Source organism: Orbicella faveolata, unplaced genomic scaffold (genome assembly GCF_042242905.1).
Source record: "Orbicella faveolata isolate gen_17 unplaced genomic scaffold, um_ofav_v1 contig_34, whole genome shotgun sequence".
Lineage (NCBI taxonomy): Eukaryota > Metazoa > Cnidaria > Anthozoa > Scleractinia > Merulinidae > Orbicella > Orbicella faveolata.
The window spans coordinates 29027501-29091562 of record NW_028301563.1 but is presented as its reverse complement, the minus strand read 5'-3'; the positions used below and the strand labels follow the sequence as shown (position 1 = coordinate 29091562).

Genomic DNA, 64062 nt, shown 5'->3' with positions numbered 1-64062 from the left:
GCTGGTTTTTTATTGGATCGCGGGCTCATCTCAGTTTAACTTGTTTGAAACAGGGCAGGATATTTCGGAAGCCGGTTACCACTAACCCAGGATTAAAAATTAACCGAATTATAACTTTTTTTCTTCTATACATAGGTTTTTTCCTGCTTTGTTTTGTGTGCATAGTGATTATTAAAACTCAAAACAGAAGGCCAAACAATATACAGAAAACCTCAACGCAAAGCTACAAAACTCAATTGAAATCAAATTTCTACCTTTTCCTGGGTTAGCTTAATTTGGCTCTGAACAACCCGGCCCAGGAGCTACGCTTTTAGGCTGGCCTAAATCTATATATTACTTTTTGTTTTTAACTTTAGTCGAATAGCCCTGAATGAAAAAGTACGGACAACCCAAAAGGTTAATTAATTGACCCCAGAATTTTCATAACATTTAGGCTAATCTCGGTCTCAACGTTCGTATAAAAAATGAATGCATTGGTTCATATAATGTTTATTTCATTTACCAATAAAACAGAAATCAGATTTTATTAGCTTGTTTGCCACTTCTGTAAACAAAATAAATCACGCCAGTTATACGCAAAAGTGTCGAGCATATTGTCGAAGCTATATATTCAAAAGATTTGTCGACACAAAAGTGCTTTTTCTTACTTGCTGTTGTTTTATTTATTGTTTCTGTGGTCACTGGACTGTTTGCATGGTGGTACAAAGAATTCGTATATAATTGATAAACATCCTTGGATGGACAAAGGACAAACCTCAGGGCACTTGAGCCAAGTGGCCCATCAGGTCGGCGCGTATACCAGTTCTGTAGCATGAAGAGACCAGGAGTATTTCTATTCCGCCTGGATGGGATGCTAGTCCATCGCAGGGTTACCCCCCAGCATTAAATTCGCCGAGACCCAAATAAACACCTGGGTGGAGAGAGGTCTAGTGAGAATAAAGTGTCTTGCCAAAGAATAACAACACGATGCCCAAACTAACCGATTTCTTGTAGCTATTATTATTTGCTCTTTTTAAACTCGCTCTCTCGTAAAACTTGTCCGCTTTACCTTATTTGTTTTGTCTTATCGCACTGTAATTGTAATTTGGAATGCTCGTTTTTACACTTATTATGTTTATTATTTTTATTATTTTCTCCGCTACTTTCTGGTCCCTCACCTGTACAGAAAGTTATCTAATTTTGTAACTGATGGGGGCCAAGTTGGTTAATATAACTAGAAAAGCGAATGGTTTACTTGACACCCATACTCTAACTATAATATTTATAAACCGAAAAGATATACTGTAAACATAAAAAGCTGTAATTTTATCTCTGAGGAAATAAAGTACGTTTTGATATGTTATATTAAGAACTCCAAAAATAACAATTATTAGTCAGTTTAGTTAGGCAGACTTAGATATTATACTTTTAAATTACGCTGAAAAAATTTTTACCGGGTATAAATGAAGCCTCTAACTCAACTCAACTCAGTTTCATCACCCTGGCCAGAGCTCGAACCCAGACTTCTCCTGATTCGGAGTGCAGCGCGTACTAACCATAACTAACCATGAGGCCACTTCAACTGGTATGCATTACGACACTACAGTCATATATAGTCTATAGTCCAGATTGACTGATATCATTCAATGTTCGCGATTTACTATATCCTGATACGCGAAAGGCCAGGTCTGAAAGTGGCAAGGAAAATGGGGTGTTTCAATCAGGATTTACAGGGCCTAGTAGGAAACCCCCTCTGAAAACTCCAGGACTACCCCTCTCCCTCTTTCCCTCACTCATCTGCCTTCCGGTTTCGTATCACAAAACGGGTCAGTAACCTGACAACGGTTTCATTTCTTTTCCGACGTAAAAAAGTACCCATTAATGTTCCTTTCTATGAGTGGACGAAAACATCCAACTTCTACATTAAGAAAAGAAGAGAAGATACAATAATTGTCAAAATGTATTTACTTCATGTAAGTTGATTAAAAAATTACCTGTCATGAACTGTCTTATTTTCGTCAAATGTAATTGTTCTATTAACTAGTGTAAGTCAAAGACAACATTTTAACCGCAAGCAAACACGAGAAATGGACTACTTCGTGCGGCCACTTTTTTTTTCCTCCCGGATTTTTCCCGCGTCATATGCGACGGACTAAGCGAGTCTAAACCGTGTGCAAAAAGTGAGTTCACGTCGGCGTTCTGCGAAATACTCCTGGCCAGCTACGTTAGCCTACTTTCCAGGCGTAAACGGCGAAGGAGTAAGGAGGAAGGGGGAGGGGGGACGGGGGGGGGGGTGTAAAACGCGATCAAGGAAGAAGGGGAACGCCTACCATAAAACCCGGGCTTTTCAAATAACGCCAGCTAATTTCCATGCAATCCGATTGCATCAACTGTCAATTACTTTCAATCCGTACGTTCACCAATTAGAAACTAGCGCGCGCTCACACCTGGGATTGATTTCCCTCAAAAGATTTCGCTGGCGTGAATGCCACCTGTTCAATGATATAGATATGGGAGAGAGTTGTTTGGGTAGGGCAGTAATCTTACAATCAGGAAAACACTTCGCGTCACTCTCAATCAACAGACTAAACGAAAGTAGAAGGTTTTTTTCCCACCGATAAAAAGAAATAATAATAAAAAAACCTTTCAAGCAGCACTTGCAAATAAGCACTTTTTTAATTCAAATTACCAAGTGTACTCGAAACTGGCGTGCTTTTGTTCTCTGGAGATGATATGCACACTGACTGATCAATAGGTATTGAGTTATATACGGATGAGCCACACATAAAAAGCAATTCACAATGCACTAATGATTATTACGGTTTATTAAATGATTGTCACGGTTTATTAAATTCTTAGAAATCTTCAGTAATGACAATAATCGAAGCACGCCAAACCACAAAATCGGCGTCACAGAGGTTGGGCGACGCACACGCGGGCCTCGCTTCAAATTGGAAGACAAAAGCATGAAAAGTAAGATACAACGTGACCTTTCAACTTTACAGCGGCCATCTTGAATTTGAAACATGTAGTCATGTGATGTGAGGACTAGAGTTGAATTACGAATACTGGGACGTCCTTTGAATAGGCCATTCCCAGTTTCCTTGTGCCTCTGTTTCAAAACCAAGCTAAGTGCGAAACCATTCTTACTGGAAACGACTTTGATTCAGAATGAAAATGAACCTGTACTTTCGCACTTAGACTCGTTTTGACACAGAGGCAAAAGACAACTCGGAAATGGCCTATTTAGGTATTCTCGGGACATCCGATCATGCCTCGAAAATAATACCGTTCTCTAAGGGTTCCGAGCAGTTTCCGAACATTCTCGACTCCAGACCTCGCACTAGATGAACGCGTATTAAAATTCAAAATGGCTAGCATACAACTTGTAAGATTATCTTTCATTCGCATTTAATGTCAGGACCATTTGTGGCGACGCGTCGACTTTGCCGGGCTTACCCTCCTCCCCGACCCCCTCTACTTACCCGACGTCTCGACAGGACTACAAAGTAATTGCGACTGCTTCACCAACTTGGCGACGACCAAGAAAAACAAATTATTCACTCGGGTTGTGATACCATCGCCGAATATTATATAAGGACCACTCAATGTAAAAATCCTGAATATCATACTCATCACAAGTTTCATTACTAAAGCTTAAGTAATGTAGATGTAAAGTGAGCAGGCAAACAGTACGAGCAGGGAAAGGCTATCTCTGTCAATCCCAGTGGACCTACGACTGAGGACGGGTGTCTGGAAAACCCGAATAGCGAATAGCAAATAGTCGCGAATAGCGAACAGTGAATAGTCCCGAATAGTGCGAATAGTCTCGAATCGTGCGAATAGTGGCGAACAGTCGCTAAAAGTGGCGAATAGTGACGAATAGTCGTCAATAGTCACCGCTTTAGATCTAATATCCAGCGTGAAATAATTATCCAAATAAGCAACAGAATTTCAGTGAATTTATTACCTTTTCTTCTCCAGACTCAGGCTAGAAGACTGTCCATTGCCGACATTAAGAAAACAGAAAACACAAGGATAACCTAATAAAGACGTATTTACGCTTTTGCAGCGGTTAAAACAGAAAAAATTACGCTTAGAAACACCTTTTTGTCCTGATAAGCGTCTGTGCTTTTTAGCGGGAAAATCCCATCCCAAGTTGCTACGAGGTTGACTGCGAGATACTGGGTACCCTATTTGCTACTATTTGCCACTATTTGCCACTATTTCCCAATATTTGCCACTATTTGTCACTATTTGTCACTATTTGTCACTATTTGTCACTATTTGCCACTATTTTTGCCACTATTCGCCACAATTACACTGGAAAAGTTGAAAATTTACAGAGTATGTAAATAACATGTAATTAACATGTAAATAATCAAAAAGAGACTGTAAAGAATAATTTACATGATTTTTCCCCTTTTACATGTTTTGGAGGTTTCATGTAAATAACATGTAAATATTTTAAGTGAAACATGTAAATGATGAAGAAAACACTGTAAATGTTTCAAAGCAAAGGGCTAAGATCATGTAAATAACATGTAAACTGTTCCTGCAAATACTGTAAATAGCCTGTAAATTTCTTGTGATTCAACCTGGAAACCCGTAAATAACATGTAAATTTAATACAGGGAGGGTGCCATAATACTGTAAATAACATGTAAATAAAAAAGGGGAGGCTGTAAACAACATGTAAATAAAAAAAGGGAGGCTGTAAATAACATGGAAAACGAAAACAGGAGCCTGTAAATAACATGTAAATAGAAGAAGGGAGCCTGTAAATAACATGTAAATCGAAAAAGGGAGCCTGTAAATAACGTGTAAATCGAAAAAGGGAGTCTGTAAGTAACATGGAAATCAAAAAAGGAGCCCATAAAGAACATGTAAATCGAAAAAGGGAGCCTGTAAATAACATGTAAATCAAAAAAGGGAGCCTGTAAATAACATGTAAATCGAAAATGGGAGCCTGTAAATAACATGTAAATCGAAGAAGGGAGCCTGTAAATAACATGTAAATCGAAAAAGGGAGCCTGTAAATAACATGTAAATGGAAAAGGGAGCCCGTAAATAACATGGAAATCGAAAAAGGGAGCCTGTAAATAACATGTAAATCGAAGAAGGGAGCCTGTAAATAACATGGAAATTGAAAAAGGGAGCCTGTAAATAGCATGTAAATGGGAAAGGGAGCCTGTAAATAACATGGAAATCGAAAAAGAGAACCTGTAAATAACATGAAAATTGAAAAGGGGAGCCTGTAAATAACCTGTAAATTGAAAAAGGGAGCCTGCAAATAACCTGTAATTTGAAAAAGGGAGCCTGTAAATAACCTGGAAATGGAAAAAGGGAGCCTCTAAATAACATGGAAATCAAAAAAGGGAGGCAGAAACCCTGTACGATAAATGACTTGTAAATAATAACTTGAAGAAAAATGCATGGAATGTACTGTTTTATTGTAATCAAATCTGTTGACCTTAATTATAATAGTAGAAAATATGCAAATTTATACAGAATCAGAAATTTATTGCAATCAGAACAAACTCAGTAAAATTCAAATAGTTTTTATATGCCATGAATAAGGTTTACAATGTATACATTGCAAAAAATAAAACATGTTTTCTTTTCTATCTATCCATAACAAGACGACTTAAATGTAATTTTGTGCATGGCCAAAATATTTTAAAACACCATGACTGAGCTCCTTTAACCGAATTCAAGCACTTTTCAAAAAGACTACTAAAATTCAAGACCTTTTCCAGATTGTGCGAAACCATGTCATATTCAGCTCTATTTAATTCGTAAATAATAAAATGATTAAGAACTATACTGTTGTCAGCTACAACTAGTAAAAATTTTGCAATTTAGGTGTATTACTAAATTAAAATTGTTTGCGAATGGATACCTGTCTTAAATATATACTAAATCCACAAAGTCAAATGTAACATAATGATAATACCTTTGTCATAAAATGAATGAATAAAGTGTTTTTCTTACTAAGTAATTAATGTAGGATTAAATTAGCCTTAATAATGAAAAATGGGGGAGGCACAATGGCCTCGTAGTTACATGTAATGCGCTCAACTCCTGATCGAGCGATCCGGGTTCAAGCTCTAGGCAGGTACAGTCTGTTGTGTTGTTGGACAACACACTTTACTCTCAGTGCCTCTCCACCCAGGTGTATAAGTGGGTAGCAGCGAATTTAATGGTGGGGTAACCCTGCAATGGACTGGCATCTCATCCAGGGGGAGCAGAAATAGTCCTAGTCGCTTCCTGCTACAGAAAGCAGGATAAGCTCCAGCCTGTTGGGCCACGTGGCTCGTGTGCAAACTTTACCTTTACCTCATTACAAAAATTACTGCAACGTAAGTGTGAAGTATTGATCAACTTTTTTCATAGAGTGAATTGTTCTTTTGAAATAACAGAAAATAGGGAGAAAAAACATTTACCACAAGATAGAGATTGACATTTTAAATTCATCATAAAAATATTCATGCCAAAGGAATACTACATTACATAACATAAAACAAGGCTTCTGACATCTTTTAGGCTATGTTTACAAAGTCACAGTTTCCTTCTTTTTCCAAAACTGTACGGAATCCAAACAGTACAAACATTTTGGACCCCTGACAAAACATTCACTGTAAACAATATTCAAAATTTTACTTTTTCTTTTTGTGATAAAAAAAACTGTACTGTAAAAAAAAAAAAAATTCATAGGGGCCTGTTGAAATTGAAAGGCCTACATGTATCTAGTACCATAGTTCCCATAACACATCATAAGTTAATAAATTATTGTTCTGGTACTGCATGTATGTAAACATAACCTTTTCTTTTTATGATAAAATCTTATAGCTGCTGTATTGAACAATAAGTATCAACCTAGCAATCTAAGATATTTAAATTTGATGCTAATTCACTAACACAGGTACAGTGTAAGTGATACTTCAAAGCATTAAAAAATAATGTTTAAAGTGGTTGAATTTATGCCAGAAAGCTGCCAGAGCATATCAAAGTGTTGAAGGTCACCATGTTAGACTGTAATGCACCAGGGGCCCATTTCTCGAAGGTCCCAAAAAGTTTTCGCACCCAGAAAGCCATACCAAAATCTGAAATCTTATGCTTACAGAGCTGTTTTAATCGCTTATTCTCAATATGAACAGAGGTTTCCTTCACACAAGAAGTTTCAGGCATATACAGCTCTTAGTTTCTAGACACAGCTCAATTAAAGATGGCTTTGTGGGCCCGAAAAGTTTCCAGGGCCTTCAAGAAATGGGCCTTGGACCCCTTATAGAGTCATAAGTACTGTAGACTTCTCAGTGGCTGATTTTTTCCTGATCAAGCATCAATGCCAAGGAGTATGCATGTATTGACCACTCTCAATTTTACTTCATCCTACAAGTAACATAAAACATTTCGTTAAATACCGGTAAGATAAGTTATGTCTGAGTATGAGTCAGCAAATTCTGTGTATGATATCAATCAGTGAATTTTACATTGGAGTTATTATTTTGTTTCTTATCATTCCAATTTATACTGTGACCTTTGAAATCGGACTGTAGCCGGTCATGTTGACTGGCCAAAGTAATTTTAGCTCGGTCACGTCTTGTTTCTGGCCGGTTAGGATATTTATGGGAAAATCAAGTACATGTAATGTGAGCCAAATTAAACCTACAAATATAGTTTCTTTGTTCCAGTCACTGCTAGACCGTTTAAAAATTGGCTTAACATTTTTCTGAATGGATTTAACCCCAGTCACTCGAATGGCATTCCTATCGATCTTGAACGCATGACAAACAGCAAGTGAATGGTCTTTGGCCGTTCGAACAGATACATGTATGCATTGGTGTATGTTTTCATTAGAGGTCATAATAAAAAAGAGATTAAAAACTCTCAGATTTACAGTTGGGGATTTGATTGTTTATTCAAGAATGAACAACGTGACCGTCTCAACATGACATGACTGGTCAACATGACCGGCGGGTGAAGTTTTTAGCCAGTCAAGTCACCATTCTGGCCAGACATTGCCCATTGACCGGCCATTATTTTGAGCCCTGAATATTCATCAATCAAACAGATCTTACATCTACATCTGTAGCTACTGTGTGACAAAAACTTTGCATCTCTGATTGGAAGGCACTGAATGTCAGAGGATGTAGAAGAACTAAAGTCAAAATGTGTGGCAGTAAATATTCAATGTTCACTATCTTCTACATTGTAATATTCATGCACAATAAATCAAACTCCTATCAAACAATGTTTAAATAATAAGTCAAGTTATTTGCAGGCACAATTTGATTGTTTCTTACATGCACTTATGCTCTATTGGTGGACAAAGGTACAGCTGATGTCATAAATGTTTGTTTTTGTTTCTTTGTTATGTATTATGAAGCAGATAGATTCTACATTGTCACGCATCTGTTCAGTAATAGATCACAGAAGACATCAAAATGTGGTAAGAACATCAGTGACACACGCCTGAAAAATTCACAGATTCTGTGACACACTCTGGTAATGGCTTATGTAAATATTTTTTGTTTTTACCACATTTTGGTGTTATCTGTGATCTACTCAGGGCAGGAAAAAACCAGGTCTGATTTCCTCAGCCAAGTAAATTTTGCTCTTGGGCAAGTGAAAATAGAAGTTCAGTGGCCCGGTGGGCACGTGAAATTACAATGTAGCCTCAGTAGTCTTGTGAGTCTGACTAAAAATGCCAGCTTGATAAATGATAATTTCCAGTCATTCCATTTCAAAACTTAAGACCTAAAGATTAGTTAATTATTAGGTTGAAAGCAAGAATTAGTTAGGAATCCGAGCGTACTTCATTGGCATTTGTCCTCTGATTTCCTTACTGGCCACCACACTGGACACTAATATTTAAATGGGGGCAAGTGAAAACTGAAATTGACTGGCCCACTGGGCAAGTGACTTACATTTTTTTTCCTGCCCTGCTACAGATGAATGAACAGATGCATGACACATGAAACCTGCATGTGTTTGGTAAGAGCCCAATTTTGTACAAGTAAAATGTACAGCTGTAACAGGTCTCTAAAATGCTGTCTGGTCATCCCAGGGTAAGGCAATCGACTGAAATTGATCCATAAATTGATATAAATCAATAAATTGAAATTAATGTGAGTGTTATCAGTGCTATCAATCAATTGAAAGAAATTCATACTCACATGCTAGAGATGTTTCAAGTTATCAATTTGATTTTACCAAATTTATCAGTCATTAGAGAATCAATTGAACGTTGGCCTCTCTTTGTTAGTTCACATAAACTGTAGAAAAATTGTGTCCCTCAACACAATGTTTGATTGTAACTTTTTTATGTAGATTTCAAAGGCACTACCAAAGACCCCCAAAACATAGTCCCCGATACATGTATACCAGCAAAATATTCTGTTTACAAGATACAATGTTATGTTTTTATGCAATTGTATTCATGATTTCATATTTCACTTTATATCTTTTGTTCATTTCTTTCTTATTAAATGTTGCTTAAAAGATAAGCTAGTATCAGCAAAATTGATAATGCTTATTGAAAATTTGATCACAATCGATTACTCATGACGAATCCTTTTATTGATTTCTGATATCATTGACTAATTCCTATTGATTGTTATGAAATAATCGATTGACTATACTGTGTTGTCCAAGACAGGTAGATTTTCCTGCCTGGGCAAGTTACTCTTCCTTTTTTTTTTTTTCAAGTCCTGTGTAGTTTTCATGACAGTTTGAGGTACATGTATACCTCTTTATAATTATTATAGACACTTGAGTAACTTCAGAATACTTACACTAGCATAAGAGAAATTTCTCTTCTGAAGATGGCACATTACATTTTAGCTTACTAGCATTCACATCAGAGGGCAACATAACCTTACAAGAGAATGCATCAGAAGGAATCATAAGGTGCATATAAGGCAATAACAAATGTCGCATGCTCTTACTCGGTTATCGAGAACAGATAATAACAGATAATAAAGCCCTTTATGCACAGCAGGTAAATCAACAAAGTCGATTCCACAAGCAATGTAACTTCTCCTTGATAATGACACATTCACAACCAAAGGCAAAACGAAATGTATACGTATCTTGACGTTACTTTACTCTACTCGTTCAATTTATGCAAAACTTGCTTACCTGTTGTTGTTGTTGCCTGTAATCGCTATCTTCAGCTTCTGGGTAACGGAAAACTTTGCCTTGAAACCGTGCACGATGACGAAGCTGAAACATACTAGCAAAAGTATGGCTCGGTGACATAACAACACAAGTTGACTAGGCTTGCTCAACACAACAACTTTATTCTCTAAGCATCTTGGGTAATACAACAGCTTAACACAACTTCCGGTTACGAATATATTACACTGCTTTCCCCCAGATTTTTAGGATGCACTTATACCCAAGACATAGTGATAACCTACAGTTACAGGTTAAGTTTAACAACTGGTTTTCTAATCCTTTGAGATCTTCGCAAAACTGTAGGTGGACTACTTACAACTAAAGGAGATACAACAGTATCCTCGTTTTCAGGCAGATCTACATGTGGTTCAGAAGTACTATCGAGAGGATTCACATTATCATCATTTATTTTCTGACCACTTGATTCAGGCACCACGACATCTGGCTCACTGACATCATCTGGTACATTATCATGTGCTCTTATCATGTGATCAGTGTGCACATATCTGGTTTTGTGTCCTGTCCTAACTACATAGGTTCTGGGCCCACAAACTTTAATTACAGTGCCTGGAATCCACTTATCAGTCTTAGAATTGGCCCTCGAGTTTCGTACCCGCATCCTGTCATTTCTTACAAAGGATCTTTCCCTCTTGCATTTCAAATCCTTATACATTTTCTGTTTCTCTTGCTTATTCTCTACAACTTGTGCCAGATTAGGCTTAATCAGACTTAATCTTGTTCTTAGGCAACGCTTCACCATCAACTCAGCGGGGGTCACACCGGTTGTACTGTGAGGGGTTGTGCGATACCGAAATAGAAAATTAGCAAGTCTGTGCTTCATAGAGATGCCCTTTTTACCCTCAAGCACCTGTTTAACTAAAGCATCCTTAACAACTCTCACAGTCCTCTCCGCTGCCCCATTAGATTGAGGGTGATAGGGTGGAACCAACGTGTGCTTGATGCCGTTTTTGCGCATGAATTCGGTAAATTCAATGGACGTAAACTGTGGTCCGTTGTCAGACACCACCTCTTCAGGTAAACCATGAGTAGCAAAAATTAAACGGAGCTCATCAATAGTCCGTTCAGTAGTTGTAGAGCTCATATGTTTCACTTCAATCCACTTTGAGTGGCTATCGATTACTACAAGGAAGTAATCATTACCCTTCTGACAGAAATCAATATGGATCCGTTGAAATGGCCTAGTTGGCCACTTCCATGGGATCAGGGGTGCACTGGGTGGGGCATTTCTAACACTTTGGCATACTGTACATACTCTCACTGCTTCCTCGATTTCCTGATCCATTTTTGGCCACCACATGCATGTACGAGCAATTGCTTTCATACCACATATACTAGGGTGTTCCCAATGCAACTGCCCCAGCATTTTGGCTCTAAAGATTGGTGGAATAATCACCCTAGAGCCCCAAAGGACACAGTCCTGTTCACAGGACAGCTCATTTCTTCTATTATGATAGGGTTTGAGGGTCTCATCAGGACACCCTTCTGGCCAACCTGACATCACAAATTGATGTACCTTACCAAGTACAGGATCTACAAGGGTTGCCTTTCCGATATCTTCTGCAGTGATTGGAAAATCATCATCAATTACCCTCACACTGTAGACCACACCCTCACTTCCCACTGTGGAGTCCTCATGTGGTAGCCTTGAGAGAGCATCACAGTTGGCATGGTCTTCAGATCTTTTGTATTCAATCTCATAGTCATACGCCGAAAGTACTAGAGCCCACCTCTGCATTCGAGCTGCTGCTAGTGTGGGGATAGCGGATTTTGGATTGAAAATTGCCAACAATGGTTTGTGATCAGTGATCAGGGTAAATTTACGCCCATACAAAAACTGGTGAAATTTTTTTACACCAAAAACAATTGATAATGCTTCACGCTCAATTTGTGCATAGTTCTTTTCGCTTGAACTCAGTGTCCGAGAGGCATAGGCTATTGGCCTCTCCTGGCCATCATCCATCACATGGCTAATAACTGCTCCAATTCCATAGCTGGACGCATCACAAGCAAGTCTCAGTTCATGGTCCCCATCATAATGCACCAACAGTGCATCACTGGTAAGACCTTGTTTACAAGCTTCGTATGCTTGCTGACACTCTTTTGTCCATGTCCACTGGACACCCTTTTTGAGGAGCTCATGTAATGGTGCTAGTGTGGTTGCTAAACCTGGAAGAAATGGGTGATAGTACTGGACCATGCCCAAAAAAGATCTCAACTCACTGACGTTTTGTGGTACTGGTGCCCTTTTTACGGCAGCCACTTTTTCCTCAACTGGATGCAAACCTTCAGCATCTATCTTCAAACCCAAATAGACAACTTCCCTCTTCAGAAATTCACACTTTGCCATCTTCAAATGCAGGTTATATTTATGCAACCTCTCCAATACCTCAGCCAGGATTTTGATATTCTCCTGCCAACTGACACCACCAATAAGAATGTCATCCTGCTTACACACACATTTTTCTACTCCTTGCAAAATCATATCCATTTTAGCTTGGAATATTTTAGGTGCTGATTTAACCCCATATGGTAATTTGGTGTAGGAATAGAGTCCCTTGTGTGTGCTAATTGTCAGGTACTCACGACTTGCTTTATCAACACTTAGCTGAGCATATGCATGCGACAAATCAAGTTTGCTGAAAAATTTTGATCCCGAGAGGGCAGCATACAAGTCCTGTTGGGTGGGAAGGGGATACTGCTCATCTTCAACAGCTGAGTTGATGGTTACTTTGTAGTCCCCACAAATTCTAACCGATTTGTCAGCCTTTGGCACAACTACTATTGGGCTTGCCCAGTCTGATCTGTCAGTTTTAACGATTACCCCATTTTTCTCTAACTTATCCAACTCCTTTTCGACTTCATCTTTTAGTGCATATGGAACTCTACGTGGCTTAATAAATATGGGCTTTGCACCATCTTTCATGGTGATGTGTGCTTCCAACCCTTTCATGCCCTCATAGCTATCTTTGAACAACTCACTGTGTTTAACTAGTAATCCATCAAGTTGACTTTTGGCACCTTCCAACTCGGATCTTGTTAAACTAAATATTTCACCCCACTCAAGCCTTATCTGGTTTAACCAATTTCTTCCCAGCAAAGTAGGCTTCTTCTCATAATCAGCTACAATAATTGGCAATGTATATTCATGGCCCTTGTACATTACATCACACAGCATTTCACCACACACTGTAAGGGTTTCACCCGTATAGGTTTTCAATTCAACTTTTGACGGACGAAGTGGAAAATTACTGAATTTCTGAGAATGTGTGCTCTTACTCATTATTGAGTGATCAGCTGCAGTGTCTACTTCCATTGCACATGGTGAACCATTTATGGTCATTTCTACAGTATAACTTTTGTTGGTAGGATTATCTGTACCAACTGCATACATGGAATAAATACCTAACTCATCATTATCATCACAACCTTCTGTGTTTGATTCTAAGACACTATGAACATTACCTTTAGCTCCTGGTTGTTTTGTTTTCATGCCAGACTCAACATCTTTACTGCGACAAACTGATGCAAGGTGACCTACTTTGCTACATTTGTAGCATTTTGCTGACTTAAATTTACACTTAGGTGCAGCATGCTTACCACCACACCGGTAACATGAGGGTTCCTTAGTGTTTACAGTTTCCAGTTTATTTACTATGCCTTGGCTGTCATCACTTGCACTGACAGGACGGAATTCTTGGGTGTTCTTCTCTGCCATTTCCATTGACTTTGCAATCTGGCACGCTTTCTCAAAAGAAAGATCCTCGGTGTTCAAAAGTTTATTCTGTATTTTGGGATTGTTCAATCCGCACACAAAACGGTCTCTCAGAGCTCGGTTGAGAAACTCTCCATAGTTACAATGAATCGATAACTTCTTCAAGGCCACAATAAAGTCACTGATGGATTCGTCTTGTTTTTGATAGCGAGTTCCAAAATGAAAACTCTCTGCTATCTCCAATGGCGCTGGATTGTAATGTTTCTCCAATGCTTTGACAATGTCCGCAAAAGGAGTGTCTTTTGGTTTTACTGGTGCCAGCAGATTGCTCAGGGTAGAATATGCTTCGGGTCCAATCTCAGTCAGAAAGATAGCACGTTTTCTATTTGCAACTGCGAGATTGGCTTCCTCTTTACCCTCGCCTGTTTCTTCTATGATATTATTTGCCATGAAGAACATTTCCATTCTTTCCACATAGGAACGAAAAGTCTCTCGCTCAGGGCTGAACTCGCCGACACGACCAAACAATCCAATTCCCGCCATTTTGATAGCACGTGCTCAAACTTTGATCAAGTTGCCTCGGTCGAAAACAAACCTTTTTCCTCACACAGAGAAAATCAAAACTTCACTGGATTTCTCATGCGTCTTCGTGCATGTAGAGGATCCCATCCTCGTCGCCAAAATGAAACATACTAGCAAAAGTATGGCTCGGTGACATAACAACACAAGTTGACTAGGCTTGCTCAACACAACAACTTTATTCTCTAAGCATCTTGGGTAATACAACAGCTTAACACAACTTCCGGTTACGAATATATTACAGAAGCGAAGGTAGAGTGGATTTCGGCCCGCTAAAACAGAGCTCGAGTTCGATGCAAGTTCCAACGAACTGCCAAACATGGCGGGAGAACCGAGAGGACCTGGTACCTAACATGAAGACCGCTGATTCCTGTTTGTTGGAGATCGGGCACTCACAAGGCTGGTATGCTCTTACAAAGGGACTGGGATAACAGTGACGGGAATGAAAGCACAGAACGGTAGCAATCACCAAAAAAAACCAAAACAAAACAAAAAAACAAAATGTCATTTTGGGTACCGAAAAAAAGTCAGCTATTCGGAAAGGCGATAAGTCCTAACGTTTTCGGGAAATGGACAAAAAAGCCCTAATAAGTACGAGATACACAAGCTCCTCTAGAATAACCGAACAGATAAATTTTTTTTTGCGCAACCTAAAAATAACCTACAGAGCTTTGAAAGTACACCAGATAGCCTAAAACAGCGTTTCAAAGCATTCGAGAGAAAACGGTCGTTGGGCCGGCCGTGTCCCTTATGGTTCCCTGCCTAACCTAACTCGCGTCAGTTCAAACTCGGTCACCAGGGCTCTTTCCGTCTTGAACTCACACAGCACGTGACGCTTTCATGGTCCTTCATGAATAAATACGTACGTGTCCGAGAATTAATTTTTCTCTTTTCTAGAGACGTAAGCTTGGGACGCCTGCATGTGCAGTAACAATTCTAGTTTTATTTTGTCGTTGTGGATGCGCGGAAAGTTCACAAGAAGACAGCTTAGTGCGGTGTCGATCAATGCAGCGATTTAGTTTGGTGCATACCTTCTAACCCAACTTCAATTTAAAGCACATTATAGCACACACTTGGATTTTAGAGAAGTTCAAATGCTTCAACATAAAAGGCACCTTAATGGAGGCTTCACGGTAGGTTTACGGAGCTTTAGGGCGGTGTTACATTTTAACTTTACGCGCCTTTAAAAGGTCCCATTTATTTGTTCTCGGTTACCCGAGACAACCCTTCCTCTCTCTCCCCCCCGTCCCCCCAAGTTTAACCTGGCTGGGGTAACTTTTCATTTATTTCTTTGCAAAATTCAACCAACCGTTTACAACAGGATAGCGAACCTGTCGGTAACTTGGAATTTACATCATTTCAACAGTCTCCGTTGGTTGAACCGTTACACCAGAGTTACATTAAACAAGCCCACTTTTCCGTTACATGGTTTTTGCAGGGTTTAGGCAGGCCTTCTCTTAAATTTAGATCTTTTTTTTTTTCTAAGAGTCTCCATTTTACATTAACGTGGTCTTAACAGTTTTTCGAAAAGCCCCCATTATCTCATTTAAATTGTTTTCACAGCCTTTGCAAGGTCCCCCTTTTTAATTTACATGTTTTTAACAGGCTATTTACAGCCCCCCACTGCACCCGTGCAACTTCTAGGTTTTCCATTTACATGGTTTTTATATGTTTCTTACAGGCCCCCTTTTTTCATTGACATGGTTTTTACATGTTTCTTACAGGCCCCCTTTTTTCATTTACATGGTTTTTACATGTTTCTTACAGGCCCCCTTTTTTCATTTACATTGTTTTTACATGTTTCTTACAGGTCCCCTTTTTTCATTTACATGGTTTTTACAGGGTTACAAACATAACATTTCCAGACTTTTTACAGCATTCGCTTGAATTATTTACACGTTTCTTACATGGTTTAGCAAAGCAATTTACATGTTTTTTACAAAGGCAGATACTGTAAAAGTGCGTAAAATATTTTACAGGTTTTTACATGTTCTTCAAATGATCATTGTCGACAAAGACAATGTAAATCACTATTTACAGAACATTTACATGCTGTACTAAAAGCTGTAAATTTCCTGTAAATTTATTTTACAAAACCCTAACATGTAAATTGTAATTTACAAAGAATGTAAATCAATATTTACATGCTGTAAATTAAAATTGACATGTCCATGTAAATTTTCAACTTTTCCAGTGTTAGCCACTATTCGAGACTATTCGCCTATATTCGAGACTGTTCACCATTATTCGCACTATTCGCACTATTCGCTATTCGCTATTCGCTATTCGGGACTATTCGCTGTTCGCTATTCGCGACTATTCGCTATTCGCTATTCGGGTTTTCCAGACACCCGACTGAGGACATCAAAGCCTAATCTAACTATACTGAATACGGTTAAATATGGACAACCATCGAATACAAATTACACTTTCTCAAAAACCGTCCAAACATTCATTCCCTCTTGGAGACCAAGAAGGAAAAACAAGGAAGATAATTACTGATTGGGCTTTTATTGGTTAGACACTGGAACAGCGACCATCGGCTTAGCTGAAACCATCGGCTGCCCTTCAACCATCTGCTGACGTGCAAGGACCGGCTGACCTGCAATAAGCGGCTGACATGCAACCATCGGCTGAGCTGCAACCATCTGCTGACCAGCAATCACCGCCTGACCTGCAACCATCGGCTGGGCTGCAAAATAGGTCGGTTGTAGTGGTTGCAGTTGGATTTGTCCGGTTTCTAATCGATGAAATGCGTACACTCCCTGTAAACATGAAATAAAAATGATGTTTTGACAGCTTGACATTAAGTCGCGGATGTGACCCTATTAATCGTAGCAACCTCAAGCCCGGATTCGAGTGTGAGATACAAGTCAACTTCAAATCACGTTCGATGCAGCTTCAAGTTTCTTCTTTCAAATGATGTGATTTCGTTTCATTTCTCGCACACTACCAAACTAACAAGCGAATCATGTATTTACAGTTCATTACTTTAATTTAAAACAATAAAATGAAAGAAAGCGGCATAACTGTTGTGTTTTATTTGTTTGGAATTAAACTGAGAGGACAAGAATATTCACAAGGCCAAATAGCTTTCAATTATTCTAAGCAACGCAGCTTTGGGAGGCTAGGCAGCATGGGTTTAGCGCAGGACTTGAAATCCGGAGGTCGCGGGTTCAGGCCACGCTCTGACCAGTAAGCTGGAGTTGTTTCTCGGGAGACCCTAGTTCAACTCCTCGGTCATGCTTGCAAATAGCCAACTGGTCTGCTTCCCGCTAGTTGGGAATTTTAGGTGTATTATGTTTATTTGAAAATTTTATTTTTTTCAATTAAGTAGCATGCCTGAGAACTAGCTAGGTGTTGTCCATGATGAACAACATTTGAACATTTTCTTTGAAAAATAAAATAAAACCAACAGAACAAAAGAAACATTGAACACGTAGGAAATCAATAATTCCAGGAGCACTTTTCAGAAATATAAGCACTATGGCATTACAATATCCGAACAGCCGCCATCCTTGATCCGCCATCGTCGATTTCTTGAATTCTAGAAAAACTTCAGAATGTACTTGAATTAAAAGTAGTCTTTCGTTCCATCGGTGACTATGCGTACCTGATTATCTTGAGGAGGCTCATAGCCTATGTCACCGCAGCTCTTGGCGCTTGCAAAGGCGAGGATCATCTCAATGATAGAAAATAGAATAGCTAAGGAGGATATGGCCAACATAATATTTTCCTGAGCGGTGAACTTGAATTCTGTGTCCTTTCCTACAATGTAAAAAGGGTAACCCGCCTTCCGGTCTAACAATAGGCTAATACCCCATTGATAATGGTACATTGTTGCTGCTGACATCGCAGCACAAGCCACGCTGACTGACTTGAGGGCATAAATCTGAAATAGAGCAAGAAAGAAGAGAAGCGTGTCAGAGTGAATGAGTATATGGCCGTGCCGTGTCGTACCGTGCCGTGCTGTGCAGTGCGTTGCAATGCAGTGCAGTGTCGTGCTGTGCCAGTGCAGTGCAGTGCAGTGCGGTGCGGTGCAGTGCAGTGCAGTGCCATGCAGTGCGGTGCCGTTCCGGTGACGGTGCCATGTGTTGCCAGATGTGCGCTCTAATGTTGTGCTCCTGAGGGGAGGAGCCCCCAGGGTTGTGCTGATCTAGAGCTCGCTTCGACAAACATTAATCATGAGCTCCTAGTTTTTGGTTTATGGTTTTGCACATGGGAGATAAAGGACCATTGCTATAGTCTTATGGGAAGACCTTCATCAGTGAATGCTGTATACAACTGTCTTACCAAATTCGGGGGGCGTCTTGACATGCGGGACAAAACCAGGCCTACGATGCCAACTGGTAACACCTTGGTTGAAAGAAAAGAGAACTATCAGACACTATCAGGATGATTTCCAAAGTAAACACTCAACTAAAAACTGAGGCAGGTGCACAAGATGTTTGCACTTCGCAAGACAGTCTGAATATGTGTTGTCGTAACACGTTTGATGATCCGTGTGGCTTGGGTGCAAGCGGGGTTCATGTCTTTTAACTTAGTTTTATTTATTTAATTTTTTTCGTTATCTTAAGTGCTTATTTGAGTTGAAGTTGAAGGGAGGGGTCGGCAGGAGAAAGGCTGTGGGGAATCTGTTTCTCACACAACCACTGCATTTAGCCGGAGATAAAATGTTAAACCTTATGCCAGCATTATTTTGAGCATAATAGTGCAGTAAACGAATCAAGCATCCTGCCGGAATAATAGAAACAAAAACTGGCTGACAGTTGAGGGACTTTGGGCGGGTTAAGAGGAATCTGGACACTAGTCCCTCGACTGCACAGTACACAAAGCACATGCCCAAAGGTTTTGCTATAAATTGAACACTCTTCGGCTGCATCAGAGCGAGTGTTTTTTTTTTTTTTCTTTTCCTTTTTCGTTACTCCAATACTCATTTTACAATAACCAAGCTAGAACAATGGAGGATAACATTGAGGCGTCGCTAATGCTTCAACATAACAAGCGTTAGGGGTATATATTAGGCTTTTCATGTAAACATAATGGAGTAAAATAGTAAGATTTTTTGACCATAAAAAAGAGTTTATTTCTCTCTGAACCACTAGAGTCCGTCACAAAGGTCGAATTGGTGATTGACCTGAGATTGATATCAGTAAAAATATGGTTAAACCGTTATTCGTATGGTTAAATCTCCCAACATAGCCAAAATTAATATTGAACATAATTATCCAAATCTTTTGAAATCTTGCAACAAAAATAACTTAGCATTTTACCGTTTAAAACTGTTTTCTGTAACGTTTTATTGTTCACCGCTACCAATATAAACATAATTGTTAGTCAAATCATTATTTTATTTAACTAAAATAGGATTATCGCAATAAAAAGTGTGGCAATACTGAATAAAGAAGTCACTCATATTGGCAAAGTCCTGCCATGTCTGTTCAGCCCAAAATCCCTGTCAACCCTCTCTCCACCATTGTATAATTACAGGCCGCATCCCAGGCGAATGCAGATCAATATTAGGCGATATCGATATTCCACGAATTTCAGCGGGGTACGATCACTGTGGTGTCAACAGTTATAAAGAATTCTGTCATCTCTCCCAATAAATGTGGTTCCGAACCTCTCGCAAGTCGACTGTCAAAAGATAAAATTTAAGCTGATGGCTATCGAACTACCGGACGAGTGCAGCCACGCAAACAGATTGACGAAGACTGGAAAACAGCTATGCTTCTGAGCGAGTGTCCGCATTGGAGAGCTAGAATCTCACTTAATAGTAAAATTTCTCAACTGCAGACCTCGTTCTTAGGCTTCTCGGTTAAAAAGGCTTTATTTCTATGCTCACAGTTACAATTTTGAGCAATTATTTCGCAGCCGTTAGCTAAGCACTCACTCACTTGCGGAAATTTTCTCCCCTAGCAAACTGTTTTTGACAGTTATTCATTTCAGACTCTCGGTAGAACTAAATTCAAGCTATGCATGAAGAAAATAAATAAACTGATTGACTGACGACGGTGAATATTACAGAATGAGTGAGCAGCTGGTAGTAGAAGTCAATTTTGAAAATGGTTCATGTTCTTCCTCATAGAGTGAAAGTTCATAGTGATTCCAGAATGATTTAAGTCTAAACGTCAAACAAACAAACAAGGAAACAAACAACCCGAATCTGAAAACCTGAAAACTGTTGTTCCACGCGAAGAAGGCCAATTGGTGTCGCTGATACATGGAACTTCTTCAAGCGAACTATATAGCTAAGAAAATTAACTGTTCTCACCGATCGGAAGCTAGCTGCATGAAACGGCTGTAATTCGCAGGCTTTTAGTAGCTACGAGCAGTCGAGAGCGTTGGATTAAACGAGGGAGGCAAAGTATGGAATCGTACGACCAAAGTCTACTTACAATGGCAGCCGTCCAACATGGCGACATCAGAAAGCTGGTATACAAGTATCGTACTTGAAATCGATCTACTAAACCAAGGATCAAGAAGATGGCGGTCATTACAAGCTGAACTATGGAAACGACTTTCAAATCCCAACTGTTGTACGCCATTTTACGTCAAGTTGTTCAAAGTTGTAAGAATTGTTGCAATCAAACCTGGTGTGCGGAAGTTCTAACAGATAATTTTCCGCATGCGTGACTTACAATAACTGAAAAAGGTATATGAAAACAGGCAATTAATTCGTGAGACGTTTTTTTCCTTTCATTTACTGTAGAATTTTAACGTTTTCGTCGACTGATAGCAAAGTTATCAGTAAAGTAAATGGTATTTTGTAAGTCGCAGAACGAATGAGAGTACATCGGAAAAGGAAAGTTAACTGAGCTTTTGGCGACTGCGGAAATTTGATATGCAAATTTGTAAATATGCAAATACTAATCAGACACGCCGCTTGGATGGGCCCTGTGTGGTCTACGTTGAATTTCAAAATTCAACTCTATATTTCTTTCAATCACTTCGCTGAACTGTAAAATGGGGCACAACAGACGATTCTTGAAAGCTATCTCGATCGTTCAGGTTGTGATAAGCGCCATCTTTTTTGCGCTTGGCATTGTGGATAGGTATGAAGTCCGCTTCATATACACCAGCTTCTTGTTTACGCCTTGTTGGATAGCTGCTCTTGTAAGTACTTCGGGCTCTTGTCCCTCATTCAAAAGTTCTCTTAATGTTATTTTAAAACAGACTAAGCTAGGACGCTTATAGTTGAGTCTCGATTGGTTTAAGTAGAATCCTTCCTGTAACAGTGGCAGGTTATCACTGCGTGTTTATATTCTAACATGTACTATTCCAAGCAGTCCACGTTCAACAGCGATGGAAGAGTGATCCATCGATCACGCACTATGTATTATTTGTCTTTGCGTTAGCCAGAGGAGAAGATAGCTATTTCTGGCCCTTGTTTTTTGTACGCTGTCAACACGGAAATTAAACCCGACATGTTTCTCGCTTGTGTGCACGCGGACTAGAGAGAAGAAAGAGGGAAAAAAAGCTACATATTCTCATTACAAATTGCACCTCGTGTTCTCGCTTGAAAGGTCAGTCTGAATGTGTCTATGATTACTTGTGTAAACGAACCTTTCACGCAACGTGGATTTATGTCGACGAGGAAATGGAGATCACGTCGCATAGCGCTTGACTGAGGCGTAACAACAGCAACAGGGAGCTTAAGGACGTTCGCGCGAAAATTTACAACTCGATAGATTTTTTTAAACTTCTACTGCGGACAGATAATGATATACTTGTTTCAGAAATTAAATCAAAATTGGGGGTCACCGACTTCGTTTCAGAGATCAAGCGTGCGGAAAACTAGTCTGATTTTGATAAATTGGTGCGCGTAACTCAGCATGGTCTCCAGGGTTTTTAGGTTGAAATATCAAAGATAAGTCAACAGAGGCAAACTACCTTAACAATATTTTGCATAAGTGGATCTGTGGCGTTAATAATTCCAAATATTGTCATAATTTTCAGAAAACTTAACCCTTCAAGAGGCTTTTGAAACTGACGCACATGTAAAGCTAAACGAAGAGGTCAAATGAACGGAATTCGATGGTACGTTTTACAAAAAATTCAAACTTCTACACGATAGATTTTCTTCATTTTTTCCTAAAAACGTAGAAAATCGTTAGAGAAAATGGCCCATCAAAAGAAAAATAGGGGTCACCGAACGTCCAAGATCGTTAAATCCACGCAAAGTTGTAGCAGTGGCGATTTGTCTTATTATTGTTAACTTTACTACTTAGCGCGCGCGCTCGATGCATGACGCAATCTCGTTCCCAGAGTCTTCGTTCCCCTTGACCAGCGGTCGTAAAACAAGAGCTATGAGATTAACCATTTTAGGCATGCACCATGGATGCAGACTACGCAGTGAAACCGGACGGGCAGAATCACCAGAATTCGGTTATTTCAAAATGGTTGTTCCCAAAGCTCTCGTTTTCTGACCGCTGGTCAAAGGGAACGAAGACTCTGGAAACGAGATTGTGCATGACGTGGCGTGTGAATTTTGTGCGCAGTAAGGATGCGCAGAAAGAATTAGCGCGAACGTTCTTAAATAATGACGACGGCGACTACAAGAACTAGGGCTGGAGAAAAATGAATTTATATTTTACCTTTGAAATTCTCAATTGTCTAGAACTATTCACTAGGATTAGTTAGGCGAGTGGTGTAACACCCCACTCAAACTAAAGATGTAACGCCATCGATCGATTCAAGAAGAAAATACGAAAAATTAGCCGCCGTGGCTAATGTTCTTCAAAATACGCAGAACTTAGTCATTTCACGATGTTTTTTTGCAGAGGACGGTTGCGAAATGTACCGTGAAGATTTACAACGCACGTGCACAGCTGTTGTTCTGTTCATTTAACCTTTTGCTTGGTGGTTTTCTCGTTGCCGTTGCCGTCGTGGTTTTCTTAAGTAAATCTCACTCGGGCCTTACATAAATAAACTTTGTCTGAACATCGATCCACGATTCTTGAACCTTTTCAACTTTGCTTACGTTTACTGAAGGGTATACTGACACTATAACGTAGGTTGACGATTGAAACTCAATAATGGTAGCGAACCGAGGCAAATAACAAAGCTGCAGTACCGAGGTTCGACCTTGTCCGGAATAGCATGCAAAATTAAACCTGTCTCAAAGAAAACTGGCGCCCAGCACTCAGGGAGACCGATAAACAAGCATTCCCAAAATTCCAAGCGTAGTCAATCTTTAAAAACCGATATTGGAAATTCAATCGATATCAATCGCTGATTGCTATCGATTGATATCGGCAATCGATATCGATCGATAGCTCACAGAGAAATTTCTTTATCGCCTGCTATCGATTGGCAAAAATCGATAACAATCGTTAATTCCTGTCTTCAGGAATATCGACTGTTATCGATTTTTAAAAAATCGACAATAACCACCCGGACTATTCAAAGATGGCTTTGTTATTATAATACCCGGAACAACACGGGACCTTCATCTTCAGCCGCATGCTACTAGATTATATTTTCATTTTGGCCTACTCCGAGATCTATTCTTACGTTGGTTTCCTATATTAAACGCAAATGAATTAAATCAGTAGAACACTGACGCTGTTGTTTATTTTGCTTCATATTAATGTTGCCGCTACAATTAAACTGGAGGCTTTTACTCTTCTACTCTGGGCTGAGCTTCTTCCGGCGTCGTTAACTAGCAAAGAGAGATGTAAAGCCCAAAACATTCCGTTCTTGTTATTTTGTCAATGATTGTAAAAGATATGCAGGCTATGATAATTGGCTCATTAAAGCCATTTTTTACGATAACTGCAGAAATTCTCGCGCGCTCATTGGTTAATTTTCATTGTCAATAAGCGGACAGACACATGATTTTATAATTTATGCGATGCGAGGTAGAGCGAACAATTTGACAATTTGCTATCGTAAAAAACAAATTGACATTCGTTTTTCAAGCGTCTGTCCTGTTATTGATCATAAATTTCGTCATAACATTCGTCATAACACAGCTATTTTGACAATGTTGTGACGAAATTCATGATCAATAACAAGACAGACGCATAAAAAACTGACGTCAATTTGTTATATAGACAAATTTTGTCAAACATTTTATCAGTGTATCTTGTAACAGCAATCGATAATAATCGATTCCAATCGATGAATCAATCGTTGTCTCGTGGATGCACAGCTACTTTGACAATGTTATGACGAAATTTATGATCAATAACAGGACAGACGCATGAAAAACGGTCGTCAATTTGTTAAATAGAGAAATTTTGTCAAATATTTTATCAGTGAAACTTGTAACAGCAATCGATAATAATCGATTCCAGTCGATGAACCAATCGTTGTCGATTACCATCGGCGATTGACAACTCACAGCTTTTTTTTGTTCATCGATTTTCATCGATGGCTATCGCCAATCGAATCAATCTTCGGTTACCCCCCCCCCCCCCCCCGCCGGTTGATATCGATTGTTGTTATATGGCTCTGTCTCACAAGGACTGGGAACTACCAAATTCACGAATTTGATTGACTGAAATCGACATTGAAAGCCGTCTAGATTTTCCCATCTACACCGACATCTAGACCGGTAATTTTTTGCAGTGAAAAAGTTACAAACTAAAATGCGAAATCATTGACTATTTCCATCCAACAATATTAATTTATGAAAGTGCCAAAAAGCCTGCTGAGAAGAAAAAAAAATTGGTAGAATTAAATTCAGCTCATCGCCGTTCGCAAGGGAAATGTCAGTTAGCACAAACCTGTTACGTTAAACGCCGAATTAAATTGTCCTTGTTTGCCATATAATATACATCTTATAAACTGAGCTTAGTTGGTCTGTATGAGAAAATCTTGACCTCGGTCGTGTGTACAGATCTCGGTCAAGATTCTCCCATACAGACCTCCTGCTTGGTTAATAAGAGCTAATTATCGATAAAAATCGATTATCAGTTTATCGATTGACGACGCCTGGCAAAATTTTTTCTATTTTATTTTTACGATTTCCATTTCTTTTTTCTCCAAGGTGTTACCAGCTGGCATCATGGGAGTGATTTTGGTCAACAAATCAAGTCCCTCCTCGACTTTGGTAAGGCACAAATGAAAAATTCCAATTTACCTTCATACATAAAACGGGACAAATATTTTATTCACTTAAATATCTCGAAATATCGCTCTTTTCTCGTAATACAAAAACGACACGTTTTTCTGGCAACAATCAATTATATTTTGATAAAATAAGAGCAGAGCTGGAGCGCTAAGCGGAGCACCATAACTATAGGAACAGAACCACAAGCATGCATAGACAATTATTTTTTCATGGTTAACATGGCTAGTGGCGTGGATCGCTGATGCCTGCGCCCTACGATAAATAGGACCACGTCGCGCTACATGGCGGCCATACTCCAGCCACTAGTAGGTGGACCGAGGCATGCTGCCTCGATATTGGATAATTTTGATATTGAACATCCATGTTATGGTCAATTGACACCTGTCAAAAAAGGTATTCGCTGACCAGAGCCCCATGAGCATATCGCGGGCTCGGGTTTAGAGCTATTCAAGGTCACATTCTTTTTTTTTTTGAAGTTCACCGCTGCGCAAGTACTGGTTTTCTATTGAATCGAAGGCTCAAGCCACGTCAACTTATTGCAGTCAGGAGCTCCGCTTTTAGGTTCAGCTAAATCTATATATTATTGTTTCCTTGTACGTGGGGTTTACTCTGAAGTCGCTTCGATTTTGATTCATTTCAGATTAACGCCGTGAGCTCTGTGAGCATGACGAGCGTCATAGTATCAGGTATAACCGTGTATCAATATAAATGGGCTGTGGGCAGAATACTGATCGCTAACCTATACTCTGCGGGTATGTATCGGGAAGTCACTGACTTTGCCAACAAGGACGTGCCTCTTAAACTCACCGACCAGGAAAAGACTGTGGTAGCAATAAGCTCCTTGATTGCAATATTTTCCACCATTGAGGTTGCCCTCGGCCTTTGTGCCGCTTGGATCAGTGATTCTCTCTACCAGCCTCCCCAAGAGAATCAAATCAGTCAGGTATGTGAAGTACTATATCTTTTGGAGACACAAGAAATAACTTTCATACCATGGCATAAAAACTTCAGCCAATCAGGATACAAGAAAAGCGTTGCATACTCGATGGTATTATACTTAACTTTTCCATCACGCGTTGCGCATGTGTCGCATTGACTGTGTTGGCCACTGTACTCTCTATCAATTAGTAATAGCTAGTAATTGGACCGAGTGAAGTACAATTTAGGGAGTAATCGCGCGAGTAATTTCAAAATTGGATGAGCGCAATTAACATAGGCAATACAATTGCAAAAATTACAAAAATTAAAATGTAACGACTTACAAAAAGAAATTACTAACTGAAAAGAACCAGTACACAAAATCTACGAATTACGGTCGTTATGAACACTCACAAGACTCAAACAAAACAGAAGTGCTCTACAGAGTAATAAGGACCCAAATCTTCCTTTTGTGTATCCCAAACTTAGTGCAATTACTTATCCCGGTCCAGTTACTTATTAATAGTATTTATAACAAATTTCGAAATTAAAAAGGTCTTTGGGGAACTCGTTTGAGCGAAAAAGTCAGTAGCGCTTTCAATAAATTTTAATAAACGGTCCGCAATGCGTACTTCTGGCTTATGGCCAGCGCAGTGCTATTTCACGACTGGGTTGATATATTCTAGTCTTACGAGTAGGTAACTACCAAAAAGATAAAAGTAGGTAACATTAAGAAGGAAGCCATTAAGTGCACGTAATGGACGTGAGAGTCACGTGGGTATCCAATTACGGGTATCCAATGACAAAAATTTGCAAGTGGATCTATGTAATTGGACATCCAAGTGATCGTGCGCCGATTACGTGACAAATAGGCGCGCGGAGAACCAATCGCGATCAAGAATTTTGTTATAGAAAAGATTAGTCAATTAATTAATCAATCAATCAATTATTCAAGTCGTTCGCCAGTTATATTCACGGCCTCTTTACCCAATTCAAATGCTAACCGTGATATAAAGCTGTCGAAACATAATTTTTCTTTTAACTTAACTTTCAGGCAAGAAATGTGAATAACCAGTTTGGAGCCGGACAAATCCCAATGCACCCACCCTATACAGCAGCTCAGCCTATGGTTGCTGTTCCAGTACCCAGCTACAATGCCCTTAAGTAGTCAGTTTTCTTCTTGCTTTTACTCAGTTATTCTTTTAAATGAATCTCCCAACATATTTAAAATTAATATTGAACTCATCCAAATCTTTTGAAATTTTGCAACAAATATAACTTAGCATTTTGGCCTTTAGCACTGTTTCAGTAACGTTTTATTGTTCATCGCTACCAAAATAAACATAATTGTTAGTAAAATTATCGGAATAAAAAATGTGACAATAATCAATAAAGAGGTCACTCACCAATGAATGTCAAAGTCGTGACATGTCTGTTTAGCCCCCAAAAAACCCTGTCAACTCTCTCTACACCATTGTACAGGCTGCATCCAGGCAATGCAGATCAATATTAGGCGATATCGATATTTCGCGAACTTTAGCAGGGTGCGATCACTGTGATGTCAACAGTTTTAAAGAATTCTGTCATTTCTCACATTAAATGTGGTTTCGAACCTCGCAAGGTCGACTGTCAAAAGATAAAATTCAAGCTTATCGAACTACCAGACGAGTGCTTTCACTAAAACAGAACGACGAAGATTGAGAAGAAGCTATGCCTCTGAGCGAGGCTCTGGATTGGAGTGCTAGAATCTCACTGATTAGTAAAATTTCTCAGTGGCACACTGCGTTCTCAAAAACGCCTCATTTCTATGCTCACAGTTACAATTTTAAGCAATTAATTCTCAACGATTGGCTAAGCGCTAACCCACTTGAGGAAATATTCTCCCCTAGCTAGTGAAGGCAAACCGTTATTGACAGTTATTCATTTGAGACTCCTTGTAAAACTAAATTCGAGTTATGCATGAAGAAAATAAATAAACTGATTGACTAAAGACGGTGAATATTACGGAATGAATGAGCAGCTGGTGGTAGAAGTCAATTTTCAAAATGGTTCATGCGCTTTCCCATAGCTTGAAAGTTCAGAGTGATTCCAGAATGATTCAAGTCTAAACGTCAAACAAACAAAGAAACAAACAAACCCTCAAAACTGTTGTTCCACAGAAGGCCAATTCGAGTCGCTGATACATGGAACTTCTTCAAGCGAACTATATAGCTAAGAAAATGAATTGTTCTCACCGATCGGAAGCTACCTGCATAAAAACGGCTGTAATTCGCAGGCTTTTAGTAGCTACGAGCAGTCGAGAGCGTTGGATTAAACGAGGGAGGCAAAGTATGGAATCGTACGACCAAAGTCTACTTACATTGGCAGCCGTTTCAACAAGGCGACATCAGAAAGCTGGTATACAAGTATCGTACTTGAAATCGATCTACTAAACCAAGGATCGAGAAGATGGCGGTCATTACGAGCTGAACGATGGAAATGACTTTCAAATCCCGACTGCTGCACGCCATTTTACGTCAAGTTGTTCAAAGTTGTAAGAATTATTGCAATCAAGGCTGGTGTGCGGAAGCTCTAACAAATAATTTTCCGCATGCGTGACTTACAATAACTGAAAAAGGTATATGAAAACAGGCAATTAATTCGTGAGACGTTTTTTTCCTTTCATTTACTGTAGAATTTTAACGTTTTCGTCGACAGATAGCAAAGTTATCAATACAGTAACTGGTATTTTGTACGTCGCAGAACGAATGAGAGTACATCGGAAAAGGAACGTTAACTGAGCTTTTGGCGACTGCGGAAATTTGATATGCAAATTTGTAAATATGCAAATACTAATCAGACACGCCGCTTGTATGGGCCTTCTGTGGTCTACGCTGAATTTCAAAATTCAACTCTATATTTCTTTCAGTCACTTCGCCGAACTGTAAAATGGGGCATAGCAGACGATTCTTGAAAGTCATTTCGATCGTTCAGGTTGTGATGGGCGCCATTTTTTTGGCGCTTGGCATTGTGGATAGGTATGAAGTCCGCTTCATATACACCAGCTTCTTGTTTGCGCCTTGTTGGATAGCTGCTCTTGTAAGTACTTTGGGCTCTTGTCCCTCATTGAGAAGTTGTCTTAATCTTATTTTAAAACAGACTAAGCTAGGACGCTTACAGTTAAGTCTCGATTAGTTTTAGTAGAATCCTTCCTGTAACAGTGGCAGGTTATCACTGCGTGTTTATATTCTAATATGTACTATTCCAAGCAGTCCACGTTCAACAGCGATCGATGGAAAGAGTGATCCATCACGCACTAAGTATTATTTATCTTTGCGTTAGCCAGAGGAGAAGATAGCTATTTCTGGCCCTTGTTTTTTGTACGGTGTTAACACGGTAATTAAACCCGACATGTTTTTCGCTTGTGTGCAAGCAGACTAGAGAGAAGAAAGAGGAAAAGAAAAGCTACGTATTTCATTACAAATTGCACCTCGTGTTCTCGCTTGAAAGATCAGTCTGAATGTGTCTAGTATTACTTGTGTACATAAACCTTTCATGCAACGTGGATTTATGTCGACGAGGAAACGCAGAGCACGTCGCATAGCGCTTGACTGCGGCGTAACAGCAGCAACAGGGAGCTTAAACAATGACGACGGCGACTACAAGAACGACGGCTGGAGAAAAATGTATTTATATTTTACCTTTGAAATTCTCAATTGTCTAGAACAATTCACTAGGATTAGTGACTGTAACGCCAGCGATCAATTCAAGAAGAAAATACGAAAAATTAGCCGTCGTGGCTCATATTCTTCAAAATAAGGGGTATCGAATGGTCTTTGCGAGCATTTGCGAGCGTGCGAGCAGTGCGTTTATTTTTGGGAGCACGAGCAGTGATCAAATATGTCTTGGGAGCAGCGAGGACTTTAGAAAATACAGATGGCGACAGGCGAGCACTTCGTTAATTTACTAGGCGGAATTTACATCTCTCTTTCATTAGAAAGAAACGTTTTGCGCCAATTAATCTGGCTGACATCGTTCAACCAATCCCAGCGGCTTACAGCCAATTATAGTAATTATGCCTTGTTGGATGTCAAATTACGTCAGGTAGCTTCGCGTCTGAGTTTCAGTGCGGTACACTAGGTGGACGCTCAAGGAGATCCAAAGCTTTCTACTCCAACATTGTGAACACGTCACGGGAAGAAGCTTAAAGTTACCAGACTTTCAAGTGTTTTGACATGGAAGGTTTTTTTTGGTTATATTAATATTCTTAGGAAATGTGAACAACGCGGCATTTAGTCTAACAGGCATTTCGAGCTTAGGTTTTGATGATCGGCAAACCGATTGACTGAAAGAAGAATCAACGCAACGGAAGAACTGTGATATATGCTGTTAGGCCGTTTACAATTTTACATTTTATATATATTTGATATCTTTTAAGCTTTTTAAATATTACTAAGTTCATAGATTTCATTTACTTATCAGTTTATTTATTTATTTTATACATTATTTATTAAATTGTAAATAATTTTAACTTTAGCTAAGGTATATTTTATTGTGTAAATAGTGTCCGCAATTAGTTTTTTTTCTTTTTTAAGCTGAATTCTATTGACACTTAAATAAAGTCATTCATTCATTCATTCATTCATTCAAGCTTTATTCGGAGGCTTCTAGGATCTAACCAATTGAAGTCAAACAGCTCTGACAAGCTCTGAAGGTCAAATAGTAATAGTAATACTCTACATGTCTTCACGTCTCTAGATTACTTTTTACCTTTGCGGGTGCCTTTCGCGAAGACTTGTTACGTGCGTCAGTTTCCATAAAACGTCAGCAAAACGAGGAAGCATGTTTTCAGAAACATTCGAGGCGCGTGACTGTTTCCCCAATGTTTCTCAGGTTTGCCATACGGGAATTTTAACGAGAATCCGAGCATACGAGCAGTGACAAAATTTTGCGAGCACGAGCAAGCGAGCACTCATCTAATTTTTGCGAGCAATTCGAGCAATGGCCAAATTTTGCGAGCACTTTTGAATTGAATGGTAGCATTCGATACCTTTAAAATACGCGCAGAACTTAGTCATTTCACGTTTTGCAGAGGACGGTTACGAAGTGTACAAAGATTTACAACGCACGTGCACAGCTTTTGTTCTACTCATTAGACCTTTTGTTTGGTGGCTTTCTCGTTCCCGTTGCCGTCGTGGTTTGCTTAAGTAAATCTCACTCGAGCCTTAAGGCTACCGCACACTAGCCGATTTTCTGTCGTAGAACTGCAGATTTTTTGTCGGGGTCAAATCAGGTTGAAATTTGTCGGGCCATCAGCTTGCCGCACACTCGCCGATTTTTTGTCGTGACTAACCGCGTTGAGGCTTGGGGCCGAGTCATCCAAAATCAAGATGGCGCCTATTCCACTGACGTGAATTTCATGACATTTCCTAACTGGTTGAGGCGCTCGCGAGCCCCGACAAATTGTCTTGGTCCACCGCACACTGGCCGACAAGGCCCGACAAGACGTTTTGAGATCTAGCACTGTCAGATATCGCTTGACAAGGCCCGATCTTGTCGCAGACTTGTCTGAATTCACCGCACACCAGCCGACTAGTGAAGATATTTTGTCGGCCGACAAAAAATCGGCTAGTGTGCGGCGGCCTTAACAGAAATAAACTTTGTCTGAACCTCAAGAACATCGATTCACGATTCTTGAACCTTTTCAACTTCGCTTACGTTAACTGTAGTGTATACTGACGCTATAATGTAGGTTGACGATTGAAGCTCAATAATGGTAGCGAACCGAGGCAAAATAACAAAGCTGCAGTACCGAGGTTCGACCTTGTCCGGAATAGCATGCAAAATTAAACCTGCCCAAAGAAATCTGGCGCCCAGCTCTCAGGGAGACCGATAAACAAGCACTCCCAAAATTCTGGGCGTAATCAATCGATAAAAATCGATATTGGAAATTCAATCGACATCAATCGATATCAATCGCTGATTCCTATCGATTGACATCGGCAATCGGTATCAATCGATAATTCCTGTCTTCAGGAATATCGATTTTCATCGATTTTAAAAAAACTCGACAATAACCATCCGGACTATTCAAAGATGGCTTTGTTATTATAATACCTGGAACAACACGAGACGTTCATCTTCAGCATGCCGCTAGATTATATTTTCCTTTTGGCCTACTCCGAGATCTATTCTTACGTTGGTTTCCTGTTAAACGCAAGTGATTGAAATCAGCAGAACACTGATTCTGTTGTTTATTTTGCTTCATCTTAATGCCGACGCTAGGGTTTTACGCTGCTACTCTGGGCTGAGCTTCTTCCGGTGTCGTAAACGAGCAAAGAGAGATGTAAAGCCCGAAATATTCCGTTCTTGTTATTTTGTCAATGATTGTAAAAGATATGCAGGATATGATAAATTGGTTCATTAGAACCATTTTTTTACGATAACTGCAGAAACTCTCGCGCGCTCATTGACTAATTTTCATTGTCAATAAGCGGACGGACACATAATTTTCTAATTTATGCGATGCGTCAACGAGCGAGAGCGGACAATTTGACAATTTGTTATCGTAAAAAAACAGATTCACATCAGTTTTTCAAGCATCTGTCCTGTTATTGTCAATGAATTTGGTCATAGCATTGTCAAAATAGTCTGCGGATCCACTTGGCTATCGCCTCGTGGATCCACAGCTGCTTTGACAAACATTTGAAATTCATGATCAATAACAGGAAAGACCTATAAAAAACTGACGTCATGATCAATTTGTAAATAGACAAATTCTGTCAAACATTTTATCAGTGTAACTTGTCAAGGACAAAAATAATTTCCGACGGCATCGATAATAATCGATTCCAATCGATGAATCAATCGTTGTCGATTACTATCGGCGATCGATTACTCACAACTTTTTTTCTTCATCGATTTTCATCAATTGCTATCGCCAATCGATGTCAATCTTCGATTGATATCGATTGTTATTATATGGCTGTCTCACAAGGACTGGGAACTACCAAATTCACGAATTTGATTGGCTGAAATCAATATTGAAAGCGGTCTAGATTTTCCCATCAAGACCGGCATCTAGACCGGTAATGTTTTGCAATGAAAAAGTTACAAAGTAAAATGCAAAATCATTGAATATTTTCATCCAACAATATTTACTTATGGAAGTGCCAAAAAGCCCGATGAGAACAAAAAAAAATCTGGCAGAGTTAAATTCAGCTTATTGCCGTTCGCAAGCAAACTGTCAGTTAGTACAAACCTGCTACGTTAAACGAATTAAATTGTTCTTGTTTGTTATATAATAAACATCTGATTAAAGTACACCTAACACAAATTTTTTTTTTTCGCTAAAATAATAAAGCTTATTTTGTGGAGTAATCTGTCGCAAAAATTCTTCGATTTAGTTAGATCTTTGATTTTCTAAGGCTCGTCAAAGTACGTCAAAACGCCGCCATTTTGGTTCACGACCGAGTTTAACGGGGCATAGGTCGAGGGCCGGATGTGACGTCAAATCCAGAACACGGTGATTCTGTAAATTCGCATATTTACTTGTTTCTGTGGGGAAAGTAGTTGGAAAAATGCTAGCCAGGCGCGTTGTAGTGGGATGTAGCAATACAGCAAACGTACAGGAGGTACTGCGCTTCATGCCATACCGTTTTATGGAGAGATGATCGTCCTGAAGAGAAGAAACGTACAAAGCGATGGTTCGATTTCGTCAAAGCGAAACGTGTAAAGTGAGAGGCGTCTGAGTTTGGTGATCTGTTCTAACCGTTTCAAACAAGATGATTTCGCTCGACGCCTGGATTTTCAGGGAGAGGAAGGGATTTTGCTGATTCCACGACTTAAGTGAGACGAATTTGGAAAAACCGCTTTTCCATCGATTCATGCAGCCGTTGTTGCATCTGATCTGAGAAACAGCAGCTGTCAGTCAGCACAGCCGATAGATACAGAAGAATGGTGAGATATTTTTTTCTGAACAAATGTTCCCTGCTTTGGCATGTTAGTTTCCTTCCTTGTTCAATTCTTTGAAAAATAAATCTGTAAGGGTATTTTGAGCGAGAAAGTCATGCGAACAAGCACACTAGTTTGGAAGACCCACCGTTCAACAAATGCGGCCATGGAGACATTCAAGAAAGGAATGGCTTAGAATTAGTTTATATGTTCAGAACCCTTTTTACATGTGGGTATTATCAATATACAGAGAACATACTTCGACCAGGACCAGAACAATTTCAAGCTGTCTGTGTATGTGTCTGTTTCTGCATGAGGCTTGTAGACTTGAATTGTATTTATAGGAAGTTTTAATTATTGATACCATGGTAACACATGCTTATGAGATTTGCATCTCTGCTGACCAAATGCTCTTGCAAATGAGGACATTGTTCCAGAAACATTGCTGAAGACACAACTATTTCCCTTTTTGCCCAGCACGGGAAACATTGTTGCGACACAAAAAATGTTTCTGATAAATATTATTTTTGACAGGGACATGGTTGTGTCCATAACAATGCATCTGCAAGTTGCTGCACTGTAGAAAAGCCATCATTGAACTGATGTTGTTGTTGTTGTTGTTCTTCTTCTTCTTTTTATTATTATTATTATTATTATTATTATTATTATTATTACTATTACTATTATTACTATTACTATTATTACTATTACTATTATTACTATTACTATTATTACTATTACTATTATTACTATTACTATTATTACTATTACTATTATCATTATCATCATCATCATTATTTAGCTCATATTAGCTGAGCAGGAGGTGTGTATGGGAGAATCTTGACTGAGGGTTGAACGCAGTGAGGTCTGTAAACACGACCGAGGTTAAGATTCTCCCATACAGACTGACTAAGCTTGGTTAATAAGATGTTTACTATAATTTGCAAACAAGAACAATTTAATTCTTTTAATGTAACTGGTTTGTACTAACTGACATTTTGCTTTGCTCTTTTTTCTCATCGGGCTTTTTGGCACTTCCATAAATAAGTATTGTAAGAAGAAAACAATGATTTTGCATTTTAGTTTACAACTTTTTCACTGCAAAGCATTACCAGTCTAGATTCCGGTCTAGATGGGAAGATCTAGTCTGCTTTCAATATCAGTTTCAGCCAATCAGATTTGTGAATTTGGTAGTTTCCAGTCCTTGTGAGACAGAGCCATATTATTATTAGCTTGTCACTGTTTGCCAGGAAATAGATTATAGAATACAGAATCAAAGATAAATAAATAAATATATAAACAACATAATTTTATTGTTGTCCAGGTTGATTGCGACATGTAAATGGTCAGTGAAGGGACACAGACATTAAACTTTCCACTTGACAATACAAGAAAGAAAGGCATCTGCTTTCAGTTTGTAACACAGGATTATAATAATTCACATTTCTAAGCACAAGCGAAGAAAAAGGGGTCCTTTTGATGTTTCATGGGCCTTTTCTTATTGGTGTGTTGTGCGAGTAAAACAAACTGTCTATGTCAATGAATCAATAGTTCAGTAAGCTGTTGGTCTCCAGGTGAATAAGACTGATATGTTTTCGAACAAATGCCATATTTTTGCAGTATTGTACAGTTGTAGAACAGTTTGTGTTGCAGTTTGTCAAAATAAGTACAATAAATATCAAGCTCACTCTAGTTTTGTTTGAATTCCTCATGAAGGTCAAATCATTCAGAGCTTTAATCCTTTTCAACTGAAAATTCCTTTCTAATAATATTATTGCTATATAAAGGAATCCTCTTGTTCCGCAACATCCCATACACCAGCCTTGAGAACTCTTAGTATGAAACACTTCGTAACTAAAAAAGATTAATGGAAAAAAGTTTTCTAGCAGTGGGCATCTTATATATGGTGAGGGACGGGGGGGGGGGGGGGGGAGGATAGGGCAGGATACCTAAAAACAAAACTCAATGAAGAAATCACAAAAAGTAACAGTATTGTTCGAGAATCACTAAAGCATGTTTGTAACAGTGATACAGGACTAAACGGGTGTAAACTAATCGTATAATTCACACTTGACCAACCAAAGATTGCAATAACATAACCAACCCCCTAGCTACCCCCCTCTTACTCAGGAACTTTACAATGACTTGTTTATACATGTAACTGATCGTTTCACAACCATACTTCAGTGTAAATTGGAAGAATCACTGTTAAGTAAAATGTTGTGTGCATGCATGTAAAGAGGGATTCGGAAACATTCTTATCTTATACAGCCATGTGCAAAGCTGAATTACCTCTCTTTGCTGCCAGTTTGATGATAGGTTTGCTTCCCTTTAGTTTTGTATTTGCCCGCTGCTAATCTTAAACTCCATTTCTGAAGGCATACAGGTTTAATTCCTGGATATTCAGTAACACACGTTAAGATAACATCAGCGCCAATATCTTCAAGAGCAAGATCACTCTTCTTTGAGTATTGACAACCATAACATTCGTTGATGTTTTGAAGGGAAGCGACGCTACAATTTCTACACTTGCACGTAAAGAACACAAACACTGTCATGGGATAATCATTTTGATCTACATTGAACGCATGAAGTTAAAATAATTTGAGAAAGTGAACGGACTTGACTGTTATTACGAAAGTATATTAGTGCGAGATCGAAGAAGGCGCGAAGATAGTAAAGACGCGGCAGGCGCTACAGTCTTACTAGTATCACTCTTCGACGTCTACATATCATTGGCTTCGAGTCTGTCCATCTGAGCTCGTTCGAGTTCTTTGTCAGCATCCACCTCCTGGTATTTGGCTGTCCATTCTCCATTGGCCAGAGAGTAGTCAGCATACAAATCAGCTCGGTCGTCACCGTTTGACTATTCAGTTTGCGATGTTGATAAGCGTGAGCGGTCATTCTCTTCAGCGATAAAATAAATTTCAGAGTTTTCTGAGTCAAAGCTCATTTCAGAATCAGACGAACTAGGAGACATTGTTAGTAAAAACAGAAATCGGTCGACTGCGGAGTCCCAGCGAAAGAACTTGTGCTGCAAAAAGGCTTCTACACTCAGACAAAGTAAAAGACCTGACTGGGACAGTCGAAGCATTCGTTCTGGATTTGACGTCACAGCTTTAACTCTCCCCAGATTTCCCATGCGCGCTCGCGAACCATTCGAAACTCGGTTTCGAAGGGGCACAGAAATTCGAGAATTTAACCAAATCGAAAAACTTTTGCGGCAAATTACTCCACAAAATAAGCTTTATTATTTTAGCGAAAAAACCATTTTTGGTGTTAGGTGCACTTTAAAGGGGCTAGGTCACGCTAGTTTAGGTAGTTTTGTTTCATTTTGTTTATTATGAGCTCTAAACGTCAAATTGGCAGAGCAAGAGTCTTTCATTTCCAAAATCACGGCCACATAACAACTGAGAATGATTTTCCAGCTGTGTAAATGACATTTTGATAGAAACTGATATAAATTTGAAAAAAGGTGGGCCGACGTTTTCAAATTTACCCAAATGCGTCAATTTTAATCCTCTCCAGTTTTGTCTATCCATGTCCCTTCCTTCCTGTGTTTTGTTTGAGATCTTCTATAGTTTTGAGCCGTTTTTGTGAAATTCCAGTTAATTCTATGACCATTTGATCAGTGCTGAAATTGCCTAAAATTTCGTGACCTAGCCCCTTTAACTGAGCTTAGTCGGTCTGTATGGAAGAATCTTGACCTCGGTCGTGTGTACAGACCTCACTGCGTTCGGTCTGTACTCACGACCTTGGTCAAGATTCTCCCATACAGACCCCCTGCTCGGTTAGTAAGAGCTAATTATCGATTATTGGTTTCTCGATCCACAACGCCTGGCAAAAAGGCGACTATTTTTTTCTATTCTATTTTCACCATTTCTATTTTTATTCTTTTTTCTCCAAGGTGTTACCAGCTGGCATCATGGGAGTTATTTTGGTCGACAAATCAAGGTCCTCCTCGACTTTGGTAAGGCAGAAATGGAAAATTCCGATTTACCTTCATACATAAAACGGGACAAATATTTTATCCACTTAGATATCTCGAAATATCGCTCTTTTCTCGTGATACAAAAACGACACGTTTTTCTGGCAACAATTAATTATATTTTGATAAAATAAGAGCGGAGCTGGAACGCCAAGCGGAGCGCCATAACTATAGGTACAGAACCACATGCATGCATAGACAATTATTTTTACAGGGTTAGTGGCGTGGATCGCTGGTGCCTGCGCCCTTTGATAAATGGGACGATGTCGCGCTACATGGCGCCCATACTCCAGCCACTAGTAGGTGGACCGAGGCATGCTGCCTCAATATTGGACAATTTTGATATTGAACATCCATGTTATGGTCAATTGACACCTGTCAAAACAAGGTATCTGCTGACCAGTATCACGTGACCATATCGCGGGCTCAGGCTTCGAGCTATTCGAGGTCACATTTTTTGAAGTTCACCGCTGCACAGTTACTGGTTTTCGATTGGATCGCAGGCTCAAGCCACGTTAACTTATTGTAGTCAGGAGCTCCGCTTTTAGGCTTGGCTAAATCTATATATTAGTTTTTCCTTGTTCGTGGGGTTTACTCTGAAGTCGCTTCGATTTTGATTCATTTCAGATTAACGCCGTGAGCTCTGTGAGCATGACGAGCGCCATAGTATCAGGTATAACCGTGTATCAATATAAATGGGCTGTGGGCAGGATACTGGTCGCTAACCTATACTCTGCGGGTATGTATCGGGAAGTCACTGACTTTGCCAACAAGGACGTGCCTCTTAAACTCACCGACCAGGAAAATACTGTGGTAGCAATAAGCTCCTTGATTGCAATATTTTCCACCATTGAGGTTGCCCTCGCCGTTTGTGCTGCTTGGATCAGTGATTCTCTTTTCCAGCCTCCCCAAGAGAATCAAATCAGTCAGGTATGTGAAGGTATATCTTTCGGAGACACGAGAAATAACTTTCATACCATGGCATAAAAAATTCAGCCAATCAGAATACAAGAAAAGCGTTGCATACTCGATAGTATAACATTTAACTTTTCCATCACGCGTTGCGCGTGTCTCGCATAGTGTGACTCAAACAAAACAGAAGTGCTCTAAAGAGTAACAAGGCCCCAAATCTTCTTTTAAATCTTCTTCTCTCAAATCTTCTTCTTAGTGCAATTACTTATCCCGGTCCAATTACTTATTAATAGTATTTGTAACAAATTTCGAAATTAAAAAGATCTTTGAGAAACTTTTTTGAGCGAAAAGGTCAGTAGCGCTTCCCATAAATTTTAATAAACGGTCCGCAATGCGCACATGTGGGCTTATGGCAAGCGCAGTGTTATTCCATAATTGGGTTGACATATTCCAGTCTTACGAGTAGGCAACTCCTAGAACGATAAAAGTAGGAAACATTAAGAAGGAAGCCATTAAAGCGCACGTAATTGACATGAGAGTCACGTGGGTATCCAGTTACAGGTATCCACTTTCAAAAACTTGTAATAATTGGATACCGGTAATTTGAAATCCACGTGATCGCTCGCCGATTGCGTGACAAATAGGCGCGCGGAGAACCAATCGCGATCAAGAATTCTGTTATAGAAAAAATTTATCAATTAATTAATCAGTCAATCATTCAAGTCGTCCGCCAGTTATATTTCACGGCCTTTTTTCCAGTTCAAATGCTAACCGTGATTGGCATGGCTCAATATAAAGCTGTTGAAATATATTTTTTCTTTTAATTGAATTACTTTCAGGCAAGAGATGTTAATAACCAGTCTGGAGCCGGACAAATCCCCTTGCAGCCGACCTATACAGCAGCTCAGCCGATGATTGCTATTCCACCACCCAGCTACAATGCCCTTCAGTAGCTGTCTTGCTTGCTTTTTCGTAGTTATTATGAAAAGTAACTGTAGGCTTCCTAGTGAAGTCGTAAGACATCGTAAAACTCAGAAATCAATAAAAGTACCAACATGCTATACAATCATATGCTTTACCACAATTGCTGCTAATCTCGCAATCCGATTGGCTAATTTGCCGTTGTCGATAAGAGTCCCGAGACAACGCTGCTCGCGTCAATGTGTCGCGCAATGCCTTTCTCAGCTCGTGCTCTGAAAAAACATTTTCTTTGACGTTGATGTTGTGGTAAAAAGCAACTGCGCCTCGTGAGTCCACAACTTTTTGACCACTGTGATGACGCGTATCGTTGTCGATAAGAGTACAGACCATGCTAAACCACACTCGACTTGTTAAATTGAACATATCCAAATATTTGGAAATTTTGCAACAAATATAACTTAGCATTTTACCCTTTAGCACTGTTTCTCTAACGTTTTATTGTTCATCGCTACCAAAATAAACATAACCGTTAGTAAAATTATCGCAATAAAAAGTGTGGCAATAATCAATAAAGAGGTGACGCATATTCTCAAAGTCGTAACGTGTCTGTTCAGCCCAGAAAACCCTGTCAACCCTAACCCTCTCTGTACAATGTACAGGCGGCATCCCCAGCGAATGCAGATCAGTATTTTAATAAGCGATATCGATATCCCGCGAATTAATTTCAGCAGGGTACGATCAGTGTGATGCCAAAAGTTTTCAGAATTCTGTCATTTCTCACAGTAAATGTGGTTCTGAACTTCGCAAGTCGACTGTCAAAAAATAAAATCTAAGCTTATGGCTATTAAACTGCCAGACGAATGCAGCCATGCAAACAGATCGACGAAGACTGAGAAGAAGCTATGTTTCTGAGCGAGGGTCTGGATTGGAGAGTTAGAATCTCATTTATTAGTAAAATATCTCAGTTGCAGACCTCGTTCTTAGGTATCTCGGTTAAAAACGCCTTATTTCTATGCTCACAGTTACAATTTTGAGCAATTAATTCTCAGCGATAAGCTAAGCACTCACTCACTCGAGGAAATTTGCTACGCCTAGCTAGTGAAGGCAAAATGTTATTGAAAGTTATTCATTTCAGACTCCCTGTAAAACTAAATTTAAGCTAAGCATGATCTGTTTTCACAGATCGGAAGCTAGCTGGATGAAGCGGCTGTAATTCGCAGGGTTTTATAATAGCTACGAGCAGTCTAGAGCGTTGGATGTCGGATCTTTGTTGAGCAGCTGGTACGGTCCGTAGCTTAGCTATCTGAGAAGCTGCTAACCCTGAAACGGAGTGGACACATATCAGAGGCGGTTTATAATAAGATCAGACCCCGACACAAACAACCACCTAGGATCTATGGTTTGCCGAAGATCCACAAGGTCGACACACCGCTTAGGCCAATTGTGTCGTGTGTCAACACCTTTGCATACGACCTGTCTGCTTTCTTGGCTAACATATTATCTCCTCTTGCAGGTAACTCGAACTTCACAGTGAAGAACTCAATTGACTTCGCCTCCACTATTGCCAGTGAGGAGATCCAGGACCACGAGATCATGGTGTCTTTCGACGTAGAGTCATTGTTTACCAACGTACCGATCGAGGGCGCCGTACAAGCCGCGCTACAAAAAATGGAGAACGACGCGGGCCTGGCTGACCGCACGACACTTACACCAGTTCAAATCGCGGACCTCTTGGATTTCGTATTAAGATCTACGTACTTCCAGTACAACGGATCGATTTACGAACAACGAGACGGCGCAGCCATGGGGAGCCCTGTATCCGCAGTTATTGCTAATCTCTACATGGAGATATTTGAAGAACAAGCAATAGAGTCCGCACCTTGCAAGCCTAAGATCTGGAAACGCTACGTAGATGATACTTTCACCATCGCGGATCGGGATAGAGTTGATGTCTTCCTGCAGCACCTGAACAGTCAACAACCATCAATCCGTTTCACCATGGAGATCGAGAACAACAGCAAGATCGCCTTTCTCGACACGTCAGTTTACAGAGAACCTGATGGCCGCCTTACCACCAGTGTCTACAGGAAACCAACACATACTGACCAGTACCTAGCGTATGATTCACACCACCCTCAGTCACTAAAGCGCGGTATTGTGAAGTGTCTGTACGACCGGGCTAAACGTCTCGTGACCAAACCATCAGTAATCGCTGGAGAGAAGAAACATCTGTCATCTGTACTTGTTTCTAACGGATATCCCTCCTCTTTTGTACAGAAGATCACAAAGGCACGAACAACCCCAAGAAGAGAGCCTGTCGCGGAATTTAAATCCACCGCCGTTTTACCTTATGTCCAAGGAGTTTCCGAGTCTCTCCGCCGCTGCCTAGAACAACAAGGCATTCGCACCGTCTTTAAGTCCGACACGACACTTTGGTCACACTTAGTGCGACCAAAGGACACCGTCAACCCGGCTAAACAAGATGGTGTTGTCTACAGGATTCCCTGTGAGTGCGGCAAAGTCTACATCGGGGAAACAGGGAGATCTATACAGGAGAGGATCAAAGAACGCGACAGTGATAAACGACTCGCCCGTACCCAGACCTCCGCCGTTTCTGAACACACCCACGAGACCGGCCACTATCCTATCTGGAATGAGGTCAAGTTTATTGATCGAGATCCTCACTGGTACACACGTAGGGTCAAGGAAGCTATTCACATAAGACTTCACCCTAATAACATCAACAGGGATAGTGGAATTGAAATTCCTGAAGCATGGATACCCACGATCAAGAAACACAACAACAGGAGAACGGTACAACAGCAGACCACTGAGGGAACAGCTACTGGCCGGAACAATGGAACAATAGGAGGATCGAAATGCACCAATCACAGCCGACCTTTGTGATATAAATGATACCGTGCAATCAGTCGACCTTATCGCCTGAAGAAGACTAGCAGTAAGCAGTCGAAACGTCGCGATCTACATCTCAAGTGACTACATCATGAGACAAACGATAATACACTTCATTATTAGATAATTTTTGGTACGCGTAACTTATGACAACTGATAAAGACATGTAAAGAGAAACCAGAAAAGTTCTTGACAGGTTATTTACATGGTGATCATGTTGCGTTTTTGGTAGTTATTCTATCTTCTTCTTTTCTTTTTATTTCAAGTAGAATTTTGATGTTTTCGTCCACTAAATGGTATTCTGTAAATCGGACTGACGAATCAAACTGAGGTTTTGGCGACTCATATTAAACAGACGACATCATTTTCGTATGCGAAATTCTTCCGTTGTCACGTCACGTATCGTTTGTTTATGTTTCCGGGGAGAGAGGTATTGTTGGAGTGTTCCGTAGGGGTGTGCCACAAGGCTTTCTAAATCCTGATTTAAACACCTCGAAATCGCGAATCGTATTGACAGCGTATTGCATATGATCAGTTTGGCGGTGTTTTCGTACGTTCTCAGGGTGAATGCATGCGCAGACCAGAAGGCAACCCAAATCCAATGTACAGGAAGATGTATGACTCATTTTAGAAGAAAGCTGCTCCAGAGCTTTACATACCCTACCCCCCCCCCCCCCGGAACAGCTTAATCAGGCAAACACGCAATATTGAGTAGACCCGTGTTATAGGGTTCGATTTGAATTTACTTTAAATAGAGTTCTGTAGCTATATTTCTTTCACCTCGCCGAGCTTTAAAATGGAGCATAACAAGCAATTGTTGAGAGTCATCTCGATCGCTCAGATTATCATGAGCACCATCTTTTTTGTGCTTGGCATGGCGGATAGGTATGAAGTCCCCTTGATATACACCAGCTACTTGTTTGCGCCATGTTGGATAGCTGCTCTCGTAAGTACACTAAGATGTGAAGGTCGGGCTCTTGTCCCTCGTTCAGCGTTGTCTTAATGTTATCTTAAAAGAGACTGTGCTAGGACGCTTATAATTAGGTCTCGATTAACGTTAGTAGAATTCTTCGTGTAAACTGGATTGGGCATTCCTCATAACGAACAAATGGTTACAGGTCATCTCTGCGTGTTTATAATTCTAAGCAGTCCACGTTTAACAGCAATGGAAAGAGTGATCCATCACGCACAATTTATTGTTTATCTTTGTGTTAGAGGAGAAGGTAGCTATTTCTACTTCCCTGAGTTTTTGTACGCAGTTAACACGGAAATTAAACCTGACATCTTTTTCGCTTGAAGCAACGTGAGCACGCAGGCCATAGAGAAGAAAGAGGAAAAGAAATGCTAAATATATTCATCACAAATTGCACCTAGTTTATTAAATTAAATGTTCTCGCTTGAAACATAGCAAGTTGAGATTAGTCAGAACGTGTCTATAGTAGAATTACTTGTGTAAACAAACCTTGCCTTCACTATGGATAACTGCCGACGAGGAAGTGAAATGTATATCACGTCGTAGTAACGCTTGACTGCGGCCTAATAGCAACATTGGGGAGCTCAAGCAATGACGACGGCGACGCCAAGGCCTAGGACGACGGCTGGAGAAACATAAATTTATCTCTTACCTTTGAAATTCGCAATAATCTAGAACTATTCAGTTAGGACCAGTTTGCCGAGCATTCTAAAACCCTACTCAAACTAAAGATGTAACGCCAGCGATCAATTCCAGAAGTAAATACGAAAAATTAGCCATTGTGGATCACGTTCTTCAAAATGCATAGAACTCAGCATTTCACGTTGTTGTTGTGCAGAAGACGGCTATGAAATCTACAAAAATTTATAACGCTCGTGCACAGCCATCGTTCTGCTCATTAAACGTTATGTTTGGTGGCTTCCTCGTTGCCGTTGTGGTTTGGTTAACCTCCCTTTTAGGGGAAACTGGGTTTGGGCATAAAAAAATTAATCTCACCCAAGCCTTACATAAATAAACGTTGTCTGACCGTTCAGGATATCGATTCTCGACTCGTTTCGTGCTTAAATTCTCGTGCATGTCGAGCAGGCTTAGTACACGCGCAGACCGAAGACTTCGGAGACTGATAAACGACCCTCAAAGTAGACAAAAAACATTCGGCTTACAATAATCAGTAGACTTTTCAACTTTGCGTACGTTAACTGTAGTGTGTACTAACGCTATACTGTAGGGTGACGATTAAAACTCAATAATGATAACGAACCACGGCGAAATAACAAAACTGCAGTACCGAGGTTCGACCTTGTACGGAATAGTAAGCAAAATGAAACCTGTGCCTCAAAGAAAAGAGGCGCCCAGCGCGTGGGGAGACCTTTAAGCAAGCACTAACTCATTTAGACAATTATTATTTTATATTCTATTTTTATCACTTCGATTTTTTTTTGTTTTGTTTTGTTTTGTTTTGGTCCAAGGTGTTACCAGCTGGTTTGATGGGATCGATTTTGGTCAACAAGGCAAGTCCCTCCTCGACTTTGGTAAGGCAGAAATTGAAAATCCTGATTCACTCGCATACATAAAACGGTACAAATGTTTTATCTACTTTAATATCTCGAAATATCGCTCTTTTCTCGAGATACAAAAACAACCAGTTTTTCTGGCAACTTATTTACTGTACTCTGGCACTCGGCCAAAACATGGAAAATAAACCTAATGGTTCATTATGTGCTCTGTCTGTTGCGTAGTGATTATTTTGTGTAAAATAATAGCGGAGCTGGGCCGCTAAGCGGAGCCCCATAACTATAGGAACAGAACCACGCGCATGCATAGAACAAGAAAACCATACAACTCTTTTTTATGGTCAACATGGCTAGCGGTATGGATCACGGTTGCTTGAGACCTTCGACGAACACGACGTCATGCAATATAGCGGCCATACTCCAGCTAATATGGAGTTTAAGAAACCCCGACGACGACGCCGAGGACAACGTCGGTTAAAAAAATGAATTTATATTTTACCCACGAATCTCGCGATACTCGAAAGACATTAACCGTCGTGGTTCATGTTCTCCAGACAGCGCAAAATTTAGTCATTTCGCCTTGCTGTTTTGCAGAGGACGGCAAAGAAATGTACCGAGAATTATAACGCACGTGCACAGCCATTCTACTGCTCATTAATTCTTTTGTTCAGCGACGTTGCCGTTGCCGTTGCCGTTGCCGTCGTGGTATTCTTAAATTCCCATTAGCAGGTCGACCAAGGCATGCAGCTTTCATATTGGATAAATTTGATATTGAGCATCCATGCTATGGTCAATTAACAAGGTATCCGCTGACTAGTATCACGTGACCATATCGTGGGCTCAGGTTTAGGCCTAATGAAGGTTACTTATTTTTTTAAATTGACCGCTGATCAGATACTGGTTTTCAATGAGATTGCAGGCTTAAGCCAGGTTAATTTATTTTAATTAGGAGCTGCGCTTTTAGGCTTGGATAAATCTATATATTATAGCTGAAAGGAAACCAAAATCGAAGTTGATCGTATGAAAGTAAACGAAGTAATAATAATAATAAAGTACAAAATGAAGAATATGGCCAAGCAAAAACGACTGAATACCCTTGTCATCATCGCTCATTGCAATATTGCATTGATATGGGGCAGCGGAAAGAAGTAAGTTTTCCAAAACTAAAAAGAAAAAATGCTCAGAAAACCTCAGGGAAAGGTGGCCTTCTAACTTCAAAGAGGTATTTTCTGAAAAAAAAAAAAAAAAAAAAAAAAAACTTTATGGGACAGTTTTGGTGCCACGTTAAAGGACTTCGCACTCTAATTTCAATTATGAGCTTTTCCAGGTCACATGCCACAATAGTACAATAAGTGTTTAAAAGTGGTGTTCATTATAAATACGATAACATATTAATGAACGGTTCGAGAAGCATGGAATTAAGTTCATCCTGACCATAAGCAAGTTTTCCAGGGGACAAATCTCAGAAAAGTGTTTTGAAGGGCTTTTTAAAAAAGTTCACTAATATTGACTAGAAAAAGTTTACTAATATTGACTAATATTAACTATCTTAACTGAATAACAGGGAAAGCATTTGATAAATTGCCGATTTTAGAAATTTACGACCTAGGTAATCGTGTCCTACACCAATTTGGAAAATTTGACAACATTCCGTTGAATTTCAATGGAGATATCGTGTTTGAAATATTGGTGATCCGTCTCTTTGGTCGTTTTGAGAAATAATTAAGTAATGGTAATGGAACTTCGTGTCGTCCAATTCGGTCTGTTATCATACTCGTGATAAACAAATCGATTTTGTTATCACTCGTATGATTACAGACCGAATTGGACGACACGAAGTCCAATTACCAGTTAATCATAAAAATTACAATTTCCGAGAAAAGAAGAATAGCCAAGTTATGAAAGAAAGGGAAAATTTGCATTAAAAGGCTGCCAAAGGAGGCATAAACTGCTCAAGGTTGTGACTGGTTGATTTAAACTACAACTTTGAATGTGATTGGCTTATTCAACTGTCCGATAACAAACTGCCAATGAGAACTTGGCAAGTGAATTAGTAGGAAATAAGGGCTTTTTAAACCAGTCAGAAGAGAGCCCCGATTAGCCCAGCGAACAAGGGGGGGGGGGAGCAGACGCAGGGGGTAGGGCTTGTGTCGAAAGGTTTTACTTAAATTTTCCATTGAATACCGGAATACGCCGCACCTGTCATAGAAAATTTAACCAAGTATAAGGGGCGTATAAGGTGGTACAGGAATCAATGTTCAGGACCATGATGCAAAATTCTTATAAGTACACATCTCTTCAGCTTTCCTGTAAAGAATAATTAAAATCTAGTAAATTGAATCCATTTTGAGAAATAATTACGTAATGGACGTACCTATGGACGTCCCTATGGACTGTAAACAGCCGTTGCTATAGGAGTTGCTATGTTAAAATATGGCCACCAGCGCGCAGATTCGTTGCTTTAAACGTAAATCAAGGAGTAATTCGAGCAAAGTCGTTTCAAAATACGTTTTGCAAATGGTTAGGGATGTTGAATCTTCATGTTTCGAGAAAACGTTTTTAGGAAAAAAAGAATTGTACGTGGATGTAAAAGACCACCTTAATCAAAACCATTTTCTTCCAGATTTTAATGCCGAGCACCATAACTATAGGAACAACACCACATGCGTACACCCTACGACGATGACGTCGCACAAAATGGCGGCTTTACTTCAGCTAAAAGGTCGACCGAGTCATGCAGCTAACCTTCGTTATGGTTTGCTGATCAATCGCCGCATGCCAAAACACGGTATCCGCTGACCAGTATCCCTTGACCGTATCGCGGACACAAGTTAAGCGCTCATAAAGGTCACCTGTTTTTTTTAAGTTGATCGCTGCCAAGGTATCACCGGCTCAAGCCAAGATAAGTTAAGTCAATCAGGAGCTCCGCTTTTGGGCTTGGCTAAATCTATATATTATGGCCTTGTTCGTGGGGTTTACTCTGAAGTCGCCTTGATTTTAATTCTTTTCAGATTAACGCCGTGAGCTCCGTGAGCATGACAAGCGTCATAGTATCAGGCATAACAGCGTATCGATATAAATGGGCTGTGGGCAGTGTACTGGTCGCTAACCTATACTCTGCGAGTACGTATCTGGAAGTCACTAACTTTGCCAGCAAGGACGTGGCTCTTAAACTCACCGACCAGGAAAAGACTGTGGTAGCAATAAGCTCATTGGTTGCGATATTTTCGACCATTGAGGTTGCCCTCGCCGTTTGTGCTGCTTGGATCAGTGATTCTCTCTACCAGCCCCCCCAAGAGAATCAAGTCAGTCAGGTATGTGATGTATCTCATTGACTGTGTTGGCCACTGTATTCTCTATCAGTTAGTAATAGTAATTGGACCGAGTGGAGTACAGTTCGGGAAGTAATCGCCCAAGTAATTTCAAAATCGGACTAGCTTGAAGCGCGAGGCCGATTTGAAATTACGAGCACGATTTCTCTCTGAATTGTATTCCACTCGGTCCAATTACTAATTAATCATATTTATAAAAATTTGGAAATTAAAAAAAAGGCTTGGGAAACTTCTTTTCAACGAAAAAGTCAGTAGTGCTTCCCATACATTTTACTAATTGTAGGAAATATTAAGAAGGACCCACTAAAGCGCACGTAATCGACGTGAGTCACGTAGGTATCAAATTACAGGTATCCACTGTAATTGGACACCAACGTGAACGCACGCCGATTACGTGAGAAATAGGCGCGCGGAGAACCAGTTAGGATCGATAATTTTGTTATAGGTACGATTAATAATGGTAATGGACTGAGTGGAGTCCAATTCAGTCTGTAATCAGACGAGTGATTAACAAAATCGGACGACCGCGAAGCTGGAGTGCGATTTGTTAATCACGAGTATGACTACAGACTGAATTGGACGACACGATGTCCCGTTACCAATTAATCATAGCCATTACAATTTTCCACAAAAGTAAAATTTTCCTTTGAAAATGAGCTTTTAATAGTGATTGTTATAGCGGAGACTTCTCCTCCACAATTTTACAAAGTCAGTCTCTTGAATTGGTTGCTATAGAGATTGTAATCAATGTTGTGGTTGGTGGATTAAGTGGAGAGGTCCTAAATGATTGGCTGATGTAACAGTCCGATTACAGGTGTCCGAATATAGTCAACTGTCCAATTACACTGTCCGATTACAACTTTGCAGATTAATTAGAGCCACATACAGCAGTTTATGCAACAATCACATCGGAGGAAATTGTAATCGTTATGATTAATCAATCAATCAATCAATCAATCAATCAATCAATCAAATCGTTATATTTCACGGCCGTATTCTTTTTTTCCAATTCATATGCTAACCGTGATTTGCGTGGCTCAACATAAAGCTGTCGAAACATAACTTTTCTTTTTATTGAACTTTCAGGCAGAAAATGTGTATACCCAGTTTGAAGCCGGATATTTGCCATTGCAGCCGATCTATGCAGCAGCCCAGCCGGTGGTTGCTATTCCACCACGCAGCTACAATGCCCTTCAGTAAATGTCTTGCTTGCTTTTTCACAGTTATTATGGAAAGTAACTGTTGCCTTCTTAGTGAAGCCGTTAGTCATCGTAAAACTCAGAAATTGGTAAAAGTACCAACATGCTATATGCCACTCAGGATTTACGCCCTACACCCCACCTTCCCTTCCCCCGCAATTGAAGCCCTACACCCCATCCGTCCCCCTTCGCCCGCTCAAAATGCAAAGAGCCCTTCTATATTAAGCCGCTCAGAAAATAATCTCTTGTATTTGAAGTTATATTTGGGAATTGCCGTTACAAAGAAACTTAACCAAAATCATTGTAAACGTCATTGTCTGGTAGATAGGTGTAAAAATCACTGTAGCCTTGGCACGTAAGATTTTTACGCAGTTTAAGGTTTCTTTCGAATTAACGACAGTACTCAACCAAGGCATAGGGTATAAACTACTGTTAGTATTAACTACGATATTTGCTCGGTATGTGCAAATATACTATGATATACAAATATACTTTAATATACTATGATATTTGCATGGTATGTGCATATTCCATTGTCAATAAAGTTTGATATCGCTTGCTGTTCGATCAGTTTGGCATGTTCAGGGGGATTTCAAACTGACGCCCCAATATAATATTTTGCGATTTGCTGAAATGAGGAGCCCTCTGCTAAGATAAAGTTTCTCCAACATTTTGCAGTTATAAACCCGACTGATTTTCAAACGTAAATGTCCCTACTTTAATTAGCCACTCGGAATGTAGTCCCCCCCCCCCCCGGGAATCTGAGATTATTCTCGGAATTTAACGGTAGGCTTGTTTATGTCATAGCAGTTGCATGTGGAAAATAGGAACAGATTTACAGGGAAAGCTCCTACCCCTCCACCCACCCCTCTCGTCCCCGTCTCTCTTTCTCTCTCTTAGCATCACCTTTCCGCGAGGCGTAACAGAAATCCACGGGGCAACTATCAGCCAATAGTTCCTCGAAAGAAACACTCCGTTGTTTAAAGAGACAGTGAGTAGCGTAGCCCGCAATCAGAGAACGGCATACGTGATAGAACGCTACTAGATTTATAGTAAAACTCGATAGAAACACGGAGAACATGTTTTCTATTTCTTTAATAAAATGAGCATTCAATATTACGGTCGAGAACTTTTGTGGGGATCGAGGAAAGATTGACGAGGTACGCGAAAATTAAATAAACCTAGTCAATCTCTTAAGAGCTGGCGATTGAGTAAAAGGAAACTTACTATAGTTAACGTTTCTACCAGGTTTGATTTTTATCGGCGTGCTATTGTGATGTGTCGCGAGACGTTATACAATTCATCGGGCCACCCTTTGACGTTAGCGAAAGAATAGGCCTACATTTTCAAATAAATTAGCGGTTCTTCGCTATCAGAACCTCGGGCAAGTTGTGCGGCTAGAAACGATGAATCGCTTGTCATTAACCCGAAACTATTGCCTAAAAAATATTTAAATGTGATCAAACATCTGGGATGGTTTTCAAAATGAGGAAACTTCGCGGATGTTGAAGCGCGTTGAACTGAAAAGGAGTGGAACACATACTTCAAAAAAAGCTTGGTCGATTAAAACGGCTGGGACTTAAGGCATAACTATGCTTAAAGGACTATCTGACTTAACCGAAAAAAAAAAAAAGATCAGTAAATACGAACTTTAAAATACCCATTGGTGAGTGAACGTTGAAGACGCCAAAATTAATTATGCCCTTGTGCCGGTATACACAAAAACAGACGCACATGCACAATGGGTTATATGAATTCAAATCAATACTTCACAGACCGTTACATGTAGTAATGGTACTCGGCCAAGGCTGAATTCCAAAATAAAAGTTATTGTTTTATTACCGGGATAAAAGATATTGCGTTTATTTCATACAAAAGAAAGTTGCTCAAAATGCGAGCTATTGTTTCGCGAGCCAATGAAAACGCTAACATGTGAGCAAGTGAATACGGATGCAAATTAGATAACCGAACCAAAACATCAACAAAAGCCGGCTCGATCAAATCGTGGAAGCAACGCTCATTTTGGTTTTTAATGGAACAGGAAACAGTCATCGAAGGAGATCATTTGCTACGATTCACGGATCTACCCCGTGATGCGATGATAAAAGAAAACATTTTCCACGCAACTGATTTCTCCAAGCCATGGGCCTCAAACGATGTGATATTTGTAGTCGAGGAACAAAGGTTTTATGTTCATCAGTGGATCTTAACATGGTGGTCTCCGGTATTCGATAAAATGTTCTCGTCGAACTTCGCTGAAAAGACAAAAACAGAAATCCCTCTTCCAGGCAAGAAAAGCGTTGAGTTTCAAGAATTGATGTTGATGGTTTACTCTCTCGCTGAGAGACCAATGACAATCGAGAATTGTTTCCTCTTGTTGAAGCTTGCTGACGAATATCAAATGGAGTTTCTTCTTCAGAAGTGTGAGGACTTTCTGGTGGCTGCTTCTGATTCCATCTACGCTGGTCGTTTGAGCATCCACGAATTTTCCCCCGATTTTTCACCACAGCCATCCAAACCCGAGAAGGAACAAGTTTTAGCCTTGATAATAATTGCGCAGGAATATAAACTGGACAAGCTTTTATCGGATTGCTTACACGAGGCTCGTTATTTCAGCCTGACAGAACTCAAAAAGGAATATAAAGAGTTGTGCGATCTGCTTGAGCCCGTTAATTATTGTCGAATTCTTGAAGGGATCATAGAGCGAATGGAAGACAGATTCTGTGTGTTTTGATAACCTTGCCTTAATTCAACGCGATTTTGTTAAGGAAAATTGCATATCCTTTCAACTTCATTCAAATTTCTACCACAAAAATTCGCACCAAGATTGGGCAAATCTTACTATGACAATTTTCTTCCCTTTTGTTTCCTTTTTTTTTTACAGGGATTAGTGTACACTGCTTTGACATCAACGCTACTTTCTTGAGAATGCACTGTAGCGCTGGCGACTAACACAGATAGCTTGATCTTGATTTCTTGTTGAGTTTAATCATTCAGTACTTGCTCTGTTTCAGTGGACCTTGATCAGTTGCTGTTTGGTTCAACTCGAGAGGACTCATTGTCGCTTAAGAAGAAATTTAAGGCCCCGTCCAAACTATACCGGTGAAATTTGATTACGGCGTGTTTACTCTGAAAACGCCTCAAATGTTTTCCGTCCACACTACGCCGGAGGAATTTGAAAACGCAACAATCACTGGTCATTTTGGAATTGTGTTTGAGGAAAACTCATAATGTCATCGTTTTCGCAAAGCTCCGTTTTCAAACTGTTTTCCATCCACACTAAAACGCATAGCCGGCGTTTTCAAATTCCTTCGGTTTGCAAAGCGTTTTTGTAAAGCTCCGTTTTCGTGACGGATTAGTGTGGACGGTAGGCCTAACCGTACAAATAACGCTGCGTTTCAAATTTCTCCGGCGGTAGTATGGACGGAGTCTTAGAAAACCAAAGTCGAGCAATTTGACTGCGGTAAATCAATATAACTTTTTTTATCATTAAGGCTAAGAGTGACCTCATTACTTTTAACAAAGGACTTCAAGGTATTGTGATCTGTCAGTTTGTTTAAAATACTTAACGACAAAAAGATCACAAGGGTTTATTGGTAGCGCAGCAATGTACGCTAAGATCTCTGCCCAGTCAAGAAATCGAGGTTTCAGTTCGCCGTGAACTTTATCATTGGCATGAAGTGGATAAAACGTGTATTTAACGTTTTATATTCAGTGAATCGTGATGTAATCCGTCCTCTTCGTCACCTCGAACAGCCTAAACCTATCTTTACCCTTTGCTACTTCAACATTGAAAGAATTTAAAAAATAACAATTACTTGAAACATGATAGAAGGATACTAAAGATCCCTATTTAGGTAGATAATTATGATAATTCTTCGGTTTTTTTTTTTTCCAAATTTACATTTTTAAATACACCTGGTTAGCGTGGAACCACGAAATGTTTTTTTTTTCCACGTTACGGAAGGCACGCTTGTCGTACACGTTCGGACTGTCGGTATCTGCAGTTGCAACAATCTGGTATTTTCCCGACCGCTAATCAAGACGGACGCGGGCTTTGGGTACAAGATATTCTTTTTGAAGTGCGTATAATAATTTTTGATTAGCTACAGAACGGAGTTTTTCGTAGTTCAAGATCACTCGACGGCTACTCTCTCGTTACATTTCTGTCATCTTGTTTCTAGTATGATACTCTTATGGGTAGGGCAGTTATTTCACGGTAAGTTTGATTTCACGGGATAACCGAACTATTATTTAAATAAACAAATGTGCCGTTTTTTAAATGTATTATTTAAGACGTTAATATAATTTTGTTGTAATTCTATTACACGTGTGAAATTTACATTTTTAACGTAAGGTTCAAGATTACACCCAGCTAGCACCTCCGAATTCAGTGCTAAATCGAGCAAGTACGTCCCCAAGGAGAATTGCCCTAAGGAAAGACCCGAACAGTTTCCGACTTAAATAGACCAATGAGATGAAGGTACGACCTCTCCCCGACAGATGCAACGTCAGCTCGCCGTCACGAAGATGTGTCGTGGTACTTAGCGATGTTTCTCTTGTAAATCGCGGGCTCAGTCGTGTTCAAACTGAGAGGGATACGTTATGTAAGATGAATTGTTATATTCTACTGCTGCTCAGGATTCTGCACTCTTAGTACCACTGGCACAGATGTACAGGGAATCATTCCTACTTCAGTAATCACCATGGAGACGAAATGGGGTGGAGTGACGTCATACACGAGGTTCAGTAAGTGAAGGGAATTGACGTCACGCCAGTCAGACAGAACATCCGGGCTTTCTCTGGTCAGCGGTACTAAGTCATCTGGGTCGCCTGGAGAAAAGATCGTTAAGTCCCGGATTTTAAAATACATCTCTCACCTTGATCGCGTCTAAGACTATGACGTCACGACAGCACTGGCTTGTCTATTGCCTGACGTGTATTTACGCGCCGGTGGAAAATTTGCGCGCTGTAACAGGGAAAATTCCTTTCCCAGGAGAGAAACTAACAGACTGGGAATGAAGGCAATTTTAGAAAGTTTACGATAAGACATGGATGTGAATTAACAAGACAATAAGATTATCAGGAGAGCTCGGTCTTGGGACTCAATTTGCGGGTTAACTTCTGTTGAGCTTATACCAGAATTCAACAAGGTTTCTGATTAGATCAAGTGACCCATTCCATAGAAACTTCTGGATGAGATAATGATCCTTCGCAGGGTTACCTCCCAACATTTCTGGGCAAGTTGCTCCGACAATTCTCTGGGACCTATTTATAATCCTAGGTGGAGACAGGCCCCTCTTGCCCAAGAACACAACACAATAGGGCTTGAATGAGGACCACTCGATACGCAGGCCAGCAGTACACTAACCGTTAACATCGGTGCATATGAAGGTGCATATCGCAGGGGCAAAATAATGAACTGCACCCAAAAAGTAGACAGAGATATGCTCCAGTGAAATGTCCCGTCGAATGTATCGACCTTTAGACCACCGCTTCTCCAAAAGTTTCGTGAAGGGGAAGCCTAGTGTCGTAAATTTACTATTTTCTTACTCAGTTCGTTGGAAACAAAAGAGTCAGTCTGAACTCTGTCGCAGAACTTGTACGTCTCACAACAGACCAACACCGGAACGTTAGAGGCCTGGGCCATCATAGCCACCATGGACGAGCCAACACGTGACTTGACGTAACCATTGGCGAGCAGGGCGTGGGCACCAAGGAACACTTTTGATACCTAGAAAGGAACAGGTAAAGACAAAATTAACATTGCATGTCATGCTAACATGCTCACATGACAATTTCCATCTTTATTATATGACTGAGAAAATTACTTCATTGTGATTGACTGAGAGCAAGCCAATTTATCGTTAATTCTTAATTTGTACTGCAGTGTAAATTAGCGCACGCGCGTTCGCAATTTTCTCAGTCATATAATAACTGAGTAATCGTATGAAAGCTCAAGCAATTAAGGATTTATACGTCTTATAATACTCGTGATATTTGAAAATTCTATCAAATTTTACTAGCCTAGAGGCTCGTGCAATTTTGAGAGAATTTTCAAATATCATGCGTAATGTAAATCCTTAAATTGCATTCATATGATTACCTATACATATGATCTTATTGCTCCAAAATATGAAAAGCAAAAAATACGATGAACACAAACCGTGCAAAACAGACGAAATTATTGGCTATGTTTAGGAATCCTTTTAGTCGCGGAGGCAGCTAATTCGCAAAGAAATGTAAAGGGACTCTCTACATAACGTTAAAAGATAATTTAAAAACTTTCGTTTTTCGTCAATCGCTTTCAAGACCCGCTTCATTTGCCATCTATCTGATACAAATTGTTCATCTTGCTAGATAAAATAATACGACAACAAAGCGGATAGCTACTCAAAAATAAATTGCAATGTTTAGAGAGGAAGTCACATCAGCCTTAGCTGGTTTTCATGCAGTTCCTTTGTCCTGGTCGAGTTGGAATTTGAAAATGTTGGTTTTTGTGGAGGGAAGAAAACCGGAGTACCCGGAGAAAAATTTTCGGAGCAAGGCGAGAACCAACCACAAACTCAACCCACATATGGGCACCAGGCCGGAATCGAACCCGGGTCACATTGGTGGGAGGCAACCGTTCTCGCCACTGTGACATTCCTGGTTCCCAAATACACCAACCTCTTTGATGACGTAAGAAATAGCGCTGATCAACACATATGAACATCTTATCCCGTGTTTCACCAATCTTCGTAGACACTCCCGACCTGTTGAAGACAAAGATTTTAAACAACTTAACAATTTGAGTATCAGAACAATATTTTAATTTCCTATTACCGTACCCAAATTCACAATAGCCAATCAAAAGCAATGTATCCTGTCGTGATATCTTGCGATATCAACTCACTGGCTTGGTATGGCTAGACCACGAGTAGTAACCCCTTTTTCGCTTAGTGCCTTAGTCCGTCGAGCGTGACCGTAAATAAGCCTCGAGAGGAAAAACTGCCCACGCGAAATCCTGGGAGCGTAAGAAGTGCCCACCAGGATTTCGCGACGACAAACTAAGCGAACGAGGAACTATCCGTAGTCAAGGTATGGCTGGATTTGTGGCCGAATTTAGGTGCGGTTAATACGTAATCATACCTTTTCATGATCAGTTTGTTACGCGTCGTTGGCATATCAGGTTCGTTTGGTTTCGCATTGGGTATTTTGGTTCGACAAGACTCGCCAAAATACGAACCATGACTAGACCAAGCTCGCTTGATATACCGCTGAATTGCACAGAAAAGGCACAATTAGGTTTAAATAAGGAAAGAGCCCACGAGTGTGAACGGATCATTTGGCGGGAAACGCCAAAACCTGTCGTAATAGTCGTCACGAGACGAAATGTCCGAAGCTTGACCGAAGGCTCTCGGAGAACACCGAGAATTGCCGAAGATGCTTAAAATTAGCTTCCACTGGTTAATTAAGGCTGTACTGCGACGAAAAAAAGCACAACTTACCTTCAAACTTTGGTCTGGAGTCAACAACAACCACTCTGAATTTCTTGCCGGCATTGTAGGCATCTTTCAAAATTTTCAAAACTAAGGAGGAGCTAGAGAGTAGAAAGTAAAAAGTAAAACGCAAAAATTGAGAATGAGCTACCTGACAAGCAAATTATTAAGGCGGAGAAATTTGAAAACGCTTTTACTTCTACCGTTAGGCCTACCGTCCACACTAATCCGTCACGAAAAACGGAGTTTTTCGAAAACGCTTTTCAAATCGGAGGAATTTCAAAACACCGACTTTTCGTTTTGGTATGAACGGAAAACATTGTGAAAGCAGAGATTTTCTAAAACGATGGCGTTACGATAATCATGTGACTTCTCTAACAGAGTTTTCCTCAAACACAAATCCAAAATGACCAGTGATTGAAGCATTGTCAAATTCTTCCGGCGTAGTGTAGACGGAAAACCTTTGATACGTTTTCAGAGTGAAACCTTCGTTTTCAAATTTCTCCCGCAGAGCGTGGACGGGGCCTGAAGATCGTGAGACCAAAACCAAAGTAATCACTCTAGCCAATCACAAAGGACGCAGACAATACAATGAACCAATCAAAACACCAAGAAAATACATTTAGCTGACGCGCGAATGCGAATTACTTTCGACATTAAAGTGAAAAAAAAAATTGTTCAAATGTTGTTTATAGTGATCAATGCGCTTAGCTACACCTAGCTAGTTCTCAGGCATCTACTTAAACTGACAGAAACAAATATATCAATTGAACATAATATATAGGGTTAAAAATCCCAGCTGGCGGGAAACAGACCAGATGGCTATTTACAAGCATGACCGAGGAGTTGAACTAGGGCCTACCGAGAAACAAATCCGGCTTCGCGGTCAGAGCGGGAATTAAAAACGCGACCTCCGGATTTCAAGTCGGCGCCCTAACCACTCCACCACACTACCTCTAAATCGCTTCAACACAAATCTCTGTAGAGCTCCGTCAAAAGTATGTAACATTTGCAGTCCAATTTCAGTCCTTTATTGAGCGTCAAAGAGATGAGGGCGTAAAGGGAAATATTCTGTTCTTTTGTGCTTCTTTTAGAAGAGTTTCCTTGATAAACTTGTCGATGCTCTGTATAAGATTCCTCTTAGCCTGGAAAGAATAAAAAAAATCTGTTGAGGAACTACATGTACACGTACGTGGAAATGTACACTGCGAGCAGTCTTCCCCTTGCTACTAATAAGTTATATATAGTTACAATAATTTTGGAAATACGGAGCGGAACAGGGGGACATCCCCTCCCTCCCCCCACCTGCCCCCCACCGGTAACCAATTCCGACACTTTTACACACCCGGCCGCTTTGATCACAAGCAAATAGCGCTGCGCCTACTTAACATTTTCCTCCTGCTATTTGAGTTCAATTTGAAAACCCTGAACTGAACAAAGCTTGACATTTCCTCTCCCCATCACCCAATAAACCCCACAAGCTTATGTGTAACTGTTACAAACATAAACTAACCCGATCCTCAGCCATGTCAGGTGGTGTGTGAGTGATCTGCAGCTTTAGATATTTAATGGCATTGCCCATACTAACAGACAGAGGCCGACATTGAGTCAAAAAACTGAAAACAAAAATAAAAACAAAACAAAACAGATTTGAAGAAAATGTGACAAACACATTTATTTATCTACACGGCAAAAGATGTCCTCACTTCTCTCAGTTTTGTCACTGAGTCACAGGCGACCTGTGGAGTCAGGCCTTACAGACGTAGTATAATTCAGAAGTTGAAACAAAATGTTTCAATATATTGTTGATTTTAGTTGCATCAATTTGTGGAAATGTATCATTCTGTGACATAAAAAGTACTACCCCGCTAGGATGCATAACTCTATTCAACATTCATATACTACCATCGTTTTTGTATCACTTAAATCTGTAAAAGTTTTCACATAACTAGTTATAATTTAGTGAATTCAGTGTAGAAAAGTTCAAAGTAGAAAAAATGTGTCCTTAAAATTGAACACCTACAGGTCTGCATAATGTAACAAACTGCAAAAAACATCCATAACATTTGACCTGCCTGTTCCACAAGATCTTTTGACATTTTTTAACTTGTATTTAAAAATAAAAGCATGGTGTGAGTTCCAAGTTCATTTAGTCAAAGAACATTTGAATGAAAAAAGAGAGAAGTTATGTGCTGCACAACTGTCAGCGACAAATTTGCATCCTTTACCTAATATTTGGTTTAATCTTTGCATCAAGGTCTCTGCAAAGCTCCTTCTGAGGTGGAGTGACATAATCTGCAATCAACTGCACAGAGCAAGACATCATTGAAATCAATGTTTTTGTAACACCCCATTACCCTATGTTCAGCCCCTGGTTCAGATACCTTTCACTGGTTATTCTAAGTTCTACCTGTTTACTGTGCATTTTGCTTACAGTGGATTATGAGAATTTAGTGTTACGTATATCAACAGCGAAAAATGAAAATGACTGTACAACAGTCATGCGGAGGTGTGTTGGCCTCAATTGGTTAGAGCGCTCGACTCTGGATCAAGCGGTCCGGGTTTGAGCCCTAGCCAGGGACATTGTGTTGTGTTCTTGGGCAAGACGCTCTACTCTCACAATACATGCACCTATCCTCACCCAGGTGTATAAAAAGGTACCAACAAATGTAATGCTGGGGGGTAACCCTGCAATGGATTAGCATCCCATCCAGGGGGAAGTAGAAAGACGCCTAGTCACTCCTTGCTACAGAGAGCGGGATAAGCCTGGTAGACCACTTGGCTCATATACTCAGCTAAGCACCAACTATTTGCATGATATCATACACAATGCACACATACTAACGATATTGCATGTCTTGTACCTTATTTCTTGTGTTAAGGAAAAGTCCTTTTCATATTGATGAAGATGAGAAAATAAACCAACTTTCTTCTGAGGGGTTGTCCGTTGAGCGACCTAGCGAAAATTATTGATCAAAATGTGAGCAAAAAATAACTTCAATATAATAAAATTAATCATAAAAATTACAATTTCCTCGATTGTGATTGGTTTAAAAAACTCCTATTTTCCACTAATTCACTTGCCAAGTTGTTATCGGACAGTTGGTTATTGGACAGTTTCTTACTGGACAGTTTGTTGAGAGCTTCCGTGTTTACCAATTATTAGAGGATGGGACCCCCTCTGTATAAAATGAGACCTCTTTAAGTAGATTATGAAATGTTGTGTTGAAAGGAAACACGTTTTAGTAAATGTGGTAGAAGAGCGACAGCAGTTTAATGGCCAATTTGCTCTATAAGACAAGCTTGCAGGGAATCATGGTTCATCAAAAGACATCATCCATGCAGTTCAAGATAATGACTACAATTAGGAACGATCGCGCATCTCTTAGAGAGAGTTGGCCCTCGAAAAAAAGAGTTGGTACCGGCCACAATTAGTGTTGAAGTTTCTAATTGTAGACCATTGTATTCATTGGGGAGTCCTAAGTCAAAGGAGCGGGGCTCCTCGATGTCTCATTTAGCTGGGTAAACCGCGGATTTTGGTATCACTTATAACAAACAATACAGGCGTATTGATAGCTAGTCGGCTAGAGGTGCTTATGCAATGACGACGGCGGCGCCGAGGAAAACCCATAGTGAAAAAAAGGATTTATAATTACTTCCGAATGCTCCAATTTTCTTGACCTGTTCAGTACGCCAATCGGTCTAAAAACTTGTGCAGGCTAAATATCTAGTGACAGCGTTCAATTCCAAAAGAAAATACGCAACATCACTCGTCGCGATTCAGATTGTCCGAAACACGCAGAAGTTGGTTATTGCCGTTTTGTAGATGACAGTAAAGAAATATACAAGATTTATAATTCACATGCAAAGCCACAGCTTTGCTCGTGAAACGTTTTCCTTTCGCTGACGTTCTTGTTCGTGTCACCGTCGTGGTTTGCTAGACCACCTCGGCTAGACGCTCCCTAACTTTGGTAAGAACTACGCCGTAATGAGAGCTGTTTCATTGATTTTAGACTTGTTTAGACTTTGAGATTCCTCTATGATTGTCATAAATTACGTTGTTCTACCTCTGAACTGAGATACGTTTTCCGATTGGAGGAGAATGTGTCATGTGTCGTGGGTCAAAACTCACTAATTCGCCAGGGCTAACAAAATTCACTAACTCCCTAGGGAAACAACAACTTGAACTTTTGACTCACACATGATCAGGACGCGTTCCTTGAAACCGCGGCAAATTTGTGAGCCAGCCGGCGTCAAGCAAACTATTTCTTCGCACTTTTTTTCTATCTTTGAGTCGGGAGGTATAACAAAACACTCAATGACTGGTCCCGCGGGAAACAGTGAGTTTTGTTTGCTCTCGACCTCAATGTTCCTTTCGGCTTCGCCTTGGGGAACATTGAGGGTCTCGGGAAACAAAACTCACTGTTCCCCTCGAGGCCAGTCATTAAGTGCTTATTATACCTTATTATAGGAAATTAATCATGTACTTTGACAACGCGGAAGAAAATTTATGTTACACAAAATTAACGCGCCTAAGTTTATCTTACGCAAATTTGCTGTAATACAAACGTCTCAACATACATATCTAAAGGGAAAAAAGTATTTCCAGTCATTGTTAGCTCATTGGAAATCCCCATTAAGGTGACCGTGAAGTGCGAAGACGAAATGACCTTGGAAAATTTAAGAAGGACTGAGGAAGTTAGCTATCCCCTCGGGGAAACGGATCAATACGAAAACCAGTCCAAAGACATTTTGAGCTCAATCTTGAAGAAGAACTACCAGATACGGACTCCGAGGCATTGATAGTGGAGCTTTGAGCAGATGAGGTTTTGTTACTGAAACAAAGGTGAAACAAATAGAGGATAATACATGGACGAGCGTAGATATTAAATTGAACACTCGAAGATATATTCCATATTTACAAGCAACCATGTATTATTTTGTTTATTATATAGACATACTGATAACGACGTTTTTGACCATTTGCCGAAGATTTCCGACGAATTTTCCAAAAATTGTCTGAAGGACACACGAACGTTTCCGGACAATTTCCGAAAATTTCCGAAGGTTATCGAAGATTGCCAAAGATTGCTGAAGACTTTCGATCATTCAGCAACAAATTTAAGTACAGTTTAAGGGTCAAACATGATATCAGTGAAGTAATCGATATTTTCACTAGTGAGGATACGGAAAATACGCCACCCGAGTCCCGAATGTGGTTTCGTATGAATTTTACAAGTTGTGAAACACTCGTGTCTATATAATAAAGGTGCTCTTTAAAATTAACATCGATGTAAATTAAGATGCATTAAACTTACCCGATTGTTTTTAAATCTTGTGAATAAAGTGTATCGTTAATTTCCTATAATAAGGCAGTTCCAAAACTGAACACTTTAGTCAAAGCTATGTCAGCTTTATTCTGAGTGAACAAAGACATCGGCTAAGTTGCAGCAGTAGCTGAGGAAACAGCAGTGGCAGTGCATTTAACATCGCAGAGGTAATGGTGGTGGCGGTAGGTAATGGTGGTTGCTGTAGTGGCAGTGTCAGTGGCAGTGGCAGTGGCAGTGACAGTGACAGTTGCGGTGTTGGTCACAGTGGCAGTGGCAGTGGCAGTGGCACTGTTAGTGGTAGAGGCAGCGATAGTAGTAGTGATAGTGGCAGTGGCAATGGCAATGGAAGTGGAAGTGAAATTGAAATTGAATGTGGTAGCAAAGGAATCACCAAACAGAAGCTGGACAAATCTCACTGCAAACAGCCTAAGTAATTAGCAGCTTAGCCGATGCTACATGTTCTGGGATGTAGTTAATAATAACAATAATAACAATAACACTAATAACAATATTTTTTTGATAATAATAATAATTATTTTATTAAGCTCATTAAAATTCTTCACTAAAACTTTACAAGATAAATGTTTCCAGCACAACTGAATATTTACAATTAACAATTCTAATAAAGTCGTTCGGAAAGGAAGCAGAATGCAATTTACAGAAATGAATAAAATTGAGAAGAGCTGAAAATTGGAATGACTTGTATTTAAACAAGTCATTCCAATTCTTAGCTCTTCTCAATTTTAGAAAATGTCACAAAAACGTAGCAAGAGTATTTGTGGTTTGTGTCATCATAGTACGTGAGAAGTAATCAAAAAACAAAAGAAAATTACTCTCAAACTTTACAATACACATTCTACTACTACTAATACTACTACTTCTACTTACTGCTGCTGCGGCTGCTGCTAGTACTACTACTACTACTAATAATGATAATAATAATAGCAGTAATAATAAAAGCACGAACACAATAATAGCAGTAATAATAATAACAGTAATGCTAATAGTAAAAATAATAGTTGATAGTAAAATGGTATTTTAATCATAATATAGTTTAGCAATAATATATGCTTGATGATAAGTTAGTTTTATCATG

At 39.8% G+C, this 64062-nt stretch overlaps 6 protein-coding genes across 6 annotated transcripts; 4 read left to right on the top strand and 2 right to left on the bottom strand.

Moving 5' to 3' along the window:
* Nucleotides 1–14633: 14633 nt before the first annotated feature.
* LOC149105675 (uncharacterized) lies at nucleotides 14634–21122 on the bottom strand. The gene is made up of 4 exons (XM_089270636.1): nucleotides 20872–21122; nucleotides 18767–18829; nucleotides 18087–18365; nucleotides 14634–17238 (listed from the first exon to the last, which is right to left on the bottom strand). Exons 1-4 carry the CDS (start codon nucleotides 21019–21021, stop codon nucleotides 16984–16986), a joined length of 747 nt encoding a protein of 248 aa, XP_089126762.1. The 5' UTR covers nucleotides 21022–21122; the 3' UTR covers nucleotides 14634–16983.
* A 237-nt stretch (nucleotides 21123–21359) lies between these two features.
* Nucleotides 21360–27880, top strand: LOC110045420 (uncharacterized). Its single transcript, XM_020751022.2, has 4 exons — nucleotides 21360–21589; nucleotides 25470–25532; nucleotides 26194–26496; nucleotides 27526–27880. Exons 1-4 carry the CDS (start codon nucleotides 21440–21442, stop codon nucleotides 27637–27639), a joined length of 630 nt encoding a protein of 209 aa, XP_020606681.1. The 5' UTR covers nucleotides 21360–21439; the 3' UTR covers nucleotides 27640–27880.
* A 1422-nt stretch (nucleotides 27881–29302) lies between these two features.
* Nucleotides 29303–40818, top strand: LOC149105674 (uncharacterized). The gene is made up of 4 exons (XM_089271838.1): nucleotides 29303–29549; nucleotides 38311–38373; nucleotides 39019–39321; nucleotides 40143–40818. The coding sequence occupies exons 1-4, from the start codon at nucleotides 29400–29402 to the stop codon at nucleotides 40254–40256; spliced, it is 630 nt and encodes a 209-aa protein (XP_089127964.1). The 5' UTR covers nucleotides 29303–29399; the 3' UTR covers nucleotides 40257–40818.
* Nucleotides 40819–43842: 3024 nt separating this feature from the next.
* Nucleotides 43843–50712, top strand: LOC149105673 (uncharacterized). Its single transcript, XM_089271837.1, has 4 exons — nucleotides 43843–44083; nucleotides 45580–45642; nucleotides 48636–48938; nucleotides 50043–50712. The coding sequence occupies exons 1-4, from the start codon at nucleotides 43934–43936 to the stop codon at nucleotides 50154–50156; spliced, it is 630 nt and encodes a 209-aa protein (XP_089127963.1). The 5' UTR covers nucleotides 43843–43933; the 3' UTR covers nucleotides 50157–50712.
* A 1306-nt stretch (nucleotides 50713–52018) lies between these two features.
* Nucleotides 52019–53027, top strand: LOC149105672 (BTB and MATH domain-containing protein 38-like). Its single transcript, XM_089271835.1, has one exon. The coding sequence runs from the start codon at nucleotides 52188–52190 to the stop codon at nucleotides 52887–52889; it is 702 nt and encodes a 233-aa protein (XP_089127961.1). The 5' UTR covers nucleotides 52019–52187; the 3' UTR covers nucleotides 52890–53027.
* Nucleotides 53028–54424: 1397 nt separating this feature from the next.
* Nucleotides 54425–59983, bottom strand: LOC149105671 (translation initiation factor eIF2B subunit delta-like). Its single transcript, XM_089271842.1, has 7 exons — nucleotides 59865–59983; nucleotides 59150–59252; nucleotides 58722–58781; nucleotides 57646–57787; nucleotides 56825–56910; nucleotides 55709–55889; nucleotides 54425–54988 (listed from the first exon to the last, which is right to left on the bottom strand). The coding sequence occupies exons 1-7, from the start codon at nucleotides 59960–59962 to the stop codon at nucleotides 54783–54785; spliced, it is 876 nt and encodes a 291-aa protein (XP_089127968.1). The 5' UTR covers nucleotides 59963–59983; the 3' UTR covers nucleotides 54425–54782.
* Between the last annotated feature and the right edge of the window lie 4079 nt (nucleotides 59984–64062).

Excerpts from the sequence above, each read along its gene's own strand:
- LOC149105675 (XM_089270636.1), bottom strand. The coding sequence starts at position 21,021 with ATGGCGTACAACAGTTGGGATTTGAAAGTCGTTTCCATAGTTCAGCTT. Across the intron at positions 18,830-20,871 it reads CATGTTGGACGGCTGCCATT|GTGTTACCAGTTGGCATCGT; the intron begins GTAAGTAGACTT and ends CTTTCAACCAAG. Across the intron at positions 17,239-18,086 it reads AGCCTCCTCAAGATAATCAG|GGAGTGTACGCATTTCATCG; the intron begins GTACGCATAGTC and ends TCATGTTTACAG.
- LOC110045420 (XM_020751022.2), top strand. The coding sequence starts at position 21,440 with ATGGGGCACAACAGACGATTCTTGAAAGCTATCTCGATCGTTCAGGTT. Across the intron at positions 25,533-26,193 it reads CAAGTCCCTCCTCGACTTTG|ATTAACGCCGTGAGCTCTGT; the intron begins GTAAGGCACAAA and ends GATTCATTTCAG. Across the intron at positions 26,497-27,525 it reads AAGAGAATCAAATCAGTCAG|GCAAGAAATGTGAATAACCA; the intron begins GTATGTGAAGTA and ends CTTAACTTTCAG.
- LOC149105674 (XM_089271838.1), top strand. The coding sequence starts at position 29,400 with ATGGGGCATAGCAGACGATTCTTGAAAGTCATTTCGATCGTTCAGGTT. Across the intron at positions 29,550-38,310 it reads CTTGTTGGATAGCTGCTCTT|GTGTTACCAGCTGGCATCAT; the intron begins GTAAGTACTTTG and ends TTTTTCTCCAAG. Across the intron at positions 38,374-39,018 it reads CAAGGTCCTCCTCGACTTTG|ATTAACGCCGTGAGCTCTGT; the intron begins GTAAGGCAGAAA and ends GATTCATTTCAG.
- LOC149105673 (XM_089271837.1), top strand. The coding sequence starts at position 43,934 with ATGGAGCATAACAAGCAATTGTTGAGAGTCATCTCGATCGCTCAGATT. Across the intron at positions 45,643-48,635 it reads CAAGTCCCTCCTCGACTTTG|ATTAACGCCGTGAGCTCCGT; the intron begins GTAAGGCAGAAA and ends AATTCTTTTCAG. Across the intron at positions 48,939-50,042 it reads AAGAGAATCAAGTCAGTCAG|GCAGAAAATGTGTATACCCA; the intron begins GTATGTGATGTA and ends TTGAACTTTCAG.
- LOC149105672 (XM_089271835.1), top strand. The coding sequence starts at position 52,188 with ATGGAACAGGAAACAGTCATCGAAGGAGATCATTTGCTACGATTCACG.
- LOC149105671 (XM_089271842.1), bottom strand. The coding sequence starts at position 59,962 with ATGATGTCTTGCTCTGTGCAGTTGATTGCAGATTATGTCACTCCACCT. Across the intron at positions 59,253-59,864 it reads AAGATTAAACCAAATATTAG|TTTTTTGACTCAATGTCGGC; the intron begins GTAAAGGATGCA and ends TTTTGTTTTCAG. Across the intron at positions 56,911-57,645 it reads CTCCAGACCAAAGTTTGAAG|GTCGGGAGTGTCTACGAAGA; the intron begins GTAAGTTGTGCT and ends TGTCTTCAACAG.